Source organism: Thamnophis elegans, chromosome 2, assembly GCF_009769535.1.
Source record: "Thamnophis elegans isolate rThaEle1 chromosome 2, rThaEle1.pri, whole genome shotgun sequence".
NCBI classification, from domain to species: domain Eukaryota; kingdom Metazoa; phylum Chordata; class Lepidosauria; order Squamata; family Colubridae; genus Thamnophis; species Thamnophis elegans.
Window position 1 is genome coordinate 134,894,483 of NC_045542.1, and position 72,089 is coordinate 134,966,571.

The 72,089-nt window shown below is 38.3% G+C and overlaps 1 protein-coding gene across 2 annotated transcripts; it reads right to left on the bottom strand.

Annotated features, from left to right (window-relative positions):
• Positions 1-22,725: 22,725 nt before the first annotated feature.
• Positions 22,726-55,426, bottom strand: LOC116503015 (monocarboxylate transporter 2-like). 2 transcript variants are annotated; one of them, XM_032209103.1, is made up of 5 exons: positions 55,342-55,426; positions 48,671-48,930; positions 29,126-29,269; positions 26,130-26,966; positions 22,726-23,127 (listed from the first exon to the last, which is right to left on the bottom strand). In XM_032209103.1, the coding sequence occupies exons 2-5, from the start codon at positions 48,885-48,887 to the stop codon at positions 22,832-22,834; spliced, it is 1,494 nt and encodes a 497-aa protein (XP_032064994.1). In that variant the 5' UTR covers positions 48,888-48,930; positions 55,342-55,426; the 3' UTR covers positions 22,726-22,831. The 2 variants fall into 2 exon arrangements, with proteins under 2 accessions (XP_032064994.1, XP_032064995.1); XM_032209104.1 differs by lacking the exon at positions 48,671-48,930 and having other exon boundaries at positions 55,342-55,405.
• Between the last annotated feature and the right edge of the window lie 16,663 nt (positions 55,427-72,089).

Below are 72,089 nucleotides of genomic sequence, written 5' to 3' on the forward strand. Positions count from 1 at the left end.
AGTGATAGGCATAGGTTACTAAATAAGCAATCAAATCATACTAGGAAACAAATAAAACCATATAAATCGTAGATATACAAGCAGCTTGGTTATAGTCATAAGTGGGAGGAGATAGGTAATAGGAAGGATGAGAAGAATAATAGTAATACAGTCTTAGCAAATAGTTTAACAGTGTTGTGGGAATTAGTTGTTTAGTAGAGTGATGGCATTTGGGGAAAAACTGATGGCATTTGGGGAAAAACCTTGTGTTTAGTTGTTTTGGTGTGCAGTGCTCTATAGCATCATTTTGAGGGTAGAAGTTGAAACAATTTATGTCCAGGATGTGAGAGATCTGTAGATATACTTCTTGTACCTTTTCAATCAGAATTCTTTTAAACACTCCCCAAGGCACACTTAACAAACTAATAATTGTCCTGTTGTTTTCACACTCACTCTTGCTGCCTTTTCTTTTGTTCAGCCTGGCAATCTATAAAGGGACAAATGGCATAGCCGATGTGCACACTCCTGACAATATTTTGCACTAGAAATAGAAACACTAAAGAGTCTGCAAATTCCCCCAAAAGTTGAAGAAGAAATGTTTTGGGCCTTATGAAATAGTAGTCCCTCTTTGCTGTTCCTCAAAGCAATACAGGTAGTCCTCGACTTACGATCACAATTGAGCCCAAAACATGTGTTGGTAAGTGAGACATTTCTTAAGTGAATTTTGCTCCATTAACACCTTTCTTGCCATAGTTGCTAAGTGAGTCACTGCAGTTGTTAAATTAGCAACATGGTTGTTAAGTGAATCTCATTTCCCCATTGACTTTCCTTGTCGAAAGGTGATCACATGATTTCAGGAACACCACAATGATCATACATGTGAGTCAGTTCCCATGTGTTGGTCACGTGACCATGAGGATGCTGTAGAGGTCATAAGTGTGGAAAATGGTGTTAAGAGACTTTTTTCAGTGCCACTGTAACTTTGAACGGTCACTAAATGAACTGTCGTTACTGCATTTCATTTTTTCCCAATCTTCCATGGTTGATTGGGGGGGGGGAGTTGCTATTTCAAGGCCTCACTTTGTGAAAGTTACTGAAACTCTTAAAGCAGCTGTATTTTTTCTTTCTTTTCAGGATTGCATGGTGGCCTAAATAAAGTCACAGTGCTTTAATGACTAGGGTCAGGCCTGGGAGCCACCTTTGGCATTGGGCCCTCAGGCCTGCCATATGTGGGAAAATGGGAGGGGGGATTGTATGGAGTATGGGAGATATATAGTCTAAATAACATTCCTTTCTCAGAGAGTCAAGGACGTCTTGCCCTGTACCTGGAGTGGTGTGACTGGGAGGCATCTCCAGTTGGGGCGGGGACTGATTGGAGCATGTGATGGACATGTGGGTGCTGGGAAGGGACTTGGACTTTGGTTTGGGTGGGGAAAATCTGGAAACTTTCAGATTCGGGTTTTCCAAGATGTGCCGATATGACATCTCTAATAAAATGGAATTGAGGAAACTCAAGCCTTGAAATCTTCTTTCCTTAAGGGTGTTACTTGGAACCCTGACAATTAGCACAGAGGTTGTTTGCTTACGGTTGCTACGCATCCAAAGCACATTTTATGAGTTCTTTTCAACACCAATTCTGATTTCTACAGAGAAGGTAAAAAATACTTGCTTGGGAACAAAACATCTTAAAGATGGTCCTTGACTTACAACCATTCAGTTAGTGCTGTTCAAATTTAGAACAGCCCTGAATAAGGTGACTTATAACCAATCCTCACATTTACATTGGTTGCAGCATCTCCAGAGTCACATGATCAAAATTTTGACATTTGGTAACCAGCGTTCAAACCTCAAAAGATGTGGTTCCAAAGTTGTTATGGCCACACACCCTTCCTGATCATGTAACCGAATTTTGGGCGCTCAGCAATCACCCTGCATGTGTAGCTGTTTGCAGCTTGTCCAGTCTTGGGACTGCAATTTGCAACTTTTTTGCCAAAAATGCCCCATAGCTAACAATGGGTTTGGCTTAACAACCATGGCATTTGTTTAACGACCATGGTGCTCACTTAATGATCATGGCATTCACTTAACAACCACCACAAACAAAGGCAATAAGATCAGGTTGGTCAAAGGCCACTCGGTAATTGATTTAACTCACATAGGTGTTTTTTTTTTTTAATATATTGGCTGCGAGCCCCATAGGTGAGAAAATCCTACTCTTTCATTATGCTACTTGTAGCGAGGGTGGGAAATGGCTTTACATCTGAATTAAGAGGACACAAGGCTAATACGGAGCAGTTTACAAGGCATCTGGGCAGCAATCGATAAAGTCACCTGCTGCTTAAAAGAAAATTACATTCAATCATTGAGCTCAGCCTCCGAAGCCACCCCTTTAACAAAGGAAATCACAGAGGAGGGATACTGGAAGAGAAAGGTGGGATTCTCCATGCCTTTCAGAGGCAGCAGGCAGTGGATGCAAGACACCAACCTGAACCCACAATTTATTATTATTTTTTGCAATTTCCTCTGTACAACATTTCCACCTCAGTATACATCCATTGCAAATGTATTTCTTCCCCCTTATTTCAGTTTCTCTGTGTCTATACATATGGTACTATTATATACAGTCCTTAACTTACAATCCTTCTTTCCATTTATACACGTTTGTTCATCTCTACCTATACATTGTTAATTTCTAGCTCCTGCGTCTTCTTCATTTATCTTCCCTTAAGCTTTATACCTGTCCTCTAGCCATTTGTATCACTCATTCCATATCATATAATATTCTGTTTCCTCCTTGTCTTTTGCTTCTTTTGTAAATTTGTCCATCTCTGCACACTCTTAACACTTTCATTATAACATTCCCCTCTGTTGGTATATTAATATTCTTCCAGTTTTGTGCATATGTTATTCTCGCTGTTGTTATGATATATGTATAATTAAATATTGTAGGTTTTTTTGTCATAATTCCTTGTAGGTATTCCCAATAGAAATAATTCCGGTTTCATATCTATTTGCCGTTTAGTAATTTCTTCGAGCCATTTTCTTATTCTATTCCAATATTGTTTAGCCTTTGGGCATAACCACCACATGTGGTAATACACTGAACCAGAGGTGGGTTCCTACCAGTTGGCACCTATTTGGTAGAACCGGTTCGTCAAATCTACCGAACCGGTTAGAAGAGGTTCCACCAGTGGACCTGGAAAGCAGGCCACACCTACAGAAGAGGTTCCAAAAATTTTTGAAACCCACCACTGGTCCTTGGATATGATTATTCTACACTATCATGCTCATATTTATAAAACTCAGTGCCTCTGTGAAAGGTAAGGATGACTATTGTGTTTGTGGTACAATCAGAACATTGCACGTGTTGAAATTGTTTTAACGCAAACCAAAGATGCCTTTTAAAAAACAAGTTTACATCATATTCTTATGCATGCCAGTGCTGTGTGTGAGGTAATTTAAGGTGGTTCTGACAAGTGTCGTCGGCATCTTCATATCCGGTCACATGGGCGGCAAGCCACTCCCATCCGGTCACATGGGTGGCAAGACACTCCCACAAAGGAGGCCACACCCACAGAGTAGGTTCAAACAATTTTTGAAACCCACCACTGCACTGAACCCACAATTCTGTTTGTCACTCCTGGGTGATAAAGAGAGGAGAAAGAAGAAATGATTCACGAAGAAGCTACTTTTGTGTGCTACAGCAATCTGGGAAGCAGCAAAACTAACTCCAGTAGTTACCTGGTCTGGTTTAACTAGTGAGGTGATTCCATGGCTAACAACTGTGGTAAATCAGGTAGAAGGACTGAGAACATTTCAAAGATTGTCCACTGGATAGGAGAGACGTTCCTTCTCATTTCATTCAACCACAGAAAGCTGACATTTCAAGAACCAAGATGCAATTGTTCCAGCAAAAGTGATACATCAATAATAAAACATAGGATTGTATTTAAGGCAGTACAAGCACAAAGGCTATTTGTACCGTGGAAGATTCTCCTATCTCTTCCACATCCCAGACTTTTTTTTTGAGAATTTTAGGATGAACAGGGGATTTCTTGAGATAACAGGTTTCTAACCAAGAAGGAAGGAATAAATGAAGGAAGGGCAAATGTCCTTGTGCAGATGGTCCATTGGATACAACTTTGCAAACTCCACGCTAATAATAAATCAGAAGCAAAGTCCACTTCAGTGACAATTTTGAAACGTGCTGAGTTATGTTAAAGTTTACTCAGTGACTCCAATACTCTGAAAATCACCTTTGGAAATGAAGCATCTGAATCAAGTTAATCATCTCTAAAGAATAAAGATGTCCTTTCGCTTAATATGATTCCACACCCGCCCCCAATATTCTCTTTTTGATCAATCAGCCATTTATTTCTCTCTTGCCGAACCCAAACCTTAACTTGTAAACCTAGGATGGCAAAATGGCTCAATTAAATGCATCAAGTTATATAGGCTAAATCCAAATTTAGAGATTGGTAGGGGACATAAACTAAAGAAGACATTCTTCTTATAGAAACTATAAAGCGAACAGAATGATGGCATAAAAATCAATCCACTTTCATGAAAGAGGCCATTCATTAGGACAAAATAAAAATATATACTTCATTCCCATTTACAATCGTTGAAGTTTATGCATGCTGGAGCTAAGTGGAAATTTTCAGATGCACAAAGAGACTTAATTGGTCTTTAGTTCAATATTGTGGGGAGGGAATTCTTCTTAAGAAATATAGCTGCAATTTTAACTGAACTTTTAAGAGTCATGGCAATTTCTACAACTGCTAGCATGGAATAATCCATGGGTGGGTTGCACGTGTGTAGCACAGTTTTAAGCAAGCAAGCAAGCAATAGTTATTTATTAAGATTGTAGGTATCTAAATTCTTGCATTTCTGGATCAGATATAGGAAACTTGTGGTTCTCCAAATATTTCTGAACTTTAAGACTCAGAAATCCCTACCAGCATAGCTTGGAGAAAGGAGCAGAAAGTTTTTGTTTAGTTACAGTTTCTGGAAAGTACAAATGCCCCATCTGTGCTACAAATCAAGGCAATCAAAAAGCCAACAAGTAAACAAAACGACTAACAAAAGGGAACCATCAATACTGACAGGGCACTAGTATATAAACAAAGAGCAAACATCACTCTCTTTTAGCACTGATGATGTTTCCTAGTTGGGTAATGAAATGTCTGTAAGAAAACCATCAATCTCAGAGAGCACCAAGGACCCCACAAAAGGCGGTTTCATGTACAAAATAATGAAGGATTCAACAGGTTGTATAGAGTGTTGTGTGAAAATAAAGGGAAGGTAAGGTAAAGGTTTCCTTTGCACATATGTGCTAGTCATTCCCGACTCTAGGGGGTGGTGGCTCATTTCTGTTTCAAAGCCGAAGAGCCAGCACTGTCCAAAAACGTCTCCGTGGTCATGTGGCCAGCATGACTAAATGCCGAAGGTGCACAGAACGCTGTTACCTTCCCACCAAAGGTGGTTCCTATTTTTCTACTTGCATTTTTACATGCTTTTGAACTGCTAGGTTGGCAGAAGCTAGGACAAGTAATGGGAGCTCAATCTGTTACGCAGCACTAGGGATTCAAACCACTGAACTAGGGATTCAAACCACTGAACCACTGAATGCCCCAACACTGGAAGTCTTTAAGACGATGTTGGATAGCCATTTGTCTGAAACGGTATAGGGTTTCCTGCCTAGGCAGGGGGTTGGACTAGAAGACCTCCAAGGTTTTCTAACTCTGCTATTGTATTATTTGTATTATGACTGCCAACCTTTCTGATCAACAAGCTCAGCATCTCATCCACTGAGGCACCGTGTCCCTCTGTGTGAAAATATAAGAGTATAAATTCCTGCTTCAATAGCTGTTAATGGCTACTAACAATTTATCGACAATCACAATGCTTTATTAGTGGATCACACTCTGGATTTGCCAGTGCAGTATTTCTCAACCTTGGCAACTTGAAGATGTGTGGATTTCAATTCCCAGAATTCCCCAGGCAACATGCTGGCTAGGGAATTCTGGGTGTTGAAATCTACACATCTTCATGCTTTCAAGGTTGAGAAACATTGTGCTAGACAGTAGCTCAGAAGTCTGAAATGGCTGCGTGCGACTTCTTATAGTGTCCCTATTCCTTATATACAGGAAGTTGCTTTTGATTGATGTATGTGTTTATTACTGTGACTTAAATGCTCCTTCAATGTTATGACAATGATTTAATTAGGAGAAGAGCCAGTATGTACAAAATCAGAGTCCTCATTTTTGGATGATGCACTAAATTTAGCCTTCCAGGACAGAAAGAAGGTTGTAAGTCAAGATGTGCAAAGGTAGGATTTCCAATCCTGCTGAAATTTTTCCTTATCTTACATTTTAAGGGCATAAACATAAAGAAAGGTCACAAACTCATTTTCTGATGATGTCCCCACCAAATGGCATTGCCTGGAAAAGGTTTCAGAACATCTCCTTCAGAGAGAAGGCGGACACCATTTTTAGATTGGCTTGCAGACTGAATTAGAACATGTAGGGGTACTTAGGCTGGCAACTATTAAAAGTCTCAGGAATCTGTGGTACCTGTGGAGGGTATTTGCACAATCATAGTGGAAAACCTTGCTCCTTTAAAGAGCTGCAAAAAATATGCTTTGATCTCTGCATTCCAAAGCATCTTTTTTTGCGCACCAGTAGGAAGCCCTGTGCATCTCTCATGCATACTGTTCGTTGTGTCAACAGTGAACAAATGCAATTCATTTCAGAGATGACATTTGGTGCTGTCAGAACATGTAACTGGTGCTGCTGTGTACTGTGAGCTGAATATTCAAATTGTGTTTATTGGAGATGATTGCCCTTACTTACGGCCTGGTCACCTCAATCTTTGAGTTGCATATTAATCCAGGAAATTTGCAGCTCAGTGTGTGTTTGGAATAGTCAATGAAAGTAGGAAAATATGCTTTTTATTTGTTTTCCTAGGCAAACATTTGACATGAGCATATCTTCTTTTATCTGGTAGACAAGGTAAGGATTAAGGGTTAATAGTTAAGGGTTGTGAGATTAAACTTTCAGAACTGCCAGCCAGTCAAAGGTCCTAATCGCTAAGAAGGCTGGTGTGATAGTTCCAACAATAGCTTGATGTAGTGGTTAAAGTGCTGGCCTAGAAACCAGGAGATTGTGAGTTCTAGTCCTGCCTTAGGCATGAACCCTGGTTGGGTGACTTTCTCTCTGAACCCAGCCCACCTCACAGGGTTATTATTGTGAAGAAAATAGGAGGGGGAAAGAGAACTAGGTATATTTGCTGCCTTAAGTTATTTATACAAATAATAAAGGCAAGATATTTTTTCTAATAAAAAACACATCTGAAATGCATCAGAATAGTTATTTTAGGTTAATGTGAAGGGGATTTTAGGTTAATGTGAAGGTGGATAAGGAAAAACAAGAGACAGATATAAGTCTGCAAAGATATCCAGTCATCCTGATCATGGTTGCCCCAAAGGTGCTTTTTCAGGAGGCAACTGGACTTTCTTGTTTTTTCTCTTTGAAGACATTTCAATTCTCATCCAAGAAGCTTCTTCAGCTTCTTCAGTTCAGAGCTGAAAAAGCTTCTTGGTTGAGAGAGAAAAAGAGAACGAGAAAAAGCAAGAAAGTTGTCTCCAGTTGCACCTTTGGGACAAAGAGACAGATATCTAAAATTGCAGGAAGATAAAGAACATGTTTTATTCCTCTCTCACAAGATTAGAACTCAGAATCCAAATATAGGGGAAATTCAGGATGAATAAAAAAGAAAATACTGTTATACAATGGGCAGTTGGGTTACAGTTAATATGCCAACAAGATCAGAATATCAGACTCTCAATGGCAGGGCTGATGGTTGCCATTTGTCTCTTGAATTATAGGAGGAATGTCTTAAATGGGAACTATTAAGAAGTAACAGTGGGAGGGAACTATTGATTCCACCCCTCTTCATTTAGCTTTCTGAATTAACTTGATTGGCCACAATGCAATAGGATGTTTAATTGGGCAAAAATATAAGTGCACTCGTTAAAAGTAAGTTACCATCCCAATCTTGGGTGTGCTATTTGTGTGTGCAGTGGTCCATGGGCACAATTCTGATTCCTGTTAGAGGGTTTGAACCTCATAAAATAAGAACTGGCTATGTACATCTAATGATTCCCTATAAGGATGAAACTACTGTGGTCACACACTGCCTCTAATGATTGATTTAATTGGTGAGAAGTGAAATTCAGGATCTATATTTCTTCCTACATGCAGCTCATCTTTAATCACTGACATCTATAATTGCCAGAATCTTATGGAAGAGGAATGGGATTCAGCTTCAGACTTTGCATTTTAGGAAGTTATCCTTTATTAAGTCAAACCATTGCTCCATAAAAATATGTGGAACTGATACTGAAGATAGTTCAGAAATGTCAGTTAGCAGCAAAATACTACAGAAAAAGCTAGAACTGGGGGATATAAACATCAGCCTATTTCTTTGTGACCTTCACTGGCTCCTACTATATTTGAGGTTCTATTGATTGATTGATTGATTATTGATTGATTGATTATGCGCTATTAAGTTGGTGTCAGCTCTTAGCTGTTCATTTCATGGAGAACAGATAGATGTTCTCCATGAAGTGGCTTGGGCAGCTATCTAAACTTGTTAAATAAAACTGATTTCATCCATGTTGCTTCTTTTTATCCTCTTCTTCCATTTTCTTTCAGGTCCCAATTTCCAGTGTTGGTATTAACTTCTAACACCCTTCATACAATCATATTATCAAAAACCTTTTCACGTTCCTACTGATATCCTATGATCAACTTTAAAGGATCATTTCCTGGTGTGTTCTTATGTTGAAGGGTGGTAAACGGGCAGTTCAAAGGGGGATCCTTTCATTGGCAGCCCCACCACCCCTTTAAATACAGTTTCCAATATGGTACAATCTGGCGCCATCTTGATGACCAAGAGTTTCTGTGGTCTCCTCAAAGCCTGATAAAATTCATTTGACAGTTTGCAAAACAACTAGCAGGAGACCAGACACATTGCATTTCTAAATACATTTAGAAAAACCATTAGGAAAAGCCCAAATAAGCTGAAAAATAAATTGGGTTCTAAAAGGAATCTAATTGTTGAGATTTCCATAACTATAATATGTTAATTTCCTCTGATATTTTCAAATTCCTTACTGCTGTTTTTATTATCTATTTAATAGTTTTGTTTATCTTGTTTATTTTGTGTTTTACTATGTTGTCAGTATTAATTTGTTTAATTGTTTTTAATTTTATTATAAACTTCTGGGTTTTTTAACAGGGGATAGTATATTTATTTGTTTGTTTTTTTATTACCATCCTGCTCTAATGTGTGTAATTTTATATACATTATAAGTATATATTTTTTTAAAAAATAAACAGGCATCAGATTATCTTCTCAGACCAGTTCTAAAGAAGAACAACCTGAGGGAGCAGATATGCATCACAGCGAGGCTGAACTTGCATTGCAGCTTAATTAGAGTTTTAATATTAACAACATAAATGAAGAACAACAGCAAATGCTTTTATAAAATGAAACTTCAGGGTATTGTGGGGTTGGTACAAGGTTATTGGAAAGGCAGGTTTTGCAACAGATATATATTTGCTTTATGGGAGTTAATGTGAACTTTGGAATCACTTGAAACAGTTGTACTGCTCTTGACTCACTTTCTGTAGCCACGTGATCCCAGGTGATCAGTTCTCTTTGGCAATTCAGCCCAAATTCTATCTGGCCGAATCACCTTGACCCTATTAAGGAAAGCAGAAGCACCATGCACAGTTTTAGAGTGTTATTTCCATTGGCAGAAACACTTGCTTTTCTCTTAATTTCCCTGTGTTCTCCCTCCTCCTTGCAACGATTAAACCCCAATCTGCCCGATAAAACCCCAAATATTTCAGAATCAGCAAAGGAATGGTGTGCTAAGGTTTGGATGCCCCCCCTGTCTCAATGTAAACACCTATGTTTTTCCCCAAAGCACAAAATTATAAACACAGCAGGAATTATAAACATGGAAGAGAAAGAGATAGTGATCGGCTATCTTTGGTGTGCATCTTTCTCCTGATGAAAGAAGCATGAGTTACCTTGCATGCTCTCTTCTGCAATCCAACATTGGAAAAAGTGAGAATAACTGGGTTGTGTTGAAACAATTGCTGAGAACTTTGGGTGTAGATAAAAAAGGGTGTAGAATTCCAGAATTATAAAAGCTGAAAGCTTAAGAGACCTAGAGATGTAAATAACAATAGATTCCAAATAATGATCCAGATCAGAGGTGGTCTTCTACTGGTTTGCCCTGGTTCGGGGCGAACTCTGATATAAAGGACCTCTAATATGTGCAATTTCTTCCTAATGTACCCATTTGGCATGCCTTCTTTCCATTAAGCAGTCTACCCAAAATTCTTGGATGAAAAGATGAGACGAACCAGAAACCAAAGTACAGAAAACATATTTGGAGTCATCAGGCAGAAAACAATGATATATAAGTCCTAGAAAGGATGAGGAAAAAGGAAATGAGGAAAAAGGCTCCACCCACCTGCCCAGATGTCATCCTGGATGCTCTGCGCATGCAAAAATGTTCTGCGCATGCACAGAAATGCCACGTGTGAGCTTCCGGTTCTGAATCGGTAGCAAAGATAAAAGGATTTCATGCCTGATCCAGATACTCCATCAACTAACCAGCTTCTCCTACCTTGGCACCCTCTTGGTGGGTCATTTTTCAATGCCAAATGTCACCAGAATCAAAGGCAAAAGATAGCAAAAACAAGGCTATTCTCATACCGCTTCTTCATTATGAGTCCACAAAAATAATATTTTATAGGATATAAAAAAATTAAGTCAATAAAATAAAAACTCAGGATTTGAGATGAACTGCAAAGAGTCCTATCTTAACACAGTCTGCTTCCCAAAAAACCCACACAGGATTATGCCATTAGAAATTAGGAAAAGACTGGGAGAACTTGATATTCATTCATTCATTCATTTACTATAACTTGCCATCTCAGTTAATGACTCTCAGCAGCTTAAAGGAGTCTCTATGGATTTTACTATGGTGATGCTCATCTCCGTTTCCAGGTCATTGAGCCAGCACTGTCCAAAAACATTTCCATGTGGCCAGCATGATGTCATGTAGCACGGTTACCTTCACACCGAAGTGGTACCTACTTATCTGGGCAACTTACAGTTCATAAAACATATTATAATTTAAAAAACCCTTTAAAACAATATGGGATTATTTATTGATCGCAAATAGAATTTGCAGCCAGGCCTACTTTTCATTTAAATTGCCATAGAAACCTTCTCTTTTCACTCTTTCAGCATTATATTCTAAAAGAAAGATGCAATCTTGTGTTGTATACTGATCTTCGTATAGTCCCTCACTCTCAATGGTACGGACTCTGAATTTTAGTACTGACCTTTCTAAGGACAGCTGTGACAAAATTATTGCCATTTCTCATTGAACTGTGCATGAAAAATGTTCATGGAAAGGATTATGATTTCTTTTTTTTTAAAAAAAAACCTTTTGTTTTATGGGGGGAAAGAACAGAGAATCATGTTGCTGACCTTTCTTTGGTCTTAATGAGGTATTTTCAGAGCAGGAAAATAATCATGACGAAAAGAGGATGTCTACTTGCATTTGGCTGCAGGGTAATCATTGTGGGGGGTTTGATTGGAGCTACCTTTCATATATTAGAGCAATACAAATATGTCTATGGAGAATGTCATTATCCTCAGTGATATATACAATACATTGTCATAGCAGTTAATCTAAAAACAAAAAGCTAAGCCTGATTAGTATTTAGATGTGAGACCACCAAAAACACCAAGATCAGACAGGAAAGTCGAAAGACATATTGGAGAAAGGCAATCACAAACTACTTATTTACTGTTGCTAAGAAAGGCATTAAAGATTTAGCGTTTTCCTTCCTCAGTATGATTGTATTGGATGATTCCCCCCCCCCCCCACAACACTTTGTATTCTTTTCTTGGTGGATTCTGTTTTTGATTGCCATTTTATTGGATTTTATTGTTATTTTATTGATGATGTATGCCAACCTAAGTCATGGGTGGCTATAGGAATCAAATAAATAAATCAACCAGCCCAAGCTATATATCTATGTAGTCACCAAGAGTGAAGTTCAATTCAAGGAGATTTTATTTGAGTATATTAAATGGCAGAGCTCAGTGCTTGAGGAACATTGTGTCGATATTACCATCCCTTGGTTGAAATTGAATTTATTTAATGCTGAGATTGATCTAAGTGCTGACACAGAAATGGATGATTCAGTTTTGAATGAGGGTATCCAATTTTATGTCAATAGCATCATTTTCCAGAAATGACTGTGTGTTACACACCATTTTCTGTCTCCATGAAAAAAAAAACAAGTTTAAATTTGCATTGAAAGTTAGAATCAAATCTTGACTGCTGCTATGTATTGTCCAGCTGCTCATCCTTAGCATTCATAATTAATATTACATATTTTGTTCTCTTCTCAATACCCAGCCCCTACAAAAGCACAAAAAAAAACCATGCCTGAGTCAAAATCTTTACAAAATCATTAAATCCCAAACGTTCATACAAAATTGCATTTCAATTTTGCACTTGTTCAAGAGAGATATTGGATTATAAGAAAAAGGTAACACTAACTGGAAATGCTGGGAAATGTATATATAACTGTATATTATCTGTATATAATTACAAATTCATACTTAAAGCAAGGGCCAATTTGGGTAGTGCCGTTTCTGCTGTTATTATAAAAAGCTAGCTTTGCAGTTAAGCATGCTAATTCACAGTAAGATCACAAACCTTAGCAAGTACATTTTAAAAGAAAAAAATACTAGTTGATTTTCATCATCTGCATTAAACACATTCAAGGGGCCTTGCACAACCATCTGCTTAAAAGATAGGTGCTTCATCTGACACCTTTAACTAGATTTGTGGCCGTCACTCCATTCCTATGTAATAATCAAAATGATTAGCATTTAACTACTTTGGAAAAATGGGTAAATGAAGTAAATTGGATGCTTAAAAAGCCAAAGGTCCTGTAATGAATTAAAGAAAAAGTTCATATAGCAAGGAGAATATCTAAGACAGCACAAGATTGAACTCTAGTGGTTCTTTTGAAACACTGCAAACAGCTTTGAGCATTGTCTCCCAAACAACAGATATTTTGCTTTCCAGCTCTTGAGGAAGACATCAAACTAGTAGTCAAAATATTCGTGCGGAGGAGTAACGTATGTTTTCCAAAATAAAGGTAGTGAAAGAGAGATTTTCTAGCACTAGACAGAAATCCTCTCTATTCCGAAATCAAAATCAAAGATGTCTCTGTTTCATTCGGGCCCTGTTGCCTTACTTTGTTCTTTCAAGGTGATCAAAAAACAGTATTTCCCCCTTGCATGCATATTAGATTAACAGCTAGAGGGTTCTTTAATTTCTCATCCCCAATTTTATTGACTCAACTTGAATGAAATAAAGATATGCCTTTATCTACAGCTTTTCAAGCTTGTGAGTTATTTATTGTACTGATATCATTTTCCCAAGAGCTGCAGCTAGATTCTACTGGTACCACTGCAGAGTGTGATTTTTAAAAAAATCCAAAATGGCAACCACAATAGTGTAATCAAAGCAAGTGATACACATAAATGAAGCAGTGGAAACATTTTGAGCTGAATGGCAAGGTTTACGTCTGCTAGCAGCCCAGTCAGTCAGTCTCATTTGCCTATGAGCTGCCCAAACTTATGCTACAAATACACTAATTCTAGGCCAGAGGCCTATAGTGTATTATACTAGGCCACAGGTCAAGCAGAACAGACAGGTTTACAGAGCTTATGTGAATGTCAGCGTAGGGGACAATGGTATCTCGGAAGAGATGTTATTCCACAGACCAGGTGCTGCAACAAAGAATGCCCACTTCTGGAGTCCTATCAGATGCCACAACAAGACTCAAAGCTGATAACTATGTTGGATCAAATACAGGAGTCTATGGGACAGATGGTCCCTCAGATAGCCATAGATACTCCAATGCCATGCAGGGATTTATAGGTGATATCTGTTAGGTAAGCTCCCTGTTGGGAGAGCAAGTACATTCAGAGAAGCGTTGTGAGAGTTGTGTTGGAGAACACACAAACCAACATACAGAGACACTGCAGTTTACGTAGGCTTTTACTTTCATGGAAATAGAGGTATCAGAGTCCATCAAACAGTCCAAGTCATACACGGATAAGACAGTCAGTCATCAATGTCTTTCAGTTAAGGGGTAATCCAAATAACATAGTCCAGTATCATATAATCAATTCAGTACTCAAAGTTTGCTAGCAGTTGCAAAACTTACATAGCTCACGGGACTCAGATCAGATCAGCCCAGCATCTAACAAACAGAGAGCTAACAGTCATTCTGGCTCCCTCTTATGGCCTATTGAGGAAAAAAGCAACCAATCACATTTTACAATATGATTTAAAGAAACAGGTATAGCATTGTTCCATGATTTATATATTGCCAACCCAACCGTTAGATTATATTCCTAACAATAACCATCACCTTGAATAGTACATACTATGCATACCAGTATGGCATACCTATACATATAATAGTATAAATACAAAGATGGTTAGGGGACTGGAAGCTAAAACACACAAAAACAGTTGCAGGAATTTGTGTATGTCTAATGAAAAGCACTAGGGGTTAGGGCGATGACGTGATGGCAGTGTTGCAATATCGAAGTAGTTGCCACACAGAAGGGGGAGTCAAGCTATTCTCCAAAGCACCTGAGGGCAGAACGAGAAGCAATGGATAGAAACTTAAGCAAGGAGAGAACTAATCTAGAACTAAGAAGAAATTTTCTGACAGTTAGTGGTCTGCCTCCAGAAGTCGTGGATGCTCCAACACTGGAGGTTTTCAAGAAGAGATTGGATAACCATTAGTCTGAAATGGTATAGGGTTTCTTGTTTGAACAGGGAGTTGGACTAGAAGACCTCCAAGGTCCCTTCCTATTCTGTTAGTATGCCCTAAAATGCCTGTGCCACCACATTCTGCAATATGTATCAGCTGTAGCTTCTGAATAGTGTTCAAGGGGAGTTCTCTGCAGAACATGTTTCAACAATTTCAAGGCAACAAAATATGAGTGACTATCTGGAGGCCTCCGTTCCAGAAATGGCACAATTGGCACGCAAGATGGAATGTTTGTAAGAATGCTCCCTTGCTATTTTTAAAATTAGATATGGTGCCATCTGTGTGATCCAGAAGTAAGAACATGGGGTTTTTGCTCTGTTCCTTGAACACCGGCCATAATAAAAGAAGCTAGCATTTCATTCTAGTGTTGTCTAATACTGAAACTCATAAAGAACACCAACATGCTATTTCTTTGATGCTTGCATAACAGCTGTTGTTTTCTTTGAAGTCTTTTACCTGATATTTGCCCAGGTAGCAACACATTAATGGATAAAAGATCTGCAAAGGTTCTGGATTTTGGATTTGGATTTAACTTTATTTGTATGCTGCCCTTTTCCCTGAGGGGACTCAGAGCGGCTCACAATTCAGGGGGAGGGAAGGACAAAACAAGTTATACACATGAAGACAATACATCGTTAAAAAGCACAAGAGTCATACTATTCGGGTGGGGTTGAAGTCTTTAGTCCCAGGCTTGTCGGGACAGCCAGGTTTTAAGGGCTACGCGGAAGGTCTGGAGGGTGGTGAGGGTACGAATCTCCATGGGGAGTTCGTTCCATAGGGTCGGAGCAGCCACTGAGAAGGCTCTCCTGTTCTGTTAGTGCTCAGAAACATTTGCATAAAGAGATGGGGGGGAAGATTAATATATACATTACTCTATCAAGTATATTCTACTTCTTAGCCTGTGTCTGTCTGTCTGTGTATAGATATGGATTGCATTTTTATTAAAGTCAAGCCATTTATGTCCTAATGCAACAAATGTAGGCGCATCAGTAACACTCTAGTACTGACAGAACCACCACTATACAGGTTGCACAACTCCTGGGAAGCCATTTATAAACTGCAGCTGGCAACCACCTAGGGGAAAAATATTCTACTTGAACAGCATGGATACATTAGATGGTGAAATTTCATCACATGAGGAAGATAAACATCATTTGCCAGTACACCTTCACCTCAGCAAGCACTAAGATTTAGAGCTACAGGAGGTTTAAACCCCCTGTAGGGAAACTATGTATTTACTTCTTGGAAATTCTTTTGAAATGCTTTGTTTTCCTGTTACAGATCGTATTTGATTTTGATCATTCATTCTACACAAGTGCATCTATTTTTCAGTCACTTCAGATGTGATGAATGCACAGTGAGTATCCTAGGAGTAATTAAACATTACAAAGCATGGAAAGAACTCTCCAATAAAAAGAAAACTTTCAGGGAGGTATTTATAAGAGGGTTTAATTTGAACAAGGATACTCAATACCCAGGATTAATTTTGAATATTACAAAAATGTACCAAGCAGTTAAAAATAATGAGAATATCAACAAATGTGAGGGGAATACATTTTCCCACTTTGGAATAAGACAAGAAATTCAAAAACTAAGGGCAGATCTTGCAAATTTTAAGCCAACTGGGATTCTAACTATTATTGTCATTTCTTATGGCAAAAGTATTTCATGAAATTCAGCTTCTATGTTAATTAATTTTATAACAAAAACCTTCATAATAATAAAATCCATAGTTGCATTAAAATATATTTCATTTGCAATAACAATGTTTATAATTTGTATAGTTATATAAAACTGCTCTGGAAAAGACTCAGTGGAATGTATATTTTGCAAACAAGATTTACTATAAAACACATAATGGAGTTTGTTTGTTTCATACTATAATAACAACAGAGTAAATTGTGTTAACCAACTGCACTAGAACTATGGGCTATTCCTCACTTCAGAGGTGGGTTGCTCCCAGTTCGGCCTGGTTCGGCCAAACTGGTAGTGGTAATTTGGCTTGGGTCGCAGAACCGGCAGCAACCCAGGCTGGCCATGCCCCCGAACTGGTTCCCCAGTCTCTTCTGCCATTGCCCACATGTTTCTGTGCATGCGCAGAACAAATTACAGTCACCTGCACATGCGCGAGCAATACACAGCGGGCGCGAGAAGCGAACCAGTACCAACCAGTACAGGAACCCACCCCTGCCTCACTTGTACCTACCAGTAGTATGACATTAATCTTACATGATGAAGGGAAAACACCAGCCTTCTCATAAGTAAGTCCTGCAGGCTCCAGATTGGCTCATCTTAAAGGCCAGATGTGGGTCTGGAGAAGAAGACACAGTAAATGATAGATATCAGAAAATAATAACAAAGAAGCTTGCATAGGAGGTACTGGAAATTCTCTTATTGAAGCCTGTATAAACAGACATTTCCATCTGTCCTTACTTCCTAGTTGGAAGCCAGTTCATTTGTCAGGCATTAAATATAACTGGTTCCTCTAATGCAGGGCTGTCATGGATAGCCACTTAAGGGCTGTGGTTGACCTGGGTGGGGTGGGGTTGCTGACTGGGTGGGTATGGCCAGCTTGACACTATTCCCCAAACTGCTGGCATGTTTCCCCTTCGCATTGGGTACACTAGGTTGGCACCCCTGCTCTAATGTAGCATTTCTTAATCTTGGCAACTTTAAGCTAGGTGGACTTCAACTTCCAGAATTCCCCAGCAACTATTACTACCTTGGGAATTCTTCAAGGCTATCCAGTCTGCCAAGGTTGACAAACACTGATCTATTGGAATTTCTTATCCCATTTGTCTCTCTTGGTTTGAATATGTTGTTTGAGAATTTTTCTTTAGCATGCTTGGCTTGGACTGTTGACACACCAAAGAGTGGAGAAAGAGAAGAGAGAGAACAAACTGCAGCAGGTTTTCCAAATCTTTGGAGTCCAATGTTTGTTTGCTGGCTCTCGTGAGTCAGCTCTGTCTACAAGGGACCTTGCCACATCTTGATAATCATTTTTGTTTCTGCGATGTCCTTATAATGTTGACTTGATCTCTGTCCCAGAACATACCTTTCTTAAGACTTAGGGCCACCTGTGCCATACAGGACATTGGGCACCAATTGTTCTTCAATAATTTTGATCTACCCATTTGGTTGAATTGCACTTGTTGCCAATAGCAAAGGGTTTTTTTAAAAAACAACAACAGGAGTGGATTGCTAGCCCAATACCCAATCTTGCTCTTTCCTGGTCTGAGTATAGGGCTGGCAATGACAGAAACTGTGCCTGAAGCAATTTTAAGTCATCCTTTAAAGATTCTAGCTTTAATAGAATGGGGAAAATAAATTCTACATTGAACAGAGAAGATTGGTAAAGATGTTTTATCATGGATATATCATTCCAGTACTGTTAATTCTCTAAAATATCTTTAAAAGCTTTTGAATCATTCCCCCACCACAAAATTTGGTAGCAATGTTGTGAATTTCAACATTTCTGCAAAAAGGATTTGTACTAGAATGAAACAAAATTTAACAGCTGAATTCTCATTTTAACCTGAAGTAGTCTTATTAAAGTTTACTAAAACATATATTTCCCCTAGCTATACTGAATTAGCATTGTATATGTTAACACAAGGTTATTATATATTTCTCACAAAAAATGATGTCTAATTCCCTTTTAACCAACATGCTTTAACATGCAAAATAATTTTAAATTTACAAAAAAATAATTAAAATAGGATACCAATTCTGGTCTATAACTCAATATAAGGATTTGTACCTCATCCAAAATTTGAGTTTTGTCAATATTTCAGTCCTAAGGGATATTTAAAGTAAAACAGATTTTTAAAAATTTTGATCAAATATATTGTAATTTATTATTTTATTTGGTGAATTATACTTGTTGATCATTGTTCTTAATTCTCCTTGCTTGAAGCTTATGATTTTAGTCATTTTTATATATTCATTCAAAATTGATTTATACCAGGAAACTACCCTTTTTGATATTTTTAGGTCCCTTGTTCTTTTTGCTTTACTCTTTTATTCTCTTTGTGTTTGTTTTATGTATGTTTTTTCCTCAAAAGCTTAATAAGTAGTGGTGGAGGGAAATCAAGACCACAGCTTTAAAGAGCTTTCCTCTTCTTCCAACTCAGACTTCACAGTGGATTTGGTCTGCACACTTCACTGATTCTTTGGCAGCAGATAAGAGTTTGGGGGTCAGGATCTGTCCAGTCTTATTGCCCACAGACCTCCACTAACATTTTAGCTTGCAAAAAAAAAGAGGGATAACACTTATCTGCCTGTGTCGTAGCATATGGTATATTCCATAACACATAGCATATCCTATATGAGCACCTTATAAATACTAGTATTTATAAGAGCTCTGTGCCTAGTTTCAGAAATAGATCATCTGATAAGTAGTAGGCATGAAGGAGAGGTTATCAAGAGCAATGGGAAGCTTTTTACTCTGCCAGTTCCACTCCCTTAGTAGTTTCCCCTTATTTGCTAGGCAACTTGTCAAGTACATAAACCCACCATTTTAAGCATCTGCCTACATTCATCTAACCGTGTCGCAGGTGTTAGAAAGAGTGATTGGTAGTTTCATCTCCACTAGCAGATGATGATTGGTAGGGAAAAAAAGATGCCAGGAAAATCAACTAATCCCTTTCTTTAAAATGCCTTTCAACAAATCAGTAAGAATAGAACCATCCACTGACTTGGTTGCAACAGAAAACAGCAACAGGGGCCACACAATTTATGCCATCATATTTTTTTCAGTCAGCTCAAGGAATGATGGTTAGTGTTAGGTAAGCTCCCTGTTGGGAGAACAAGTACGTTCAGTGAAGCGTTGTGAGAGTTGTGTTGGAGAACACACAAACCAGCATACAGAGACACCAGTTTAAATAGGCTTTTACTTTCATGAAAATGGAGGTATCAGAGTCCATCAAGTCATACACGGATAAGTCAGTCAGTCATCAACGTTTTTCAGTTAAGGGATTATCCAAATAACATAGTCCAGTATCATATAATCAGTTCAGTACTCAAAGTTGGCTAGCAGTTACAAAACTTACAATAGCTCACGGCACTTTCTAACAGCCAGCTTCCAAAACACTCAGATCAGATCAGCCCAGCATCTAACAAAACAGAGAGCTAACAGGTATTCTGCCTCCCTCTTATGGCTGACTGAGGTAAACAGCAACCAATCATATTTTACAGTATGATTTAAAGAAACAGGTACAGCATTGGTACATGATTTATATATTGTCAACCCAACCGTTAGATTATATTCCTAACAGTTAGTACTTCAGCTCCGTCTTGAGAAACCGCTGTGCAAAATATCTTATTAGGTCAGAACTTTTAGCTTAAGTTATTCAAATATGTCCTTTTTAAATTAGAAATACAAATCTTTTACAACAAATACCTTATTACCAATAGCACTTATGTACCACTCTATATGCTTTTACAGCCCTAAGCGGTTTACGGAATCACCATATTGCCCCCAACAATCTGGATCCTCATTTTACCAAAGAATGGAAGGATTTTACCTTTTTACCAAAGGATGGAAGGCTGAGTTAACCTTGAGCCCGTTAGGATGAAATTTCTGGCAGTGGGCAGAGTTAGCCTGCAATAACTGCATCGCCACCATTTCTATTATTATGGTTAGTGACAGAGTCAAGTCAGATGTTTACACTGAACTTGGCATTTTTGTCCACCTATCAACATGTCCTTCTTAAAGACCTGGAATCAGCAGATGTTGATGTTCAGTAATGCTAATGCCATTGTCACAGGATGCAAGGTGCTCTGAGTCATTGCCTTTTGCAATTGACGGGTGGTGATTTTGTCAATACCAATGGTGTTCAAGTGGCGCTTCCAACATTTTGGGATTGCATCCAAGACACCTATTATTATTGGTACTATCACTGCTTTATTTTGCCACAGTCGTTCTACTTCAATTTGCAAGTCTTTGTATTTTGGGATTTTCTCCCGTTCTTTTTGTTCTATATGGCTGACTTCAGCTACGGTCAGGTCCATTATCTAGGTTTTTTTCTTATCTTATCTTTAACAATTGTGGGGTGCTATGTGGCAGGTATTTGTCTGTTTGCATTCTAACATCCCAGAGCACTTTAGCTTCTTCATTTTCTATTATTTTGGCAATTTTGTGGTCTTACTAGTTCTTGTTTGCAGGCAAATGGTATTGACTGATGACGCAAAGTAGAATCATATCATACATATAGCAATTGCAATAGCACTTAGACTTGTATACCGCTTCACAGTGCTTTACAGCCCTCTCTAAGCCATTTACAGAATCAGCATATTGCCCCCAACAATCTGAGTCCTCATTTTACCCACCACGGAAGGATGGAAGCCTGAGTCAACCTTGAGCCTGGTGAGATTTGAACTGCCAAACTGCAGCTAGCAGTCAGCTGAAATAGCCTGCAGTACTGCACTCTAACCACTGTATCGCCTCAGCTCTATATGGCTAGGTGTAAGATTTAGTCCTTTGGGAAGTGAGAAATTGAGGTTTTCCCTTTTTTAATCTGCAGTTCCCAAATGCTTATTCCCTAAACTAACTCACTGATATTTTGGCAACTATGGTTGATGGGGTCCTTTAAGGGTTTTAATTTCGCCAAACCCACCAGATAAAGTCAGAAGTAAAACAGAATGGTTAACATAATGCTTAAATATGAATCTTGTTCTTTTTTTAAGATAAGTGCGTTATATTAAGTTCTTGCAGGCTTTGGTCCCTATGTGTTTGTTCAAATCAATGGATGTAATGGAATATTCTGAAAAGGCAATGGGACATTTCTCTGTGAGTTCTCTTTCAGCAAGCATATCTCACTATTTTATTCTATGTACAAGATCACGTTCAAATACAAAGGAAATAAAAATACCCTGGAAAGAAAAGATTTTTTTTAAATTTCTCTGAGATTCTTCTTATAGAAACTTTTTGCAGACATGTTTTTTTTTAACTTGAATGTTGAGGACCAAATTTTGGATCTTACAGTATAAAAGGTGCTGTGGGTTGCTGTGCGTTTTTTTTTTAAGAAAAGAATCTTGCATTTTCTATTATACAACATTTTTCTACTCTTCTAGTTTTGCTACAATAGAAACAGGAGTAAGGGTCAAAAATTCAAGTATAAATTATCCTAAAACATTTTTTTTCCATCAGCTAGGACAAGTATACTCTCAACTCTTTATTAAAAACAAGATAAGGCTTAGTACTGTAAAGCCAGCTCTAAGTAATTATTATGTATCCATATAAAATGTGACGATTTTAAAATCTGATTTCATACTATAGGTAGTCTTCGACTTACAACCACAATTAAGCCCAAAGTTTCCTTTGCTAAGCAAGGCAGTTGTTAAGTGAGTCATGTCCATTTCACAATCCTTTTTGCTATGCGTGTTACGTGAATCATTACAGTCTTTAAGTCAGGGGTGTCAAATTGGCGGCCTGCTAACTGGATGCATCATGCGCAGGCCACGCCCACCCCAGCTCCGCAAATGGGAAAAACATTGCGAAACATCACACGATGGCAACATGATGTCATGGCAAGTTTGTCACCCGTGCTTTAAGTGAATCATGTGGTTATTAATCTTTGGATCTGGCTTCCCCCGTTGACTTTGCTTGTCACAAGCTTCTTAGTTAGGCTTGCAAATGACACTCACAAGGCCCTGAGATGCTGCAGCCACTGTAAATACATTCTGGTTGCCAAGCAACTGACATCTGATCATGTGACTGGGGGAACTGACATCTGATCATGTGACTGTAAGAACTGTTCATAAGTCACTTTTTTCAGTGGCGTAACTCTGAACAGTCATTAAACAAATGATTTTAAGTTGAGGACTACCTGCATATTTTTAGCCATTTTAGGGAAGTTTTCTATTCAGAAAACTTTGAATTAGATTTAGGGTTCAGTTGGGAGGTTTGCCCCATTCTTTAGTCCATTCTCATCAGTCTTCAAAGGAGCTGTTTCATTAAAATCTTGGTTTTTTTCCACCGCTTTTCCTTCATCCTTTTCTGTCCTTGCATCCTCATAATCTTTCTTTTCTCCATCTTCCTTCATCCTTTTCTTCTCTTCTTTTTCAAGCATTCTGTAGTTGTAGTAATTCATAATGAAGAGGAATGTCCCAGCCAAGACCATCACTGCCCCGCATTTAATGAACATGTATTTGTAGTCTCCAAAGGTGTCAATAAGAGTACCTGTGAATGGAGAAATGACATCCTAATTATTAATGAAACTTATAGATCAAAATAGAACAAAGCTACACAGATTCCAGGCAAATTTTGAATCTAGATTGCTAAAATGGTTAGAGAAAATGGTATCTACTCAATGCCACAGTTAAGGATGGGCTTTTCTTAAAATAAGAAATATCAGCAAATCCTCAGCTAATTTTGAATCAATATCTTGCCACCTTTTTCGCTTGGGGTACATGCATTTCATCCTCCAAATTAATGTGCAATCATGGTTTTCTTTGACCATTTTCTTGTCCTTGAGATACTGTGCATTTAATAACCACTATGGCAACCATTTATTGAAAGCATAGTACTTAATTATTCTAATGTCTAATCAAACAAACCACACATTTTGTAACAAGGATGAGATGTTTCCAGCTTGGGTGGATAAAAATACTGCACCAAGGAGCAACATAGCCCACGTTTATGCTTTAATATAATGGCATTAGCAAAAACATCAAAGAGGCTAATTGCAGCTATTCTCAATTTCTGCTAATCAGGATGACCTTAAGATCTGCAAAATACATTTCAATGAGAGTTTTAATGAGAAGAGTACTGGAAAATTCAACAGTAGAAGAGTCTTTCCACCTCCTCCTTTGAGAATAAGAGAAAGTCATAAAACACACCAGGAAAAATTACTTAGTCCATTAAAGCAAAACCCAGTAGTAAGTTGTTAAATGCCAAAGAACCAATCAATTTGCCACTTATTAAATAGGGAGCAACATACTGAACTCATATCGCAAACTGTTATAAAGCACTTTCTAGCCTCATTAACAGTCTTCAACAATTAAACCTAATCTGCTTCTTAAAACTGCATACTGAAGAAAACATGTATGCTGACCTCTGTAAGACAGGAAGAAGCGAAGTCCTCACATTTAAAAAAGGATAATTGAATAATAAATATTTTTTGCAAAGCCATTGAAATCTTAGATTCCTTTTAATTTTTTTTAACAATTAATGGTCATCTGGCGTAAGTTGAAGTATCATCATCCACTGAACATCTACATTTCAACAATTCTCTCATTTACACCACATGCATTTAAGGGTACAGCTTTTTGTCCAAAGCCATTTCAGTTCCACTACAGTCAACAGGGTTAAATTAAATTAAATCCTGTGGAGCAATTATTTTCTTAACAGCAAACGGCAATAACTTAATATAGATTGCAGTAATTTTGAACCTGCCACACATAGTCCTTAGCTTCCTTGATTCACTGTTACTGTTCTTCTAGAATAGAAACAAAGATACACCCTACAGTATATCTATTAGGATTTAAAGGATTTAAAATCTAGCTAAATCATCCTAAAATAAATCAAAAGGAAATGGGCACATAAAAGCTGTTACTCTCTTGCTGGCAGTTTTCAGATAGGGATATGGCTTTCAGGGATGGTTTAATGGATTCCTGCAATGACCAGAGAATCAGATAAGCTGATCTGTAACTCAAACAGTCTATGATTCTAAAGTGATGCAGTTACCAGCAGTGATCTCCAAGAATTTATTAAGAAAATTAAAATTTACCTTTTACCCGGCTGCTTCCATTTCACCTTATAGCAATAGCAGTTAGACTTATATACTGCTTCATAGGGCTTTCAGCCCTCTCTAAGCGGTTTACAGAGTCAGCATATCGCAAATGGTATTGACTGATGACGCAAAGTAGAATCATATGATACATATAGCAATTGCAATAGCACTTAGACTTGTATACCGCTTCACAGTGCTTTACAGCCCTCTCTAAGCCATTTACAGAATCAGCATATTGCCCCCAACAATCTGGGTCCTCATGTTACCCACCTCGGAAGGATGGAAGGCTGAGTCAACCCTGAGCCGGTGAGATTTGAACCGCTGAACTGCAGATAGCAGTCAGCTGAAGTGGCCTGCAGTACTGCACTCTACCCACTGCGCCACCTCGGCTCTATCTTAGCAATATCCTCTGATAAAGATTTCAAATGTTTTATGAAATTGCTAAACGTGTATTAAACATATTTCTAGCATGTGAATAGTATTGCTATAAATATTCACATATTTATTTGAAAGGCACCCTGAGTCACGTTATCAGCGAGATGGAGAGACATCAATAAAAATAAATGAAGTTTAAAAATCTGAATGATTGCTAGATAGTCATTAATAATTAGAACTATCCATGTATCTTAATATCATCCAGTAGTCATCTGGATTTTTGCAGTTCAGATATGGAAGCATTGCTTCCAGGTACCATGTGAATTTGTGTGTATGTGTGTTTGTGTGTGTGTGTGTTCGTAGATATATATTCATTCTCCAAAAACCCAGGATGACTTACGTGGCTGAAGTCCTTAAACATATTACCATGATGGTGACCTATGTCTGTGAAGTCCTAATCCATTACCTTAGCTATCTGAAGACTAGTTTTATCTTGGCTGCTGCTAGTTTAATCTTATGAACGCTGTTTATTTGCATATTTTGTCTGTTTAACTTTATATTAAGAATAATTAACTAATGAGCAGTACAGAAATATAATGAACGAACTGTGATCCCATATATAAATTTACTAAAAGAAATTACATGAATTTATTATGTTAATCTTTATCTAAAATCTAACTATTAACTCGCCAGCAAAGAAATTTGAAGTTTTGCAAGGCATAGAACATTTCGGTAGCAAGGCTCATCTAAACTGAATTTTAGACAGCCTTTGGGTAGTTTTAACAGTTTAGTTCTGCAACATCCATTTTAATGAATGGAAAATTCCAAGGGAATGAATTTTCTTGTTGAGTGATAGTTTTATTCCTTGAGGCATACTTCTGATGAACCTAGTTTAAATGAAATTTGAAAACTTCAGAGAATATGGAATTGATCAGGACAGTGCAGAATCAAGAAATCAGATTTTAAGAGTAGGAGGGAAAGCGTTAACATCTAATGCTTCTTCCTTGAAATTAAAAGCAATGATTGTTTTTATTGTTGTGCAGACTAATGGAAAAAAGAGTATAAATGTTCTTACCCCCAATAGGCGGCCCAAGTAATATGGTGCAACATTCCACTATAGTGACTAGTCCTACAGCACTTGTGAAACGGCTGGCACCAACAAGATCCATGAGAGTTTCGAAGAGCATTGCACAAACCATACCAAAGGCCAGGCCAAAAAAGATAGCATAGATGACTAAACCCATGTAACTTGTTGCCAATGGGCACAGCAGGTGGCAAACACCATTAAAAACAATGGAGAAGCTGAAAAAATACTGAATTCTTGGCCTCACCCATTTGGTATTTGCAATGATCCCAGTAGCTGGCCTGACTATCATGTCAACTATTGCTAGAATGGAAAGGAGAAAAGCTGCTGAATATTCATCAATCCCACGGTGCTTGGCATAAGGAGCCAAAAAGACAATCGGTGCAAAAAATCCTAAAAACATCAGCACGTTCCCTATCAGATAGATGAGGAAGCCTCTGTGTTTAAAAAGTGAAAAGTCAAGGAACTTATTGAAGTTTTCACAACAATCTTTGTCTTCCTTTGTTTCCGTATCCTGGTCCCCCATTTCGGCAATGCCTCCATCAGGTTTTTCTCTTATGGCCTCTTTTGCATCTTTGTTTTTTTGCCTTGGTCCAATTGGTCTGAAGAGGGCTCCAGCTACGCAGCAGTTCAGCAGAATTGCCCCGAGAATGAAAAAGCTCCCCCTCCATCCAAAAGTGTCAAAAAGGAACTGGTTCAAGGGTGCGAGGGTGCAAAGCATGACAGGGCTTCCTGCCATGGCAAGTCCATTGGCAATGGGACGTCTTTTCAGGAAATACTTCCCAACGATGATTACTGAAGGCTGGAGGTTCAGGGCAAGACCAAGTCCTGTAGTGAGAGAATAAGAAAGAGGAATGTTACCTCATTAGATTAAAACAACATGTTCTGTTATCATAGAGACGGATCACTCCAAACAGTTCTGTGGCAGAAGCCTATTACGAAATCTACTTTGCCCTAACTCAAGATTCCTTAGCAGTCTACATCGTTTAGCTGAAACATTGTTTCAAAACATGTTTTGAAACTTAGTGGTCTACATGTTTTGAAACTACTGATCCGGAGGTGGTATTCTGCCTGTTCACCCCGGTTTGGACGAACCAGTAGTGGCGGTGGTGGGAGGCTCTGCCCACCTGCCCAGACGTCATCATGGGACACTTTGGCATGCACCGAAGTGCCGTGTGTGAGCAAAGCGAGTGTACACATGTGCATGCTCCCGGTTCCAAACCAGTAGCGGAGGTAAGAGGATTTCATGCCTGTATGGATCCCAAAAATCCATACTCAGCATCAGATCTTGGAAGGTTGGCCCATTTACAGTTCAGATATTTCTAAAACTCATCTGCGTGAAAACTGATGCGCAGATTTATTTTTAATAAACTTTTCAGAAGTGAACAATAGGTTTGCTAACAAAATCTGTAGCCAGACTCTTCTATACATGGAGCGGTATTTTGGACAGCCCTATCTGAAGAATAAAACTGCTGTGAAAAGGGCATTATTTTAAAGTCATGACAAGAGCCAGAAATACATATAAGTGGATGAACATTTTATAGGAGAAGGTTCATGACTGTGCTTTGAAAACAAAGGAAATCGTATCTATTTTCTGGGTCTATTATAAATCATGACCAGCATGTGAAATAAAGAGGTCTGGCAGATATTCTTGCTCTTTATACCACATTTCTAGACTTGATCTGAAAAAAGGTAAATATTGTCATAGAGGAGTTTGAGGACATGGCAGTCAGGAAATTAAATAAGTTTTATAACTTCTTTTAAATGAGAATAGTCCATTCTTGATTGCGCTTTATACATTGGTGCCATTGAATAAATACTAAGTACTTTTTTTATTTTACATTTATACTGCTTTTTTAGGAAGAGCCCAAAATAACATGCCAATAAAGACAACAAACTGATGAAGGGAATGGTGGAAAACATCAAAATATACTACTGGAGAAAGAATTTATCTGCCACCTACAACTCGCCTGAACCTGTTCATGAACATATATGCCAAAGCGTCCACTCCACCAAAGTAAATCTTGTTTGACTCTGGAGATTCTTCTCTTGAGCTTTTGGTAAAGTGGCATAATATAGTATGTGATCATAAGAGCTCTACAGTAGTGGCCAAAATTGTGGAAACCTTTTGGGAAAATTGTATTTTGAGGTTTGATGGCTAATAACACCACCTTTTTTTGGAGTAGTACCATAAAATTATATATCAATGGAAAGATAATGTAATCATGAATGTAATGCAACAAAGTTTGTTCAATTATCTGTATTCTATGATACATTATATAGCCAGCAATAAAACCCAGTTAATGGAAGCAATCATTCAATCTTGGTTTCACATTATAACAGCTACAGAACAAAAAGACTTGGTTGGGAAGACGTTATAAGGCTGTATTCATGCTAAAGGTTACCCAACTAAGTATTAACTGACCTGGTAATAATTTTTGTATATCTCATTTTTTTGTCTTTTACTTTTCTTCTTTATATCTGCTATTCTAATAGCAAATCCTTCATAAAAGTTATTGCATTACATTCTTGATTAAATTATCTTTCCATTGATATATAATTTTATGGCACTACTTTTTAAAAAGTGGTATTATTAGCCATCAAACCTCAAAAATACTGTGCACTTTTCCCAAAAGGTTTCCACAATTTTGGCCACTACTGCATATTACTACAGCAATCCTAGGTATACACCATGGCCATAGGTAAATAAAAATCATCAGGTAGCTCTGGGGTCTTCTTTTTGAGACATATAACTTCTATAGACTCAACCGGGGTGGCACCAGTCATTAGAATGCATCATTACAGTCTAATTTAGCTCACTGCCAGGAGTTCTTTCCTCAATAGCTCAGGGTTGACTCAGTCTTCCATCTTCCCGAAAATGAGGAGCCACATTGTTTGGAGAAATATGCTGACTCTATAAACAGCGAAGAAAGCACTGTGAAGTGGTATATAAGTATTATTGCTATGGAAAATTAAAAAAAAAATACCTGTGATGAATCCAGCACAAAGGTATAGTTGAAAAATGCTGGTGCAGAATGCTGCTGAAACCATTCCTATGCCACATAGTAGCCCTCCAAATATGACCACCGGCCGGCTACCAAAACGATTCACCAAAATACTGCTAAGGGGACCTAAAAATATTAAAGGAGTGGAGGAGGGAATGAATAATTTTTATAAATATGTCTAATGGGACATACTTTAAACATTGATAGGCTATACTGATAAGTTCCTAAATTCATGAATCAGAGTAAGGATTAATTAAGGTGTAGGAATGTCTCCCAGCTGCACAGGAAAAGAAAGATACTCGTACAAAGTCTGCCAAAAATGTCATTCTTGGAAACATTTGTTTATGTAGCTCAGTGGTAGTCAACCTGATCCCTACCGCCCACTAGTGGGCATTCCAGCTTTCATGGTGGGCAGTAGGGGTTTGCTGTAACTCTGCTTTATAAAGTAAAGTTACTTCCCTACTTTATAAATCACCATTACTGTGGAACCGGTGAGCGGTTAGAAAATTTTACTACTATCAGAGATACAAAAGTGGGCGATAGGTATAAAAAGGTTGACTACCCCTGATGTAGTTGGCTAATCGAACCAGTAGCCATAGCATTTGAAAAGAGAAAATAACAGTTGACATACGGGCATCTAGAAAGAAATTGGGAGGGAAGGGAGAGCAGAGGAAAACAGGAAAACAAAGCCTGCTTAGCAGTAAGTATCATTATCGTATGATGCATAGCTACATGCCATGATACAGTAAGATCAGAGAAGATTGTAGCATCTGATGGTGGCTAATATCAAGAGAGAGGATGAAAGAGGGCGGGAGGGAGGGAGAGAGAGAGAGCTTGAGAAAGAGTGTGTCAAACTTAATTTGAGAAAAACTTGTTTTCCTTAAATGCAGAAAGAGCACAACCACACAGTATTTTTCATAGGTTCATGACACTCAATCTTTCTATTTCAAATGCAGTCAGAGCTCGTCTTTCCATTTGTAGGCCAGAACAAGATATATTGGTAAAGACATGAATGCAGTGTTGATTTTTTTCATTAGAGCTCCGTACCTGAACTGCAAAACTCTAGATGATTATAAATGGTAATAGACCATTTCTTTGCTGACAGCTAGTGATTGTCTGGTTTTTAAAGGTCAGATCTGATAGCCATAACAGAGTATTGCCCCAGAAGTTAGCGCAAAACATAAGATAACATGGAAACTATCATAATTCACTATAGAAACACACATGTTTCATCACGAAGATAATACAATGTTTGCTACTAGATTGCTAGATGCATTAGTCTACCGAAATGAAAACAATAGACATTACACTCCAACCAATCTTTTATAATATACATTTATATGTAATAGAGATGCCATAATAGATGGGTAGAGATTATATTCATAAATGTTACAGGAAAAAATGTTAAAAGTGGAGAAAAAGCACATGAAATGCAAGTCACCCTGTTTGAATTTCTTTCAAAGCTCAAATGTGATTTGGAAATATGCAGTGATAATCTATAACAGCAAAACCTAACAAATGCTAGGAAGGTGATATTATGAGCATTTAATATTCACTTACCTTCAGTGCACGTATTTTTATATAGAAATAGCATAGGCAAAATCTGACTGTTCTGGCTTTGTGATTTCATTGAGCTCATTTATGCTCTTCTAACCCCCAAAACAATGACCCACTAATTGTTTATGAGGATATAGCCTCAAAATGCAGATTTTGTTTTCTCAGCCCACCCTAGAGTTAGATTAAGGTTTTCTGTAGCTGTTCCTGTAGCTGTTTTTTCCCCCCACTAATGCTTTTCTGTTTTACCAACACAAGTTTTGCCATATGAATGACTTCAGTCGGGATTCGGTCCTGGGCTTCTTAGTTACTACACAAGTCTAACATATTTCTGGAAGAGCATTAGATTATCTGGTTTCTTTTCAATCAGGATTCAGACATGGGTATGTAATGAAAATAGTGTTGGTCATACTTCTAGGGTGACCTCTAGCATGGATAGAATGGGGGTAGATAACCATGGGTGGGCTTCAAAAATTTCAGCAACAGGTTCTCTGCCCATTTGGAGTGGGTGTGGCTATGGTGGGTGGCCTAGTGGGCCTCCCCGCACCATGGTTTTTTTGGGGGGGTATTTTTGCTTTCCCCAGGTCCAGAGGCTTTTCTCGAGCCTCTGGGAGGGCGGAAACTGCCTCTCCCGGGCTCTGGAGGCCAGAAATGGGCCCAATTCTGGCCTTCCAGAACTTGCAGGAGGCCCATTTTCCATCTTCTCAAGCCTCTGCATAGACCCTGCACTTATCTCACATCCAAAGCAGCCAGCGTGGAGACTCCTGGGAGGGGCAGGGAAGGATGGGCGGGGCCATCCAGGGGTGGGATTTGGAGGTTCTCCAGCCATAACATTAGCTATGGGTTCTCCCAAACCTGGGCGAACCCGTAGCAGCCTACCTTGTAGATGATCTTACTTCGCGTCTTAGTAGCTTTTGATACTATTGACCATGATATCCTTCTGGATCAGGTCAGAAGGTTGGGAATGGAAGGCAAGGTATTGTGCTGGTTCACTTTTTTCCTTCAGGGTCATTTTCTGACAACAATGATTGGGGAAGAGAGGACCCATCCTCACCTCTATAGGGTTTGGTTCTTTCTCATGAAATTATGATTTGTGGCTATGTTTATTAGAAAGAAAATAGATAATAGAAAAAAAATAATTTTGTAGTAATAGTTACATTTACTGCAAAAGTAAGGTAATTTTGTAACTATATTGGAAGCTATTTTCTATTTTTCTTTATTCTTTCTTTTTGCTCTTGTCTTATTTTCTCTTTTCCTTTTTTTCTTTATTTTAGTTCTGCTAAATTTTCTTTTTTCCAAAAACCTTAAGAAAAATATTAAATTTTATATTTAAAAAGAAAGAAAGAAAGATTTGAAGGACCAGGTTATGGATAAATTCTCTCATCAGGGAGAGAATTTATCTATGTGGTTGCTAATTGCTTAACACCGAATTGATGGCAGATAATAATAATCAGACCAATAAAAATCAGAACAGCCTATTTTTCATCCAACCCAAGAACTGGAGGAGTGAACATTCCTGAAGCCATGAGAAAATCCCTTTATGCAGACTTTTTGTTTCTAATACATAACTCAACTGAAAGGATATATTTAAAATACCTGATGATGATTTCAGGCTAAACTGGATGGAAGGCACTATAGAATTCTTTAATTTTAATTGCTATTTTAAGATTTTTTGGGAAAAGAGAAATAGCGTCCTTAATCTTATAGTTCTATGTAAGAGAACCGATACCCTCAGACTATATTTTGGATTGTCCTTCATTGTATAATCTCTGTTAACTGTCCTCTTACTTTTTATGAAAGGCTTTAAAAGGTGTTTAAATGTCTACTTCTTAATTAAGGAAGCAAGGTGAGAATGAACGCAGAAGAAACAGCTGGCAAGGATCTTCTGGTCTACTCATAAAGCTGCTCTTTATTTGTCTTGACCTTGCTGCCGAAGTGATGGTTGTGTTGATAGGTTCCCATGAAACATTTGAGAGCTGAGGAAGTGGCCTCAGAGGTCTAGTCAACAGCTGCTGAAAGTTCTATCAATACGGCCTGCAGCTTTTTAAAAAAGGGGAGGAAGGGAAACCACCGGAGAACAATCATTACTAGTTACTATCTGGAGTCAAACAAACAACTGCTTGGCTCCTTGTAATAGGGAGCTTGGAACATTCTGTATTGACCCTTCCATTTATTAAGGACAGCTAGATGCCTGACGTGATTAACCAAATGCAGGATTTTAAGAACGACTATCTTAGTGATCAAATTAGACTAATTGTTTTCTTTTAGTCTCCAATCCAAGTGGGAAAAAACAATTATGTATGCAACTTTGGCAATCTTTCAAATGCTGTCCATTATTTTCTACATATTTTATGCATCATCTCTTTGCAGACGAAAGAGTTGTGGGGGAGGGGGGAACCACAGAAAATAAAAAAGAACAGGCTTCTGATTTTTATGCTGCAATTAAATTATGAACCAGAAACTACTGGTGTATATGTGTTTGTATATGTGCAGTTTGTATATGCGCAGTTCAGCAGTTCAAATCTCACCGGCTCAAGGTTGACTCAGCTTTCCATCCTTCCGAGGTGGGTGAAATGAGGACCCAGACTGTGGGGGCAATTTGCTGACTCAATTTGCTAAAAATCTGTAAACTGCTTAGAGAGGGCTGAAAGCCCTATGAAGCGGTATATAAGTCTAATAAATAAATAAATACTAAGATGAGACACAGTCCAGGGATAGACTTCACAATTTTCATATGAAGTCTGTGTATACAAGCACATATACACCAAACATATGTTAGACTAATACCTTACATCAGGGGTGCCAAACTCGCGATGACACACATTGTTATCACGTGACATATCACAACTTTTCCCCCTTCACTAAAATGGAGGTGGGCATGGCCAGTTTGTGATGCATCTGGGCCGTGAGCTTGACACTCCTGCTTTACATGAACCCAGCCCATGTGATTTGGGCTTGAATAAACCAAAGTTAATAATGGTATTACGAAAACTAAACTGTTGGGAGAAGCATATGAGTAAACCAACCAAAGTCCGGGCATGGAGAATAATGAGTATGTGTAAGAAGATGAAGAAATAAGGATGTCAATTTTGACATTAGACAAGAACCAGTGATAAGAATGTTACCTGCCATGTAGCTTGCAAAGCACATTTGACCTAGTAACCTAATGTTCAACAAAAAGAGTCTTTGTGATGAAGAACCACAGTTGTCAACAAATGTAAAGGAAAATGGAACAGGTCAAAAACTCCTAATACATGCACACTACTATGTATACAGAGCACTTTTGTTTTTCCCAGGCCCTGTATATCACTTAATCAAAGTATAATGAGCAAGTGAAAACAAATATGTGAGTAATGCTTATGCAATTGTAAGCTTTTGTAGTTTTATGAAAACCAGGAATGGGGGATGCAATGGCTTCAATATATATATCCCTGGACTCTAGAAGACCTTTTCAATTTATTGGAGAACAACTAGAGTTATGGGAGGTAGTCCATATCTCCATTTCCATTGTTCCTACACAAGAACATAAGCAGCCCCTTGCTGGATAGCCCAACATCCTGTTCTCATAGTGGCCAACCAACTGCACAGGAAGTCCACTAGTTTTCCAGTGACTCTGAATCAAGGCTAATAGACCTAGATCCCAAGAATTGATCCCAATCTCTTTTGAAACCAGCCAAGCTGGTAGCCATCACACTGAATGGTGGTGAATTCCAAAAATTAATTATGCAATGTGTAAACTTATGTATATATGTACGCGTGCCTGTATACCACAGACACGTCTCTATTAATTGACTTCCTTTCTAAACATATTACAAGAGAATGTTCCTCAACCATGGAGGAATTGAATATGTGCGCTTGGATTGCTATCTGGAACTCTTGGATTATCTGTGAGAAGGTCTATGGATAGTAATCCAGTTGAACTTCACCCACTTTATTTTTATACCTTTGTCCCATGACATAATTTAACAAGTCAAAGGGAATAATGCTGGGGGGGGGGGGTAATCAACATAGACCCCAAAAGCAGGTATGTTCTACCTTGAAAAACAATTTGAAATGATAAGTTGTAGTTCTAAAACCAAACAAAATTATTAAGAAAAGTTCTTATTTTTATTACGGTATGCTACTTCAACATGACAGATAAAATGTTAATGCTTGAAAATTGCCTAGACCAGGAATCATATGCCACCATAACGTTAAATCTAAGCTTCTTTTGCGAGAGGTTATATTAACAGTATTTTAGAAGTCTGCTTGTATTTTACCTTTCCTTCCTCTTATACTGCATTGAGTCAGGAAGGATCCAATCAGAGTCTCTTCCTGATATTATCTCCTTTCCCAGGGGTGAAGGAATGTTTCTGTCCTTTTTGTTTCTGTAACCACTTCTGAATATTCCCATCAAGGTTATCCCTGTGGCTCTCTACAGTTTATGTCAATAAAGATGGCAACTCTCACTTTGTAGGAATTTTCCCAACATGAATGTGTCTATTATCAGAATTAAGCTTCAAGCTATAGGTGAAAGATCATAGTAGAACGTTACTACTCTTCTTGAATTCTCAGGTTTCACTTGGCTAGAATACAGCAGATCAGGCAAGTAGAAGCATGAGTTTCACATGAGAATATTGCTTGAGCAATTGTAATTAATTGTAATTAATAAAACATTCTGTGTTCTGGGTTCCCTTAAATATTTTCATACTGCATAAGCTCCTGAAGTTCAAATCTGTAACCATGGGTAAATGTGATGTTCACATATGTCCAGAGGTTCTTAGAATAATATTTGGTATGTCCACCAAAGGAGGTTACAGTAAGCCCTGCCTTGGATAAATGAATGAAGCTCAAGAGACTATAAGGCAGCATCATATGCTCATATTGGCTGGGTTCATACATCACGACAAGCCATCGCTTGTTTAAACTTACTGCATCTGTGTATGGCTTGCCAATTGCACAATGGCAAATAGAACAGCTTTTCAGAGGGTTAACATCAATGCCCAGAGGATCATTGGTTGCCCTCTCCCCTCCTTGGAAGAACTTTGTAGCTCCCGCTGTCTTAAAAAAGTTCAAACTATTCTTAATGATCCATCTCATCCTGGGCACCCTTTTTTTTGAACCATTGCCATCTGGCAGACGGTACAGGACAATCAAAATAAGGACAAATAGGTTGAAAAACAGCTTCTATCCCAGAGCAGTAACTATATTGAATTCTAATGTATAGTGCAGTATTAATGCAATATCCGGTTTTCAATTCAATTGTACAGAATATGAAGGATGTGTGTTTGTGCTTTATTTTTATAGTTTTCTTATGAATGATGTATACTAAAGATGGCATTTAATTTCACTGTATGAGGTGCAATGACAATAAAGTAACTAACTAATAATAGTATAATGAATAAGCCACAAATGGCTGAATTCACACATCATGCTAAGCCAGAGTACACAGATGATTAATTGAAGAACAATTTGCCATTTGGGGCTTTAGGTATTTCCTAGGTTTTTAATCTCAGGAATTCATAGTTTTATAAATTCATTGTTTGAAAATATTTATTATTAGCTTCTCAGATTTTGTGGAAGCTGGTTGCATACAAATTTTTTAAATCAATATATTCTCAATGCTGCTGCACCTGAACATTTGCATTTCATTTTCATATTATTTAATCAAGCCAGTACCCTCTGACAATGGATCACAGAACTATAAGATGAGTCAAGAATCCACTCCTATGACAAGAGAGACAACTTCCTGATGCATAAAGCAATGATTTGGTGTTTCTCAATTTACTATATTGCCCTAAACAGGACTTCTCTTCCATGCCATTAGTAGAGGAATACTGACTTTGAGAGTTTAGAATTGCCAGAACAGGAATGATAGCTATTTTAGACACCAACTGACACTTAGTACCAAGTCTGAGAGATACAAAACAAAAGGGAATTTATTAGGTCATAGGAACAATAGAAAAAAAAAGCTAGATTTTTAGAAATCCTTGAAAACTCCTATTGACAGTGAGCAATTAGTTGTTTAAAATGTCTTCCTTATCTAGTTTATCTAACTTTGCTGTGTAAAGTCTCTGGATAACTTTTTCCAATTTATATAGGGGCTTGAAACTTGGGATACAATTCCATCTGATTTTCAGGGATTGGAGGACTCATCTCACTGTATCATTTGAGCTATACATTCAAAAGAAAGTTGTTTTAATAGAACTGTTCTTGATGTGTGCTTTAGAAATGGCACATATGGCTTGTTTCACATCATTAATCTTGATTGATTTGGCATTGTAGCTTAATAAAATGTTGTTATGTAGTAACTCATTCATCTACTGTTAAAACAGTTTGACTAAAACATTTGTAAATGGCTGCAAATCAAGGGGTAACAATCTCTTAATTTAATGTATTTTTTCTTGATATATATTTTGAATCCATTCTTGAATCTGAGAAAAACTGTTAACAAAATTAGGTATCCTTTGCTAATCCATTTTAAGTACTACCTAAGCAATTATGCAAACAACACCACTCTGGCCGAACGTATAGACAAAGGTGAATGAGAACAAAATTCCTACAAAGATAGCTGACCTGTGAATAACTACAGTGTAGCTGGAATGGCATCTCTATGTTTGCAAAAATCACTGATTCAGAAAAGAATCTCTGGTCAGCAGCTTCTAAGTCTCACTGTAATGTTCCCCTCAGCTGACTCCACTACTAGAGTGTTTTTTATCAGGGCAATCTGGTCTACACAACTGTGGGACCGAGCATACTGCTTCGGCTTTCGCCTTTCAGCCCCAATCCAGGAGCCTTCACAGACAGTCGATTCGAATACCAGAAGGGTATGGCTAGCTGATGAGAGCTAAATAGCTTGAAATAGTCTCCCCTTATTTCTTTGTCGGTAAACATAAATTCAATACTACTAGAAAGATCAGGAGATTCTGAGCAACCTGGATAAGAGGCTGTGTAAATTCCATCTTGGTTTTCCCCAAGTTGGGTGTCCACCAAACATGTGAACTTCAATTCCCAAAATTCTCAGCAATGGTCATGCTTGCTGGGTATTGCCACCCATATCTATCAGATGCAAAAGGAGAATCTCAATCCATGAATTCAACACATACATGTGACTCTAAAAGTCTAGAGAATAAAATGGTTACCAAATCTTAATAGAATACTAATGGTTAATTGCTGCTGAGCCCAATCTGGAATCTCAGGCTAAGAGTCTTGATGCCTCCCTGGCTGTTTGACTTGGATAGGCTTTGCTTCCTTGTCCAAATATTTATTATCTTATCTCTACCTAGGTCAGCCTTCTTGGATAATCCAGGCAGGAAAGACGACTAGATGAGCTATATCTATTTTGTTGTAAGGCTTCATTAACAGAAACTTGCAAGTTTAAAAGTTCAAATGCCCCACCTGCCACATTTAATTGCTGGACCTATTAGGGCGGGACTTTCCTAAGTTTCGTTCTTTGACTGTTAAACCAATTGTGATTAAAACCTCCTGCTTCTCTTGTCTGATCGTTTCCTAGGCAGCATCTCCTCTCTCCATTCCTCAAAGTTATCTATGCATTCCATTACAACCTCTTTCCAATCATGCTTTCAACTTCACTCAAGGTTCTGCTTAAATTATTCAACCGGATTCATACATTACACTAAATTGTAATGTGGGAGTTTTAATTATTTCCATCATAATATTCTATCTTAGATAAAAGATTTGCATGGCTCCTTCTAGTTCCTAAACATGTTTGCAATCTTCCAATTAAACTAATGCATTATTTAATTTACACCGTGTTTATATTTTATAAACTATTTATTTACATTCTACTAAAATTATTGGAGCAAATACTATTGTATTATTAGCTTTATCATATTGCACTCTCATCTGAGTCCATACAACCCAATTTCTGTATTTGTGTATAATTGAATTTGTCTTTTGTCTGATCAGACTAAACGCGTTTCCAGCATTTGTATTTGATTTCTATCAAAAGGTTTTCCAGAGATGCATTCTGTTTAAGTTGTTACTAAACATTTTATGCAAAGCTTGATTTTAATTCTCCCTCTGTCCAACTCGTCCTCCTTGGTAATGAGATTATCATATGAAATTTCTTTGTGGAAAAGTCTCTACATAAGTAGACTATTGCAATCATTTATGTGAACAGAATGGTACACTTTCCAGCCTTTGGAAATTCCAATAGAAGAGTATATATGTAGCTCAGGGTTGAACTGTGGAGTCCACGGTGCCCTCTGAGCTTGGTTGTTTCCTTGCAGACATTTCATTCCCTAACCAGGTAACATCATCAGTACTTACTTACGTTACGTATTTAGGTAATGGAACATCTGCAAGCAACAATGAAGCTCAGAGGACAGTTCAACCTTAAAAAGATTATTTCAAATATATTGCAGAGCCTTACAAGAAACATATTATGTAATCTTGTGATCCATGTCTTGGCTGTAGAGTACAAAGCTGGAACCCTATAAAACAAGGGTGTCAAACTGGCGGCCTGTGGGCCAGATTTGTCACGTGCAAGCCACGCCCACACAGCTCTGCAAATGGAGAAAGTGTTGTACCACATGGTGGCAACATGATGCAGCAAGTTTGACAAGCATGCCATAGAAAATATAATTTTCTTAAGAACTGTAATTTATTTTGCTAAACCAAATAAAATAGAAAGAATAGAAATGCACATACTGGTTTTTCCCCAAAGGAAATTCTTTCACCATTGAGAAGGGAGGGAGGCAGAGGTGATATCAGCAGGTTCTGACCAGTTCTGGAGAATTGGTAGCAGAAATTTTGAATAATTTGGAGAACCAGTAAATACCACCTCTGACTGGCCCCACCCCCATCTATTCTCTGCCTCCTGAGTCCCAGCTGATTGGGAGGAAATGAAAGAATCACTTTCTAAGTGATTATTTATTTATTTATTTATTAATAAATAAATAATAAATTTCTTATCTGTCTTTTTTCCTTCTTCTATAAAGATACTGTGCTACATTGGCTACATTTCATTATAACTTCTGGAACCAGTTCCTTTTCCTGCATCAAATATATGAGCATAAATAGGCACATATAGCAGATAGTTTTACAATGTATAGTGATGGCTGCTTCTCTTTTCGCAATAGTATCAGTCACCCCTATAGAAAGGTAGCATTATAGCTCTTCACTTTAGATTCTGTGCAAAATTTTAGGCTCCAGAGAACTTGCATATCACCAACACCATGCCATTTATCTTCAACTTAAAGTCACTTAATCGTTATTAATAAGGTAGCATAATGTTTATATGAATAGGTAGAGCAGAAATAACACACTGACAAGTTAATGAGCTATTGTCCATCTCTTCATCACAGACATGGAATAGCTAATAATAGTGAATGGATATTTTTTCATCCAAAAATGCAGAAGCGGATGTTTCATTAGGAACTTGCTCAGGAACTAAAAACTGGTTTTAAGATGCTAATTTCTATAAATCTATGATTTCGGCGTTCTTTACTGATCTGCTTCTCTACTGTGAGTTGCAACTACAATCTCAGGCTTTATTTATGTCCCAGTTAGAATAGGCTTTCTGTATCTGCTATTACAATTTATAATAACCGTTGGGTAATAAAAACTATACAGGTTTGAGTGTATCTAAATATTCAAGGTCAGTTGCCTACTGAACTTCCTACATGTAGTGCAATGACCTACAGGCCAGAGTTTCACCAGTTGAGAAACTGCTGGCTGAAGAAAAGGTTTGTATCACAGGGATAAAAAGAATTTCAGGGCTATATAGTCCAGAGTTTAATCCAATACTTTCAAAGAATAAATAATAAAGGCCAGTAATTAGGAGATCTGTACAGTGCCTCAGATTAACAATATTTCAAATAGTTTGGTACAGATGTGGGGGCCTATGGAGACATAAATATTAATTTTGTAAGCCATCCAGAATCACCTCATGAGAAGATGGGTGGCAGGCAAGTTTAATTAATTAATTAATATGCTACCATAGAGGTTTTCTGCTTGCCTGACTCAGACAGAGGAGGATTCATACTATCAGGAGGTAAAGCAAAAGAACATATAGTGGCAATTGTTGTCTGCTAAAACTCCTTTCTGTGTCTGCACTCCAAACTTAGGACAACCCCACTCTTTAAAAAGGTTTTCCAAAGTTAGCAAAGTTAACCAAAAGTTTTCCAAAAGTTAGCAAAAACCGGTCCTTCTAATTGGCCTGTAATATGATTTGAAAAACCACTGTTGCCTATTTTACTGAATATATTAATGTATTGTTATTGTTATTGTCTGAAACCAGTTATATACCTACAACTTTTCCCAAGACTATAGGCTGCTCTCCACTGCTGCTGCAAACCTTAGGAAAAATTGGTTGGGGTAAGATGTTGCAGAAATGTATTCTATTTATATTCCTTTTTGTCAGACTCCAAAGCACAGCACAGTCCTAATAAAAGAACATTCCTAAAATATCTAAGTATTACCTTACAGGGAAAATCTACAGTTTATTTGAAAGTAGCCCTGGTCAACAAACATCATTAAGCTTGCTGTAGATTGAACAAAAGTATAATTAATTTCAGAGGAACAGCAGGAACAACACAGAAAGGGAAGCAGGAACAGAACATGTAGCACTTCAGCTATAGTGGTTTTGATCCAAGCCAATTTGTTTCTTTTCTCCTTTATTTTAAAAACAAAACTCAAAACTACACTCAGAATCTTACAAAAGGAAAAAGGGGCAGAAAGATTCATGGATGGGTGGACTAAGAGCAATGGGAGAACTGCTTCTAAATAAATGTGTCTGGGTATCTCCACTATGGAAGCCATTTTCAAAGCAGACAAGCCTATTCCATCACACTCCATTTTTGCCCCAGGCAGCCATTGTATCATAACATTTAACCAGTGGAATAGCTTGCCTTCAGAAATCGTGGGTGCTCCATCATTGGGGGGCTGGACTAGAAGACCTCAAAGGTCCCTTCCAGCTCTAATCTCTGCTCCTCTGTTGAGGGAAGACTGTTCAATTTTGGCATAGGTGGCTTCTTATCCTTTGCAGTCATCTGGTCGCTAACACTCTTCTGTTTAAAATGGAAGAGTGTTAATGATCAGGTGACTGCAAAGAATATAAAATCTTCCCTTCCCTTCCAGATAGTTAGAACTGAAGAAGCTTCCTGGATAAGAAGCAAAATGTTTTAAATATTTTTTTTAAAGCCCAGTTGTGTTTTGGAAAAAACACCTTTGGTGCAACCATGACCTGAATGACTGAGAATCTCCATAGACATTGTATAATAACATTTACAATGTGTTTTTTTTAGATTCCAAACTTATAAACTAACCCTAAGAAAAAGGTTACCTGCCTTGTTCTAGGAACTAAAGATAATTGTCTCATTTTAAATAGCAAAACAGTGAAACGTATAATTTTTGAACTCAGGTTAACCTTCAAAATTGCATGAGCCATTACTTCCTTTCTTCCCAATTCTTTACAATATCCTCATTTTATTGGTCAGTTTTAACCAGAATATTTTACTATTTCTTGATATGCTTAATTACAACTACATCTCCTTTAACTAGGAATTAGTTTCAAATTCTACTTGGGATGAATGCCTACAGATTAAAACAGCTTCAAGAATATAGCTCTTCTGTTTCAAACACCAAAAAGAGACAAAATTGAGTGGCACTGATATTATGTCCATGACAGAACACCTCTGTAGTGAGGCTCAGAAAGAATTATGAATAACAGCAAATTTAAGAGGTTTACTAATCAAACCAACTATTGTCAGAATATCAAGGCAGCCAAGCATTAGCTAACATAAATCAGTGGAAAATCACATTATTAAAACCATATTACTGATATACAGCATCTGGTCCTCAAAGTTATTTTTTCTCCCAAATAATCTATCCAAAGTAAATATTTTCATTGCTTAAAGAAGTCTGTTACTGAAAAATTGTACCATTAGCTTTGCCTATTCAGTTTTACGCAGATGGAAATATGTTAATATTTTGCATAGTTCTTCCTATACAGATGGAAATTCATCAATAATGAGGCATCCCCTTCTGTCTTCATTTTATGTAGAATTAAGATGTTTTATGGTTTGATATATGATGTTAAGAAAAGGCACATGATGGAAAACTATTCAGGAAAGAGCAAACAGAACTCACTGGTTATTTATAATGAAAAGTTTGATCTAAAATTTGTAAGTCATCACAGGTCCTTTTGTTTTTTATTTCTAATATGTATGTTTAATTTTTCAAATTTATGTGGTATGTTTGTACAGCTGTCTACTTTACAAATGTATAATTCTGGGCAGTTACGGCAATTAACTCAAAAGAAAAACCAATACATTTATAAAAGCAGTCGTCTTTAAAACCACAAAAACTATAAGCCCTTCTGAAGGAGATGGGAAGTTTAGAAATAGGAAATGTAATAAATAAAGCCAACAAAAGCACATGAGCAATGGAGAAGGATGCTAACTGTAATAAGAAAGACATTGCAAGATTCCCCCGTTCCCACACCCAAACCATTCAAAGATGCAAGTTGTCCTTTATTTATGGTCAGAGCTGGCATCAGGGTTTCATTTCTTAAATGATTCACACCTGACATTTTTGTCATGGTTGTTAAGCAGATCACTAGTTGTTAAGTAAATCATGCGGTCATTAAGCGAATCCAGATTCTCTTGTGACTTTGCTTGTCAGGAGGAAGATTGGGAAAGTCGTAAAGGGCGATCATGACTCCAGGACCCTGCAGTCATTGTGAATACATGTCAGTTGCCAAGCGCCCAAATTTTAATCAAGTGACAATGGGGATACCGTAACGGTTGTAAATGTGAGGACCAGTGTAGGCCACATTTTATAATACCGTTGTAACCTTGATCAGTTGCCTAAATGAATTGTTGTTAAGTCGAGGGGTACCTGCAGTCACGAAGTGGACAAACCTCCCCCATCAGATGTCATGCAGAGCAGGGATCCCCAACCTGTGAGTGGCTGGTTGGTAAGTGCATTGCACAGCCCTACTCGCTTTAACATCTTGGGGTCTTGTGGCTCCACTCACATGAATAACAGGTGTGCCTCTTTTTCCCCTCCGGGCCGCCAACCTGGAAAGGTTGGGGACCTCTGCTTAGAGTCATTGGAAATTTTTAGACATTTATGAGATTTGGAAAACCAGAAATATGTTACCTATATTTGCTATTTACATAAACTATGTTTTATTGATCGTCCAAGTACTCAAAGCACGTCAGCTGGATCCAAATAGCTAATAACAGGAGGCATATTAGTAAGGTTGCACTCAATTCTGTCTCTCTGGAATTTCCTTTTTTCCTGTTGACACTCCTACCAGCATTTCTGGTTTAATGTTAATATAGCCTGGCAGCAGGCAATGGTCAAGAATGCTATGGGACCTTAATGCCTAAACATAGCTCAGAAAGTCTAGGACTGCAACTAAAAATGCAGCAAATCACTCACAGTAATATAAACCAGCCCCCTAAGTTCTGCTATTAGCTAAAGAAACAGGCAGCCCTATTGGATGGTAGCAATATAGGAAGACACCAGAGCTAGGTAGTCCCTTTAGTGACAATAGCAAGGTCATTTCATATTGTATAAGAAAAGGCTCTCCTTCAATCGAGAAACCCTACAGCCGTGACCGGTAAACCTGTGGCACATGTGCCAGAGGTGGCATACAGAGCCCTCTCTGCTGGCACGCATGCCGTCGCCCCCCGGTCAGATCTCCGTGGTGTTTCCTTCATGAGTTTCTGTTTCCCTGCAAACGATGAACAGAAGCTCACGAAAGAAAAAGATCTTAGCTCTTACCACACTGCCGGTGTTTGGGATGCCCAACCTCCCGCCGGCCACATGGTCTACGGGTCTCTGCTGCACATGCACGCATACCTGCACATGGCCACATTCGTGTGCGCACATCTTTCAGTTTGGCATGTGTGCACGCAGTTTGGGCACTGGGTGTCTAAAAGGTTTGCCATCACTGCCCTACAGTATAGGTACAGACAACACTATAGGAGCCCCGGTGATGCAGTGGTTAGAATGCAGATTAAACTCTGCCCCCAGCCTTGAGTTCGATCCTAATGGGCTCAAGGTTGACTCAGCTTTCCATCCTTCTGAGGTTGGACCCAGATTGTTGGGTCAATATGCTGACATTGTAAACTTCTCAAAGAGTGCTACAGAATACCCTCGGCCAGTATATAAATCTGAGTGCTATTGCTATATAAAGTGACTGCCAATACAGTATTGGATGATGGACCCCTCAGGTCAGACGGCATTCAATAAGATCTGGGGGTGGGACTGAGATCTTTCAAAATGCCAACAGTATGATGCAGCTAGATTAAAACCTTTGGGATTTCTAGGTGCTGATATTGCCATAGAGTAAAATAAATCTGAAGCTGCGAAGATAGAAACATAATGGAAATATAGAATGTAAGAAGCTGGAACACGAGAAAACTCAATATAGTGAAAAATGAACTCATTCTTCTACATATTAGGTATCAATGAATTTAAGCGGACTGGAATTGGGCAGTTTCTGTCAAAAGATTAAACTCAGGACACACAAAGAAGTGTGCCATTGCTTTCAAAGGCAGGGGAGATACAGCAAAGACAGTATAATGGATACATGCAGTCAATGAAGAAACACTATCAGTGGGGCTTTGCAGACAACTTAAGTTATCTAAGTCTACATCACAAGCACTGTAAAAACGCTTAATTTTCTAGTCAAGTGCAATATGAAATTCCCAGAATGATGTGCTGCTGGTGAATGCAGCGTGGCACAAAAAAGTTGAAAACAGTAAGGAGGACAAGTCCATTATCATCTTTGGTTTTCAATGGGTTGAATTGCCCTAGACAGACTTGGTGTGTAATCTGAGGATTTTCTTGGATTCATGACTCCCAAATTCACAACTCCTGACTTCATATTGTGCACCAGATACGCCCATTCCTGTACCAATGGGTCAGTAATGGTTTTCTCTTACTTTCGCTACCGGTTCAGAACCAGGAGTGTGTGTGTGTGTGTGTAGTCACTTCGCTTGCACGTGGCACTTCTGCATATGCACAGAGGGTCCAGTGATGACATATGGGCGGAGCCTTCCACCGTCATTGCTAATGGTTTGCCCAAACTGGGGTGAACCAGCAGAATACCACCTCTGCAATGGGCCCTTTTCACAGTGATCCATGCCCTGGTCATCTCTGTTTGTATTATTGTAATGCACACTACCTGGGCTGTCCTTGAAGAGTATCTTGGAAGACCCAATTGGCTCAAACACAGTGGCTGCATAGTTTTAAACAAGTCAAATTTGCACGTCAAGTCAATTTGTTTCTGTATACAATTCAAGCTGCTGATTTTCACCTTTAGAGCCCTACATATCTTGGGGCCAGGTGAGTTGAAGGACTGCCTCTTCCCAGGTACAGGAACCTGGAGGGGCAGGTCCGGGGACAGATCATTCTGGAGAAGGTCTATTGATCTGATTGTTAAAAGATGACACACAATCAGTTCTAAATCATGCATGCAAAAACTGCTGACAATTAGCTACACAAGCCTCTTCATGCCATCAAAGTAGGTAGGGGTCGAAAATATGACATTTCTCATGTTTTAGAGGAATTTTAAGCGGCTATATCAGTATTTGGTACATATTTAACCTCTTAAAAACCAAAGGCCTCTCCCAGAAATTTGCATTGGTTTTGGGTCCAGGCTCTGCCTGTTTTTCAAATGTGGCCCTCACTATGCTGTGCAACATGGTGTCCTTCCAGCCAACGGCATGCCAATACTCAAACTTCATATCTAAAAATACATTGATGTAAATTTCCACTTTCTACTTTTTCCTGTCTCTGTAAGGAAGGGCAAGCTTAGACAAAGGAGTAGAGTTCTCATGTATTAACAGGAGCATACTTGGAAAGAGTATGAAGATCTAAATTAGTTGTTCTTTGACCTTTTGTTACAACCCAAATATTGCAAGCGAAATCTACTTTCAAGCACATCTACTTGTCATTGGCTCGAGTAAAAGTTCCTGGAAGTGGGGGGGAGGAGGAATAAATACATATCACCCTTTATTTCTTTTACATGCTTTATACACGCAACAGCCTATTATACATGAAACTATATTGATCCAATTTGCTGTATCAGCATAAATTTCTGAAGAGCACTGACATGACAATATGTATCATCAAACATTAACCCTGCAATTCAGTCTGAATTGGTGCAATCCCATCTGAATTAGTATCTAATCAGTCTAAAATAAATGGTATTCTTCCGGTTCACAGAATTATAATATATATCTACCTATATCTTGCGGCTTCATGATACCGGGTAATCTTTTTCAGTGTTCAATGATTAGCAGAAATACAGAATGTTAAATATATAAAAGTAAAAAGCATGAGAAAATTAAACCTCTAGGGCAACATTAAAAGATACAAGTTTTAGAAAAGGACCATTAAATGATCCCTATTTGTAATTATTTAATCGAAATATATTTTACTTTATCAGTGGTTATAAAACGGTTACCTGTAGCAAGATGGCATTACTGTAAAGTCATATGTTTCTGTGAGATACTATTCTGCAAATTTTTATTTCTATTACCCTTATTCATAATGGTGCTGTAAACTGATTGAGCACTACCCCATGTGCAGATGAAGAAAGAAATTGGACACAAGCTAGTCTAATGTAAAGTATTATTCATTCATGAGGATACAATAGCTTTAGTGAATGTCAAGATTCATTCGTTAGAAATTGAGAATTCTGCCTGCACAACTGAAAAATCAATGCAAAAACACAAAGTGATCCTTTAGAAAAGGAGTTCAATACTCTAAAATTTTAAGGACCCTTCAAATATGTCTGCAACCAGATAGGACTTGACCTGTTTACAAAGGGAGATGCTTCCAGCAGTATGTGGGAGACAGCATCCTTCTCTTGCAATCACACTGAGTTGCCTATTTTATATTGCTGCACAGCAGTGTATCATCGGTTTATATTGCTTTATAACTCAGGTTATAAATTGTTTAGAATGTATAAAGGCACTCCAAATTTATAGCGTAATGTGAACAAGAAACATTTCATCATGTTTGTAAGATGTACAAAAAAGCTTGAAAATTCTGGATTCAAATGCATTCACAGATTCAAAGATTAATATACAATTGAGAGCAGAAGTTATTCTTTTGGGATCGATGCATAAACAGTTGGAAAAAAGTTATGGAACTTTATTCTCTTACATAATAACTGCAGTGAGGTTATTGTATGCACAAAGATGGAAAGATTCAACACTACCCACAATGGAGGAATAGTTCTTGAAGAGGATGGTACTTTCTAATTGAATTATTTGATCAGAGAAAAGGCATATTTATGTTAATGATGATTAACATAAATAATTCACTTATGATTTATGGTTTGGATAATTAGACAGGGTAAATTATAGAAAGAAGGGAGTTATGTTTTGACACCGCTCAGCGGTGGGTTGCTAACTGATTTACTACTGTTTCGCTTGTGCTCATACACACGTGCAACACTTCTGTGCATGTGCAGAAGCATCCAGGCAGGTAGGCGGAGGCTCCCGCCACCGCCACTACCGTTTCGGCCAAACCGGGAGCAACCCACCTCTGATAAAGCTATAATTGTACTCATAACTGCTGTAAGATGTATTGAAAGTTATTGCATTCTGTCTTTTTTCTTTTTCTGATTTTCTTTTATTTTTTCCATTCTTGCACATTTAGCTTTTTTTTCATTTTTTTTTTTTTCTTACTTTGTATGAAATGAGATTCATTTTAATCTTTCTTTTTAATTTTTTTAAAAATGAAATAAAATAAAAATGTAAACGTCTCCCAGCATACTTACTGCAGCAAAGCAAACGTGAAACATCTTACCCCTAACCAGATTACCTAACATCAGATCTGAGGAATTCAAATATCTGGTTGAACAACTATTTTATTCTGGTATAAACCATGGACTTATAACTAAGCATAATGTACCTGCCAATTTCCTTGCGTCCACAGTTTAATTTGGGGACATTTAACTTCTACAAATCAAATCCAAATCAACAGAATACTCTTCTCTACCTCCACCATACATAGCAGCCAACATAATTGAAGAAACCCATGCAATCTCACTGTATGATGTACCAAAGAAATCCTGGATTTCTTTGAAGAAGATTGCTATTCCTTTTGGGAAAGCATATGAAAATCCAATGGAAATGAACGCTCCAAACACCACTGCCCATCCCCATTGGCCATCTGGAGGGGTATAGGTCAAACCCGTGTCTGCTGGAGGTGGCATGGCAAGACTAAATTAAGTTCCCGTAAGCACTTTTCTGGAAACCCTGAAAAACAAAGTGCATACCCATAATAAGCTAATGACACATTCTCATAATTACTTTGGCATAATGTTCTTCTTTCTCTATGCACTGTTATTTCTGAACTCCTCTAATACACAAAACAATTGCTAGAGATACCTAGAAATCTTATTTTCAAGAAAACATTTACTCTGCAGCTTGCATCTGACTAGAAGTATTGATGGATTGTTTCTGCCCTTCAGCTAACTTCATGTAACTTTTGGGATTCTCAAAATCATAAAAAATAATTTCCAAGAACATTAAGTGATTTATCTGTGGACTTTATCTCATGCTTTCAATGCTATTGTATTTCTACTTACATCCCATAATATCCCAAATGACTAACTTTATCACAGATTAGTTAGAATCCCTTCTTCTGACACAATACTGTTGGTGCTTTTCTTTCTCTCTTGGTGCCTTTAAGTCAGCACTGATCCCAGGTGACTCTCTGGACAAGTTCATTAAGTTTTTTTGGTATGGTTTTTCAGAAAACTTGACTTGCCATTTCTTTCTCCTTAAAGCTAAGTGTGATTGGCCCCAGATCATCCAGATGGTTTTGTGCCTAAAGTTGAACTAGAACTCCCAGTCTTCTGGTTTCTAGCCTGATGCCTTACTCACTCTGATTTTTAGAGCACATGAATCCTGCTTAAAGACTGAAACTTGTCCTATGAGTAAGTGCCAGGGATTTAAAACATAATCAGAACTGTATGAAAAATTAACCTGTGAGACCATTCTTAACATCAGGTGCCTGTATAACAACAATACAATAATAAGTAAGTGGCACAGAAATTATTCATCAGCAAACAAGTTAATAATTAGCTTTTAAAATAAATTGAAATGCTTGGACAAAAAGGAAGAAGAAGGCAAGTTATTAGCTGTGATAATAACTCCCATAGTATGGCAACATTTGAAAAGTATTTGTATTAAGAAATAAGTAAATAATAAATTGTCGTGCCACTTTCTAACCATTAATGCTCTGATATTAACCATGTACTTGGTTAAACTGTACAATTCTGAAAACCTAGGCATAATTATGACTTTTTCCAATTAACCCTTCCACAGAAAATCTATTGATGTAACAAAAACGTCATCCATATCAAGAAGGCCATCAGAATAGAACGAAGCAAAAACCTCTTTGGCTGTGTGTCCTACTCTAAACTCTCTAAGGTGCTCCAATAATTCAGTTTAATTTCCAGAGGTGGACTACAAATTTTTCACCTCTGCCAAAAGAAAAAGAAAAAGAATTGTCGCTGACAATTCAATCTTCATGAGGGAGTAGTCTGAAAACAAGAACCAATTTAATAAGATCCCTCTCCTCCCAATTCAATACCATCTCACACAGTCTCAAATATTACTTCTATACTGTGTCCTGAAGAGTATATCCAGCTGATGACAGGCTTATAATAAGGTAAGACATTGTCATGGTTGTCACCGTGGCCTGAAATCTCAGTTTGCAGCAGCATGGGAAATGAAATACTTTGGGATAAATCCCTTGCGGGTTTTTTTTTAGCTCTGTCACATAGATTAATACGTGGGTTTACTGGATGATTTTCCACTTTGTTTCTTTGTGTTGGTATCTAATTAAAAACATTCAACATTCATTCATCACTGGAAAGCTATGTAGATTTCTTATTGATGGGGACATTTTCTTATTGATGGGGGAAAAAGCCCATCCCTGGCCCTCTTTTTGTATTGGACTGCATATTTATGCAGGCAAAAAGATATTTATTCTATCCATTAACTGCAGTAATTAAACTTGCTAGGTGTTTCTCCGATAAGTCCATAATTTTACATCTTGCCCTCTGGAATAATGGAAAACATCATCTGACCTCTGATATCTTTTAGGTATTTGGAGAACATATCTTGTCATCTCAATTTCTTCTTTTTTCTTCATGGGCCTTAGTTTCTAAACCTCTAATTCTCCTTTCCAATCTTCCCCAAGTTTCTTTCAGTGTACCTTACCTCTTAGGATATTAGCTATCTCCCACAGGTTTGTGCAATCTGGAAATTTAATAAACATTTGTTCTACTTAACTCAAGTATTAACAAAATGGTAAAGAGTATGGGGCTAAACCTTGTAATACTCCACCTGAAGTATTAAAAACTGAAGAAGCTTCTTGGATGAGAAGCGAAATATCTTCAAGAAAAAACAAAGAAAGGCCAATTGCCACTTGATAATTCTCTAGGATTTGGCAAGTATTTTTTAATTACAATTTTCAATCCAGTTATGCATCCACTTAATGATCATGCTATCCAGCCCACACAAATTGATTCATTATTATAAGAATTTTTTTTCTATTGAACAACCCCAGTTTGCTCTACATGTTTTCTCGTTCATACACTGTATCTTGTTATAACCATCTTATTTAATTGGGTTATCCAGGCTTCAGCTTCAAACATTTCTCACTTCTTTGACTATTGAAATAGGATCTATTCTATTTTTTTATCTCATTTGTAATAAACAAAAGGACTGCTTAAATAAGTGCAGGAAAAAATAGCCCAAATATATAAAGAAGCAGATAAACAAACAATGGGACGATAAAAAAACCAACCTTTGTATTGTTAAGTTTAGTGAAAAAAATCATTGATATTATTTTGCATGGTCTAGGTTTGAAAATTGGGCTGAGTGACTCTAGGATTAATGCTTTGATTCTTTCTCATTTATAACTTATTTGAACCCAAGAGATGCAAGGAATTATTCATTCACACATGATTTTACTCAAGTACTAAAGACTGTCCTGAAAAAGAAAAGTCCCTCTCTCTAGATTTCTATGGAGATTCTCAATCATGCAGGTCATGGCTGTCCCAAATGTATTTTTCAAAAGGCAACTGTACCTTCTTTGTTTTTTGAAGATGATTTGCTCCTGATCTAAAAACTGAAGAAGCTGCTTGGATGAGAAGTGAAACGTCTTCAAGGAAAAAAAACAAAGAAAGTCCAATTGCCTTTTGAAAAACTCCTTTGGGATTCTCTCTGGATTCCTCATTGGGTGGAAACTGGAGGATGCACCTCTTTTATAGTCTACTTCGATCTACTTGTCCTTATTTATTTATTGGATACAGAATTGCCAACTCTGTTTGGGATTCATGAAATCTTGCAAAAATTAGAACATGCTCTGATGATGTCATTATTCAAAGCAATAAAACATCATGGTAAGCATGAAGAATAAAATAATGTCTACAAAGAACTAATCAATATAACAAAGAACTGTACAAACAATTAGACTCAGTAATTAAACAATTTTAACTCAATTACACAAGAGAACAACTCATCAATTGTAATAATAGGCAATATTCAAGCTTCAAAGCTCTTCAGAATAATTTAGTCTTTTCTAGAAGGGAATCACAGGGGCACAAGTCTAATATTTATAAGGATGCTGTTCCATAAATCAGGAGCCAAAACCAAAGCGCATCTTCTCCTGGTTTAGTTTCTACACACAGACGCACACACACGCACGCACGCACGCCTTTTAGGACTGTTATGGTGCAATGGTTAGAATGCAGTATTGCAGGCTAATTCTATCGCCATCCATCCTTTTAAAATCAATAAAATGAGGACCCGGATTGTTGGGGGCAATATGCTGACTCTGTAAACTGCTTAGAAAGAGCTCTAAAGCTCTGCAAAGTGGTATATAAGTCTAAGTGCTATTACTATTCTAGTAATTTGGAAACCCATACCACCTTCTTCAGCGATGACCGTTGATGGTTAAAGAAGACAGCTGTAAAGTTATGGGAAAGGATATAGAATTTTTATTTATCTGTTAAATTTATTTGCTGCCCATCTCAACATAAGGAGATTCTTTATAGGTCCTACCTACCCCCCCCCTTTTGGTACTTGTTTGATTTTCTTGAAGTATTAGATTAAAAATGATGATTGCCTTACAAAAATATTGTACAAACTAAGTTTTCCTGCTTTTTAAAACCTGGTTAAGAGCATAGGCATCCACTTCTAATTACCTTGATGAAAAAATGATGACACCAGAGACAAACTCAAAAATTACAAGCTTTGCTCCACAATGACATGGTACACTTCCACAAATTGTCCTCCTGCTCTCAGTTTGGATGCTGAACTCTCACTATATTTTGAGGTCACTTTTAGTTGGATGTTTGGGGCTTTTTAATGCAACAATTCATTTCAAAGGACGTGGCTAGAAGAACATACATTTTAGGTAAATAGAAGGTCTATTATCTCAATGGTAAAACATTTGTCAAGTTTTAGGGTACTGAGTGTACTGTGGTCATGATGCTTTCAGGGAGTCTATAGAAAGTAATTCCACATTTCTACTGGCATCAAAATAGCTTATGTCAACTACCAACGATGACAACAAAATGCTATTAATTAACTTCAGAATCGGTTATTACTTAACACCCAAAGGCTGTGTTAAAACTAGTTCTGAGCCTCTAGGCAACTGCTCCCGAACAAAGGGAACTGGCCAAAGATGCAATTCAAGCCGAAACCTGATGCAATCAATTGGTGTTTTTCCCAAGGGCTGCTTCTATTGCTTCTTTCTTCATACTGGTATCTAAACATTGGTGCAAATTTCAACCAAGGAAAATGACATGTGAGCTGAATATCATTGTAAATATTCATGTTTAAAGAAGTGTTTGGCCAAAGACCTGATTTTCATGCAGTTACCGCATGTTATTTTGTTATTTAAATATAAGTAACTGGATAGTAAGACACAGCTAGTGACTGATCACAACACAAAATTAATCAAAGTAGGGCCTGCATACTTCTTGGATGGGAGACCACCAGGAAAAGCCTTGTGGAGCAGAATGGGAAGTTGAAAAAAAGCATCCTAGAGCAGTGGTTCTCAACCTTCCCAATGCCGTGACCCTTTAATACAGTTCCTCATGTTGTGGTGACCCCCAACCATAAAATTGGTGTCTCGGTTCCTAAGACCATTGAAAATATGTGTTTTCCAATGGTCTTAGGCAACCCCTGTGAAAGGGTCGTTCGACCCCCAAAGTGGTCCCGACCCACAGGTTGAGAACTACTGTCCTAGAGGAAGGCAATAGCTGACTGCATCCATAGACAGTTAAAACTATTAGGCTATTCTCCAGATTCTAGCTTTACTTTCTAAAACTGAAATCAATATAATAATCCTCAAATAACAAGATTTTTTGTACAGAGCTGGCACTCTTTTGGAGGAGCACCTACACAAACATGCACATAGTCACCTGCTGCCTTTCTTTACAGATGATGTGCTTTCATACCAAAACAGGTTGCAGTTTCAGCTTACAAATGCTATATTGCTGTATAGAGGCGTATCATCTGTTGCCTTTATTTGGAAACTAGTACACACGCGTAGATTTAAGCAGGTAAAACAAGGCATCAACTTATGCCTCTCAGCGATGCTGCTTCTTTCATGCAGCCCAAAAGCAACACATCCGTTCTCTTTTTCCCAGACTGAAACACTTTGCCCAAGTGGCAAGAAAAAGAAACACCACACCAGCATTCGCTGAAAGGCATTAACTATTGTTTATTTTTATTTTTTATCCTGGCTTTCTTATTTTATAAGCAACCGGGGGGCAGCAAGCATATATAATACTTCCTCTTCTTATTTTTCCCTTCACAACAATCCTGTGAAGTGAGCTGGGCTGAGAAAAAACGATTGGCTCACAGACACCCAGCCATCTTTACAATTATAGCATAACAGAGTTGGAAGGGACTTTGGAGATCTTCTAGTTCAACCCCCCTGCTAGGCAGGAAGCCCTATACCATTTCAGACAAACGGTTATCCAGTATCTTCTTTAAAACTTCCAGTGTTGGGAGTATTGACAACTCCTGGAGGGAAGTTGTTCCACTGATTGTTCTAACAGGCAGGAAATTTCTCCTTAGTTCTAGGTTGCTTCTCTCCTTGATTTTCCATCCATCCTTCTTGCCCTGCCCTCAGATGCTTTGGAGAATAGTTTGGCTCCCTGTTCTTTCTTCTTTTCTTTCATGCCTAAAGCAGGATTAGAACTCGCTGTCCCCTAGTTTATAGCCTGATGCCTTAACCTCTATCAGACCAAACATCCCTCAGCGTGATGGGCACATGCAACTCTGTAGCAGATGGCGCCGTCAGAGGCTGAATCGTAGCCTCTGGAGTGCCCTAGTCATGGTAACAGACCACGCTGACAACGAAACATTTCCCTAGTTTCTGGGGACACCACCGAGTACACATTTGTTAAACACGCACTCTTGCACCCCCACAGGACACGCTGGCAGATGACGCGCGCCCACGAGACCCGGCCCCTCCGACCTCCAAGCGCGTGTTAAAAAGCGCCTACGGCAAGGCTTTCCTCCTCTTTCGCTGATTTTGAAACTGCGGGGAAAGTTGAGTGACTTTGGCGCGCTTTTCCCTCCCCACCTCCCGCTTCTGCTCGTGGAGCCGTCGGCGCGCGCGGCAGGAGCTCTTACCTTTTGCTTCAGGCCAGACAAAAAGTCTGCCTGAGCGCACTGGGACACGAGGCGCTCGGGGGGGGGGCGGAGACTCAGATAGGCGGAGTTTAGGCGGGGAGGGCAGGGAATCTCTCCCCCTCCCCTCGGCCCTACATCTGACGCAAGAAGGACGAGGCTTTCGCCCTCTTTGGGGAGAAACCTTGCCCGGGTCAGCGCGCGCGCGCCCTGCATCCGTTAAATGGGTGCGCTCTGCCTCACGCTGCCCCAGGCAAAGTCTGGCTGTGCTTTCGGGAACTTCACTGAAGGCAAAGGCAAAGCACCAGCAGGGACCGCCAGAAATTAAGGCGAAGAGTCTCTCTATGCAGATTTTCAATCATCCAGTGGTCCTATAGGTTCTTTTTCCAAAAGGCAACTGGACTTTCTGGGGTGGGGGTTGTTTGTTTGTCAGCGTTTCACTTCTTATCCAAGAAGCTTCTTCAGTTCAGAACTTCTTGGATGCAGCAAGACGTTTTCAAAGAAGAAAAACAGGAAAGTCCAATTGTCTTTTGGGAGGAAAAACACCTTTGAGATCATGGCTTGGATGATTGGAAATATCTATGATTGGAAATCTCTTGGCTTTAATTTCTGGGAGTCTCCTGCTGCTGCTTTGCCTTTGCCTTCAATGAAGTCTTGCTGCCTGCTGTAGTATTATACCAATGTTTCAATTTGAAACACTGATGCAAGTTGAGGATTTGTGGACTTCCAATTCCCAGAATTCCCCAGCCAGATTGCTGGCTGGGGAATTCTGGCTGTTGGAATTTAAACACTACACCAGTTTGACACCCTGCCTCCGGATTGAGAAATGCTGTAAGAACAAGTTCCGTTTGAAAATGAGAAATGCCTTCACAAGGCCCAAATTTAATGATAGTCCTCATTTCCTGGTTGGTTCCTCGGATGGAGAACTATCACAAGAGAAGAAATAGTACAACCGGGAGCAAGGCCAATAAGGACAAAACATCCAAATTTGGAATAAAATGTAGACAAACATTTAGCTGGTTCTATATCACACTTTGAATCAAGGATTAAATATCTTCTAAGTCTGTGATTGCAACCTATGCATGATGCACAACGACAAGCAGGCATCGAGACCAACAGGATGAGCCAGGGTGTGGCCAGCAGAGCCCTCCCTGCGGGCACGCCAGCTGTCGCCCCAGCCAGCTCCACCTTACATGTGCGTGCATCTCCCACCAGCCACCTGGTCTTCAGGTCTCTGCCATGCATGGGTGGGGACAGGGCGCATGCATTTGGGGGGGCTCGCATTGCATTTTGGGAGCTCACGTAGGGCCCCCACATGCCCATTTCGGCTTCCAGGTTGGTGCAGGAAGCCTTCTAGGCCCAAAATGGGCACAGAGGGCGGCACACACCTTATGGGTGTGGCACGTGTGTGCTGTCGCGCCCGTGCGCATGTGCTTTTGGCACGCAACGGGAAAAAGGTTAGCCATCACTGTTCTAAGTACTCTGCAGGTGGTTGCTAAGAGTTCACAACGTCTTAATTGTAGGATAGTTATTGGTTTTTTTTTGTTTTTTGAGAGAAACAAAAGATAACCATGTTACCTTCTTTACATTAAGCAGGGAGTTATGGCCAATTCTGGTTTCTTTTTAAGGTGTATGAACTTCAACTTCCAGCTTTTAAAAAAAAATGATTTGGAGCCATTTTTGGACTTCTGGTGACTGCCTGAACTGCCTGCAGTTTTCTTAGCAAGGTTTTTCAGAAATGGCTTTTTCCTTGCCTCCTTCCTAGGGCTGAGAGCAACTGGCCAGCTGGCTTTATTCCTAAAATGAGATTAAAATTCATGGTCTCCAAGCCTCAGACTTAACCATTACACCAAACTGATTCTTGAATACACTAAATAACTATTTTTATCTGTTTGTAAAATTGGGACAACAAACTGAAAAAATAAAGGAGAAGCTTCCACAGTCCAAAACCTGAAGCCAATGTGGTTGTATCATATTTCGGCTCAAGTTCTAAGGATAATTTTTGAAGTTCACAATAAAATAAACTTTTAAGTGAAAAATTTGCACTACTGAAAGATGATAGTTATCTGTTGTGGCCCAGCAGGAGCCGTTGGAGCTGCCACCAGACTCCGACAGCGAGGGGCCCTATGAGCTCTGGAGGATGTGGAGGACCCTGGACAGGGTTCTGACTCCGAGCAGGGTGCAGAGAGGCTGGTTGGCCACCAGGAGGTGCCTGAGCCTTGGACCAGTGGACCAGTGACAAGGGAGTGTGATCCGGACGTCATGCATTGGAGCAGTGGGGAGGAGCCAAGGGAGTTGTTCCTGGATGCCCGGCACCGAAGAGCTAATAGGTGTAAGGAACAGTTACGCAGTTACAGGAGATAAGTGCACTCAGCTGGTGGTAATTAGGCTCATCTCAAGACTATAAAATGAATACTTGTGCACACGCCCCTTTGCAGGAGTCACATATTCACTAAAGTTGGAAAACTTTTGTGGCTAGCTTGGCAGGCTGGATTGCTGCCAAGGTTAGTCTGTGCTGGATTGCTGCCAACGTCTTGTCTGTGCTGAATTGCTGGCAACATCTTGTCTGTGCTGGCTTGCTGCCAAGGTCCTGTCTGTGTGTTAATAAATCTTTGCAGTATCTTTGTCTCGGTGTGCTTTGGTGTAGGACAAGGGGGGTCAGAACAGTTATCATTACATACATATTTGTGTGGTAGAGAAAATTGACATTTCTACATACCTCAACATCTGTAAGTACCCTAGAACTAAGGATCATGGAGCCTCATCTTATGAAACTAATATTAGGCTTAATTTTTTAAGCCTCCGCACTCAGAAGTTTATGGAAAAGACAATTGGTGACTTGCCTAGAAACAGTTACAGAAATATAAATTATGTAAGTGAAATGTTAATCACACTAGAAATCTAATACTGCCATAGTAAAATGTAGAAATTTATTGTGTTTTGACAAATAAGAAAGTGGGAAAGGAAACTTGAAAGGAAACTTGAAACTTCTCAAATTCCTTCAAACTATCTTGGAATTATTAAAATCACACATAGAATGCAGGCTACTAGTAAGCAGTGGTGTGATTCAGCCTGTTCACACCTATTCAAGAGAACCGTTTGTTAACTTTCTGAGCAATTCAGAGAACCGGTTGTTGGAAGAAATCTCCTTTTGATTCCCCCCCCCCCACTTTACAGGGCTAATCCTGTAAGGAAGGCAGGAAGGAGACATTCTGGTATTGTTTCTAGCCTATCTTTATTGCCTCGCTTACAGAAACTGCCTCTTGGTTAAGCCTTATTACATTGTACAGCTAAAGGTACTTGGCAGTACGCCCAGACTTACTGTTGCCTGAGCTTCTCCTGAGATTTTTTTCTTTGCTGGTACTTTGCTTTGCTTTATTATTAATATTGCTTTATTAATATTGACTTTCTTAAAGGGGAAGGGTTGTTTAAAGCTTTTTACACTGCTTTAGTGGTTCCTGGCACTGTTCTTTTGGGGTGTACTTCCAAGAGGCAGGATGCAAGTTTGGCACTGATTTTTTTTACTGCCTTTCTGGGGCATCTGATCATTTCCTTAAATCTGGATAATTTCCTTAGGATATCTTGTGAGGTGAAACCAGCTGGTATCTTTAAGTGATGCAAATGGAACTAAGGATTGCTTTTCCTGGTTGTGAAAGGGTGCTTTGTCAGTTCACTGAGCACAGGAGTCTCTTGTCTCTGGGGATTCTTCAGTCATCTGGATCATAGCTGTCTCAAAGGTGCTTTCTTGGTTTCCAGAAAGTCCAGTTGCCTCTTGAAAAAAACACGAAAAAAGCACTTTCTGGGGAGCTTAAATGACCTTTCTGCTAAAAGGTTTCACTTTGAGCAAGAGTTCGCTGTTGACAGTTATCATTGCATGTTAACTATTTTAATTCCTCAAGGTGCTCTGGCACCCTGCCTGATTTGTAACTCTAGTATTTCTAATCTAATAATTGGTATTTTTAGGACAGCTTTTTGCAAGCAAAGAAGCTTTTTGTATTTTTGTACAGGTAGTCCTTGATTTACATCAGTTCATTTAGTGGCCATTCAAAGTTACAATAGTGACTTATGACCATTTTTCACACTTACGACCATTGCAGCATCTTCACGGTCACGAGAGGTGAGGCACCCCTTGATTGATGTCAAGTTGGCCACACCCACCTAGTCACATGACCACTCAGCCACATCTACCCAGCTGGTCATTAGGTCAGAGAACCGATCAGTAAATTATTTGAATCCCACCACTGCTAGTAAGGGTTACTTGTTAGGGAAGTTATTGTGAGGATAAGAACTCATGTCATTAATTTAAATAAGAAAGAAAGAAAATCTTTAGAGGAAAAAAAGATCCTTTAAAAAATGGAAATGTTGGCCAAATGAGAAATACAAAAAGGAACATAAATGTGTGTAATGGAAGGAAATTCCAATATCTCGGGGGTTGCCACAAAGAAGAGGGAGTCAGGCTATTCTCCAAAGAATTGAGGGTAGAACAAGAAGCAATGGGTGGAAACTAATCAAGGAGAGAAGCAATTTAGAACTGAGGAGAAATGTCCTGACAGTTAGAACAATTAATCAGTGGAACAACTTGCCTCCAGAAGTTGTGAATGTCCCAACACTGCAAGTCTTTAAGAAGATGTTGGATAGCCATTTGTCTGAAACGGTATAGGGTTTCCTGCCTAGGCAGGGGGTTGGACTAGAAGACCTCCAAGGTCCCTTCCAACTCTGCTATTGTATTGAAATGTTGAACCAGGCGATGGATTCAGGGGCAAATTGTATGATTTTCTGAAGGATGCAAAACAGGACTTTAAGTCATTAAGGCAAACATTACAAAATTATTTCAGGAAGGAATTCTGAAGAACTTAGTTAACGGTATCTTTAGGATCTCACTGCATCACAAGGCAAGCTTGATCTTTGGGGTCATGCCTGTAATGTCACAATGCACACAAAAAAAAGAGGTGGGCCTTGCATTGCAACACTGCTTTCATCAGGTGGACCTTGCTTGCCTCATTCTACGTACAAATGGCATGGTGATGCACTTAGATAAATACTGTTGTATCAACAAATGAAGCCACTCTGCATTAGGCAAGAGATTGGATTAGAAGATTTTCTTTTTTCATTTACTTTCCAGTCCTTTGACTCTTAGATTTTACTGGCAAACAGAAACAAATCACTGTGTTCAGCTGATAGCTGTCAAACTCTTAAAGGATTTATCATGTGAAAATTGCTCCTACCCACCCCCGTGTAATTGTAAGCCTCAAATCCAAGATGACTGAAAACCTGCTTTATAATGATAATTTTTAAACAATGATTGGATGGCAGGAAGATCTAGTAAATTACACATCACTTAGCACAATATTTATTCCAGGCAAATTGATACAAAATGCTATTGTTGTGTTTCTTTGAAGCAGATATGGCTATTATAAATGTTCAATTTGTGAAAATGCCTCTGTCTGAATTATCTGCTTCTGGGTTTCCGTTTTCCCCCCACCTTTGCTCCAGTTCTAACCCATGTATTGTAAGAATAAACAAAGACTATTGAGAAAGCTGAAGCTTTGGTTTATCATTGAGTTGAGTGAGGTTTACCTTTCTTAGTAGTTAGATGAAGGGTCAATAGTTTTTTTAGCAAAAGTTTTTTTACATATAAAATTATTAAGCATTTAAAAGGCTTTATAAAGAAGCGTCACTCATAAAGATAAACCCTGTCTCACTCATTAAGCATGCAAACAATTACATAGATAGCAATGGTATGGTAAAAATTATTTATTCAGTTTTCCAAAAAGCTTTTGACAGAATCAGATTCGGCAATTAGGATAATAGAGGAGAGATCCCGTTATTGATCACAGTTCTCTAAAGCTCGTCAGTAGCAGCCTTTGGCCTTCCATTATAATGAAATCTTCCTAGGGTAGCGCAACATATCTGCAATCATAAGCCTTCACATCCAAAAATGATGTTGTCCTTTATTCCTTGCAGTTGGGAGGGTGTACTGGCTCAGTGGTTAAAGACACTGAACTTGTCGGTTGGAAAGCTGACAGCCCAAGTTTGAGACCTGAACACAGTGTGATGGGTGAGTGCCTGTTACTTGCCTCAGCTCCTACCCACCTAGCACTTCCAAAGCATACAAATGCAACAGTGGTGGGTTCTGGATTCCGTTCCGACTGTTATGGTTGGAACGGCCCCGGTGTCACCCACATGCATGTGCGTGGCACGCGCATGCTTTGTAGCTTCAAATGATGCTCCCGCAAGCCTCCGCGATGCTCCAGCTGCTCAGCGAAGCGTCACGTAGGTGTTGTACGTGCCATGCGCTGTACGTGCCATGTGCGTGCACGGAAGCGCCGACAGTTTTAAAACAGGGTAAGAAGCTCGGGCGGGCAGGTGGGCCCTCCGGAGCACCATACCAGAACAGTACCCAAGCTCTGGGCAGGCTCCAGTACCACCTGCAACCCACACTGACATGCAAATAGATTAATAGGAACCACTTTTGGTGGGAAGGTAATAGCTTTCCATGCATCTTTGGCATATAGCCATGCTGGCCACATGACCACAGAAATTGTCTTCAGACAACACTGGTTCCCTCGGCCAAGAAATGGAGATGAGCATCTTGCCCTATAGTCAGATACAACTACTGTAGACAGGGAAACCTTTGCCTTTTATTTCTTGCAATTATTGTTAACAAGCCAAGAAAAAATAACATTCTGGTCCATCCAGGAATAATTCAATTGGTTGGCATAAAATTTACTTAGCCAAGTCAATAGCTCAAAGCACTTCTTGCTTTGGACATTTGTAGAACTGGTATATCTAGTTTTAGCCAGCATAAATCCATTATGTTTAAAAATATATCTTAATTTTGCTTTTAGGCTCTTAAATTAACTTTCCCTTTCCTGTTGCAGATAAATGAGCTAAAACGTTTTTGCCTACTTAATTATCAGCCTTATTAAGTAGGAAATGAAAGGGCAATATAGTAATGTATCGACCTGGGAGGACCATTCTCTGCAGGGCTGAGAATACTTTGTTGCTTGTTGCTTGCTAATGATCGTGTGCCTTTGTTTTCCAAAAGTGAATTAAAATTATGCCAATTTGTATCCAGATAGCCTTTGAATTACAACCCTTTTGCTTAATGACCATTTTCATACTTATGACCAATGCAGCATCCCCATGGCAGTGTGACCAAAATTCAGACACTTGGCAACCGGCATCTATTTATTTAGTTGCAATGTGCTGGATCATGAGATCACCTTTTGTGATCTTCTGACAAGCAAAGAAAATAGGGAAGCTGGATTCACTTAAGTGATGAAGTGATTAACAGCTGTGGCCGTAAAGGTCCTAAATGGGGCAGAATTTCCTTAGCAAATGTCTTTTTTAGTAACAGAAATTTTGGTTTCAATTGTGGTCATAATTCGAGGACTATCTGTATTGGGGGCTCTTGATTTGTGATATGGTCCTGATCTCGCTGTGCAGAGTAAACAGGTTGCAATTTCCCGCCTTGTGTGGGAATTGGCTTCTTTGCAGTAGGGAAAATTTGGCCTTGGCTTGGCCAATTCATGGTTTGGCACCTTATCTACTTGCGGAAAAGTGAACTTACTATTTTTCCTTCCAGAGTTTTGATGCTACCTGTGTAGGATTAAAGCATTTCCTTGCTACAGTCTGAAGGATTAGCTGAAGGTAAGCAACATTGTGGAACTTGGAAAAACATCTGTCTAAGTACTATAGGGTGGTGAAGCCTGCCCATCCAAAGCCACCAAGTAGATAGCAATGGACTGATTTTAATCATATACAATCTTGCCAAGCAAAACTGCCAAAATTTAAATGCTCCTTAAAAGTGTTTCAGCAACATTGAAAGCAATTCCCTTACAGGTTCTTTAGCATCAGAGTTTCCCATGTAGATTGGAGTCTACAATCATTTCCCCATTAAACACAGATATTTATTATATTCAGAAATAATTTTGAATTCAATGCCACCTTACTCCTCGAGGAGATAAGACAAAAAAAATGTCTTCTTTTACAAATATTCTCAGGAAAATCAAACAACTTTTCCATTTGGAGTACATTATTTCTGTTGGTGATATGTGCAGACAGGCATTTTATGTATGTTTTATATATAAAGAAAACCTCTCATTAGATTTTAAATCTCCTTAGGCTAGAACGCTCTGTTTCTCTCAGGTATAAGCACATTATTTGGAGTCTCTGAACTGGCCAATAATCAGTTCCTGGGCACAATGCAGATTGCTGCTGTTGGCTTATGAAACCAGGTTGGCACAAAGATATCTTCAAAATAAACTGTTCCAATCAGTTTACTGTAGTGTAATCAGTAGCAATTAAACCACTGCAATGCCTTTAGAAAACCAGTGGAAACTAAGTTTTTCAGAGAGTTTCTGGGGACTGTTAGTTTGGGTGGTATTCATTATTTAATTTGGTGTGTATATATTTGTTGAGGGATGGTATACTGTGATTGGAGCTTTACATTTTTATTACTTATTTTCTATGTTTATAAGTGTTCTCAGAACATTTGATGGCATATAAATTCCATAAACACATCTAAAGTTTATAATGAGCATTCCACACATGTCTGCAATGAATTTCAAAACTTCTGTGCAAGTTACCAGTTCTTGTAAGGACTATTTGTCCCTAGCCCAGTTCAGATGAAAACAACTAACTATCCATGACTGATTGTGAAAAAATGGTAAGCAATGTTAGCCTTAGTATTCGGTTGGGAGATCAATAAGAAATCCCAGGCCTATATTCTGAGAAGCTGAAAAAATACTCCAGAAAACAACAATGACAATAACTCGGTATTGTTGCTAAGAAAAAAATAAAAGAGATGTCCTGGTAGTAGGACCAAATGCTTAATTTTAACAAAAGTTCCAGCAAAACTCAAAACTACTTCATGATGCTGTATGGATGTCTAGTTTTTAAAGAGAAGCAAGAAGATTTTTTTTTAAAAAAAAAACCTGGAATCTTCAGGTATGTGAGCACTGCAATGGCTCAATGGTTAAGATTCTGGGCCTATCTGTTAGAAAGCCGGAAGCCCAGGTTCGAGACCTGAATGCCACATGACAGGGTGAGCTCCCACCCCAGCTTTTGCCAACCTAGAAGTTCGAAAGCATGCAAATGCAAGTAGATAAATAGGTACCACTATGATGGGAAGGTAACAGCGCTCTGTGACATTATACTGGCCACATGACTGATGAAATGTCTTCGGACAGTGCTGGCTCAATGGCCTTGAAATGGAGATGAGTAAAATCCTCAGGGATTCCTTTACCTTTACCTATTTCTTCAGCTATGCACATAGTTGTACATTTGAGCTCACAGTCAAATCAGTATCAAAACCCATAGAGACTTGGTTGTATCGAATACTAACTTGGGAGTTCAATTTATGTGGCTACTATTACCCATCAGTTTATTCTACACCAGGATGTCCAGGTTCTTACTGTGGAACAAGAACATTTTTCTTTTCAAAAGTTTTGCTTCCTGAAAAACTGTTGATTATTATGAGAGATCCTCAAACTGAACACAAATATACATTCATAATGACCGTATGAACAGGCAGTTAGAGAACTATGAAATTAACTTTTAATGAATCTAGTGCATTTAATCATACAATGTTTCCAGCATGCTACATGAGTTCAGCAGCTCTTTGCTTCTGATTGTCATTTGTATTCAGTGTCCAGTACACCTCATTGCAGTTAGCCAGCACTGATGGATTCCAATTGACCTGATATCATTTTCCTCTTGTAGCAATGTCCTGATGAAACCCTTTCACTGTGTTCATCACTGACTGCACCTAGATTAAGTGTATAAAATGAATCTTCAGTGACATCCTCCACTTATAGTCTTATATGTTGTAAGAAGTTTGTCAACCAACTGAATGTAGTTTGATGCTCTATAATTGCCAATAAAATTCTCAATGACCTCCTTGAATGTTTTCCAGGCCATTTTCTCTGGCCCCACTAGCAAATCTTCAAACTCTTTGTCATTGATGACATATCTGATCTATGGACCAACAAAAATGTCTTCCTTAATCTTGGCATCAGTTATTCTGCCTCACATAACAAAACTTCACCTTCCTTGTTCAACACTTTCATACAATTTTCCATTAGTCCAGGTTGTTCTGGAATCAACTTCTTTTGGAGTGGCCACTTCTTTTTAATGTAAAGGGACTTTCTTGCACAGCTGTCCTATTTGCATATGTAATAACAATGCTTGGCATATCCTAGCTGTATTCCAAGCAGCAAAACCATTACTTGTGGCTCACTACAGATATTCTAGTTGTGCTTCAACAACAGTCCCATGTTTTCATATGTTTGTTTTATGTATGTAGCATAGCCAACAGGTACTAATATACATTGCAAAAACAGATTTCTATAAAATGGTATATGGTAAGTTACATTACAGGTTATTTTTGTGATTAGCAGCCAAAGATTTATAGGATACACCCAAAAATTTTCAGGTACCAAATGTTTGTTTTCCAAGCACAGTAAAGGTATGACACAAGTCATCCGTAATTCCAAAATAATATAGAAAAAACAATATCTATAGAGATCACATTGGTTGCACTTTCAGAAGGAACTGTTTATTTCATACTGATAAATTATTCTGGAAAAATACGGAGTTTGATATTGCTTTCAACCCCTTTGGGACAAGTGTGTGTTGATTCAGCTGCTGCTTTGGAATACTGTGTCCAAGCTAATGTTTCTAGCTTAGTATCACTTTACTAAATCTTATATTTGGCATATGATTATAAAAATCTCAATATCTTGATTACTTTCCTCTAGAGTGGGAAAAAAATCCTGCCTGGCAATCTGAAAAAAAAAAATAGTCAATAGAATTGTTAAAAACTGCAAAGCTATCTAGCCTCACATTATCATACCACATATTTGTATGCATTTATGTTGCAAGAATATTGCATGTGAAATATAGGTAATATTCTCCAAGTGTTAAACTGACCTAAAAACTGAAAATGTTGCAAATTAATCTTACAATAGAGTTCAATTTGGAATAACCAGAAGGATAACTAGTTTTCTTCTATGATTTATTTGATTTCAAGAAATCTGTACATCCTTCTTGAAAACTTTTCAATAGTATGAACATCAATATAAGCACATATTCATTTATTCACATGTGGTTACTTCACAGAATATAATATTCTCATTCACAGGGGTGTCAAACTCAAGGCCTGTGGGCTGGATCTGGCCTGCGGGATGGTTAAATCTAGCCCATGGGGCTGGGCTGGAAATATGAAAGGACCAGCCCACAGTGCCTCTGCCAGCCCAAAATGGTCATGCAGAGGCTCCACACAATCCATTTTTTGCAGCAGTCTACTGGTCAAAAACGGGCTGCACAGAGGCCCTGTGAGGAGCGCACTCACATTTGAGAAGGTAGCCAAGGTAAGTAGATTTCACCCCTGGTGCCACACCAAAATGTTGTCGAATGTTGTCATTTGTGATGTGGTCAAGAAGGGAGATGCCCAATATCCAATGGATCATTCACATTTCCAGGGCGTGGAGATAGCTTTCGGTCCCTGTTGTTGTCACCCAGCATTGAGTGCCATAGAGTGCAACAGGTGGATGGTTGTCTTGTAAATCTTAGATCTAAGATGGGTTGGCATTCTTATGTCACATAACACACCACTGAGTTCTTGCCAATGTATCCAGGCTGCATTCATCCTTGCTCACAACACACCATTGAGTCACCATTGCCTTGGAGATGGGATCCCAGATACCTATAGAATAGAATTCTATTCTATTCTATTCTACTCTACTCTACTCTATTCTATTCTATTCCTTTCTATTCTATTCTATTCTACTCTACTCTACACTACTCTACTCTACTCTACTCTACTCCATTCCATTCCATTCCATTCCATTCTATTCTATCCCATCCCATCCTATTCTATTCTATTCTCAAATCATTTCTGTCAATATTTTTAGAGCAATGATGAATCTAGCAAAGGAAGAAATGAACATCCTTGCTTTGCAGCTTTACTGATTTGAAAATCTACAGAAAAGATGCCATTTGACCAGGATTTTCTGGACACATGCATTTGACCCAGCCTTGGAACTATTCTCTGGCATTGATTTTATTCAGTAGAGTCAACAGAAATTGCCTTTGCAAATTGATAAAGGCTTTTTCCACATCTAAAAAGATTAGTGAAACTCTTCCTTTCTTTATTTATGTTTTTTATATTGATTATGAATCTGCTATTGTCCTTTATATTTCTCTTTCAAATATAGCCTGTTGATCAATATGTATTATATCTGAAACACATTTCTACAATTGATTGAAAAAGTTTTGTAATCTATATTCAGCAGCAAAGCTTCTCTATATGACCTTGGCTTCTTTGGATAATTTCCTTCTTTGTAATCAGAGTTGTGTATGCCTCTTCCCTTGTTGGTGGCATTGTCTTTGTTTCTTTAAGGTCATCCATCATATTTGTTAATAGTTCTAGCAGATCCTCCTCAAGTTCTTTATAATATTGAATTGTTGACCCATTTGAACCTTGTACTTTTCCTAATTTGATTTGTCTTAGTGGAATCTTTGTTTCTTGGACAGTTAAGTACATATTTGCCTGTGTTGTTCACTGAATTATCTGATAGCTGACCTTTCAATCAGTGGTGGCTTTCAATTTATTTTACTACCAGTTGCCTTGTGCTTGTGCATACGCAGAAGCATCCGGGCAGGTGGGCAGATCCTCCAGCCGTCGCCACTACCGGTTTGCCTGATCCGGGGAGAACCGGCAGAAACCCATCTTTGCTTTCAAAATACTTGTTCATTGTGGCTTCGTCAATGATAATTTAGAATATAATTCTTTTTAAAAAAAAACTACAAGTACTTTCTGAACTCGAATATAACAATTTGGATCTTTATTGTTGATTTTATCTGTGTTTGTTTCTTTTTCCTAAGTTGTTTAATTAAAGCATTTCCTGGTTAATTTGCATGTTCAAAATTCTTCTGTTTGGCAGACTTTTATTTGGCTTAATTTTTTTAAATTGTGTATTCTCTCTTTTTTTTTTGCCTCTAATTTAACTGCAGTCAGTAAAATGAATGTATTACCAAAGATAAATTATTTGTTCTAGGTAGGGGTGAGTTGCTGCCTGTTTTACTAGCAGTTCACAACCAGTGTGCATGCCAGACATGTGCTATGCGTACATGCGCTGTTCAATGGAAATTGTTCTGCACACATGCACAGAATAATTTACAGTGAACTGCACACGGGCAGTCACTAAAATCTACAAGGCAGCGATATCAGTAGCATTGAGGGAACCGGTTAGGGGACGTGTCAGACCTGGGTCGCTGCCAGTTCTGCGCCCAGGCCTGAATTCCACTATCGGTTTAGCCGAACCAGGCCGAATCGGCAGTAACCCACCTCTGTTTCTAGGTAATGCTAGTTAATAGTCTCCAAAAGAGCTTTATAAGAATGGCAAGAAATTATCAGCAGCTTTATGTGAAATGGTAAAAGGACAAAAATTAAATTAAAAAAATTACCTGATTCAAAAGAAAGGTGGTCTTACTCATTCAAATTTTAAACTTTAGTATAAAACAAGTTTTTTGTAATGGGTAATAAAGTGGATGATATTGCAAAATAGTATAATGTCAGTATTGAAAGGACCTGGCCCAGCTAATGGATGTCACAGAAATTTATGTTACAGAGATACAAGAGGAGGGGAAAAAATTAAAAGAATATATATCAGACAAAAGTTGATAAGAGAATGGAATCTATAAGGAAAATAGCTCAGTTTCACAATCAGCCTTGTTAGAGATAATTTCAGTAATAAAAATATAATTATATATGCAGACATGGCCTACTCAAATTTAATGAATTGATTAGAAACAAAGCAAAAATAATTCAGTGAAGGCTGGAACAAGTCATGGAAGGACGTGTTTGATACGTTTACTTATTGTTGGAAGGGTAAAATCTAATCTTAAGAATAAGGCAGGGATATTAAGAAAAATGACAGAATTTAAAACACATACCCAAAATGAATACTATCTCTTAGGACACTTACTATATTTTTCAGACTATAAGACACACCTAGCTTTTGGAGAGGAAAGCAAAGAAAAAAATATCTGCCTCTGCCTCCCAGCACCCATCCGGTATTCATCTGGCCTGTTTGCTGTGGCCCACTCACCACTGCTAGGGCCTGTTCGCCACCACCCATTCACCACCGCCTGTTCATCACCGCTACCACAACCCATTCACCGCAGCCTATTCCTCATTGCGGCCTGTTTGCTGCAACTGCAGTGGCCTGTTTGCCACCACCGCCATGGTCCATTCTAGAACAGCTGATTGGTGCCACACCAATCCCCCCCCCCCCCGACACAATATTCACTGTATAAGAGACACAGACATTTCCACCCACTCTTTTTGGACGGGGGAGTGTGTCTTATACTCCAAAAAATACAGTATTTAAATTCTTATTTAGATATGACCCAAAGAGCGAACTAATTAAAAACTATGATAAAATGGATGCAATTTTTTTGAAGAAACATTCAGAATACAACAGGAAACTATGGACCAAATCTATAAAATTTACTCCAAACTACAGTCTAAAAGAAAATTGGTACAAAATGTTTTACAGATGGTACACAACAATAATCTAAGTCATGTAGTAATAAATGTTAGAAATGCCATGAAACAGAGATGTTTGGGTTTTTTTTACCTCATGTGCTGGACATGCAAATCTTCAAAAGTACTGGAAAAATATATAGTACAACACAGAAAATTTTGAAAGTTAAATTTGAAACCGAATCACATTTTTTAAAACTGGGCATAATACTAGAATAACAAAGTAAATATCATAATTTACTGTCAGGTGCAAAGGATCACGGCCATACATTCAGTTACCATTTAAAAAGGCTTTATGACTCACACTGATACACAAGAATCTAATCCTCTAAAGTTCAGTACTAAATTGGCATCAGATAAGGGTCAGTGGAATTCAAGACTTAGATGTTTGTGGTAAAGTAATGAATCTAAGCTGATGATGTGCCTAACTCCATCCCCCAGCTCTGCCTGTTCTTCTCCTACATTTACTGAGATATATGCTCAGAGCAGTGAGAGCAAATTTTGATCAATACTAGAAGAAAAATTCAATTGTGATGGTATTGAGAACTTAAACTTGGAAAGCATAAATGGCAAAATTAAGAGGATATTTCCCAAGTGAAATTTAAGTACACTCAAGCAAGAATGGTCCCCCATATATACAATATTTTTGTTTCTATTTTTCTTCTTTTAATATGCATAAGCAATAACAAATAACAGTACAGTGGAGACTGTATTAGCCTTCAGACAGAAACATTTACTACATAACAAATGATTTAAAATATATTGCTGCGTTTCACATTAGATGTAAAATTTAAACAACTTCATGTTTAACAAAATTAATGTTTTAGAAATTATAACTAATACTGATATTACTTTTATCATTAAATATTTGAATTGCTTAAACTTTAAAGTACTAATAATCTCCAGTCAACACTTTATAAATAGCACAGAATTCAAAGAATCTAATGTTTCTTGCGTACAATTTTAAAACTAAGAAAGGCAAAATTCCCCCCCCCCCCCAAAATCGGCTTAATTGGATTGAACTGAGAAATAGCTGTTTTTAAATTTTATTTTGCAAAATGAGATTCACTCTTTTACTTTGGAAAAACAGAGAAAGAAGAAAATGGTTATATCTCACTCACCTCCTCCGTAAGTTGTGGAGCACATAATGGAAGATACCCATGCAATTTGACTATAGGATATATTAAAAACAGCCTGGAGTTCTTTGTAGTAGATTGTCAAAGCTTTAGGGAAAGAGTAAGCAAATCCAACTGAAAGGAAGGCTCCAAAGATGACCACCCATCCATATCCACCATCAGGAGGGGTATAGCTCAAGTCTTTGTTAACTGGAGAAGACATAGCCAGGTTATAGTTGACAGCTGAAGGCAACTAGGAAGAGAAGTGAACAAAATGAATGGTTTTCTCCTAACTTCATCTCACTTTATTTTTATTTTATTAATTTATTTTATTTATTTCATCAAGCATGTATTAGACAACATATAAGTATAAACATGATTTGAATACATGAAATGGATATGAATAAAAAGAAATATTAGGACAGGGATGGTAGGCAGGTTGGTGTGCTTATGCACGCCCCCCCTTACAGACCTCTTAGGAACGGGATGAAGTCGACAGTAGACAGTCTAAGGTTAAAGTTTTGGGGGTTTGGGGAAGAAACCACAGAGTCAGGTAGTGCATTCCAGGCATTGATCACACTGTTGCTGAAGTTGTATTTTCTGCAATCGTGTTTGGAGTGGTTTACTTTTAAGTTTCTATCTATTGTGCGCTTGTGTATTATTGTGGTTGAAGCTGAAATAATCATTGACAGGTAGAACATTGTAGAAGATAATTTTATGTACTACGCTTAGGTCAGTTTTCTAAGCCCAAAATTTCAAGTCTGGTGGCATAAGGTATTCTGTTGTGAGCACTTTTTATAAAACTTTTTATAAAACATTTCAACAAACTACATAAAAAGGATATTTTACGGATCACTTTCTCAAATAAAAACCAAAGTGGACAACATGCTCAAGAGTTTATTTCTATTTTTGCTATTTTAACAGGTCCTAGGAGATTCCACGGCCGATCAATTACAACCAGGAAAAAATAATATTTCAGATCAATATTTTTTCTCTTTTGTTATATTTTAGCCAACACATATTATTTACATATATTGAAAAAAGCACTAAATTAGAATGCAGAGGATTTATCTTAACTTCAT

What these genes read in the sequence shown, in the direction of transcription:
- LOC116503015 (XM_032209103.1), bottom strand. Translation starts at nt 48,887, where the DNA reads ATGCCACCTCCAGCAGACACGGGTTTGACCTATACCCCTCCAGATGGC. An exon ending in GGCTGCTATGTATGGTGGAG is followed by an intron (nt 29,270 to 48,670) that starts GTAGAGAAGAGT and finishes TAATATTTTTAG; the next exon opens with GTCCCCTTAGCAGTATTTTG. An exon ending in ACTTGGGCCGCCTATTGGGG is followed by an intron (nt 23,128 to 26,129) that starts GTAAGAACATTT and finishes CTCCATTCACAG; the next exon opens with GTACTCTTATTGACACCTTT.